This window comes from Vitis riparia, chromosome 8 (genome assembly GCF_004353265.1).
Source record: "Vitis riparia cultivar Riparia Gloire de Montpellier isolate 1030 chromosome 8, EGFV_Vit.rip_1.0, whole genome shotgun sequence".
Classification (NCBI taxonomy): domain Eukaryota; kingdom Viridiplantae; phylum Streptophyta; class Magnoliopsida; order Vitales; family Vitaceae; genus Vitis; species Vitis riparia.
Genome location: NC_048438.1, coordinates 10434470 through 10494436, shown reverse-complemented (window position 1 = coordinate 10494436; position 59967 = coordinate 10434470). Strand labels below are relative to the sequence as shown.

The following is a 59967-nucleotide window of genomic DNA, read 5'->3' as shown; positions in this document are numbered from 1 at the left end:
AAATGTACTAAAAAAATTAAAAAAATTATTTAATTCACCTACCAACCAATTAAAAATCATAAGTAGTTTGGAAAATGAAAAACATACTAAAGTTGAATGGAGAATGCCAAAGGAGAAGGGTTGAGAATTGAGTGGTAAATGAAGAAATTAGAAGAATTTTGTGGTGATAAAGACAATTCAAAATTGAAGTTTAATTGTTAAGATAAGAAAGTTTCTTTATTAAATCATATTATTTTTTTAATATTTGAGGAAATCATTCTTCTAACTCATGCATTGTGTTTAAACATAAATTTTTTAACAAAATATTCGACTAGGAACTTATCTCTTTCTAACCGATTTTATTAATAGGAAAAAATTGTAATAAAAAAAAATGCATATTTCTAAAATGAATATCCAACAACAAAAATTTCTTAAAAGAATAATTGCTATTTATTTTATGATACATATTTATAATCATTTATAATCTTATAATTTATTTAAAAGTTTTCTATTGATAATTTAAAGTGAACAAATAATTCTTGAAATTAAAAACAATCCTCATATTGTGAGAATATGGAGAAATTAATATTGCTATTTATTTTTAACAAATTAATATTGTTAAAAATTACAAATCAATATTCGTTTATTGTAATTTTAAAAATTCTATCAATTATAACACAAAATAGTACACCCTTTTTTGACCGATTAAAAGGTTTTCATCCAACGGCCGCAAAAGCTTGGAGGTATGTGCACCCACTTTGGTACTGTAGTAGAAGGGGCAAAGGAAGAATTCAGCCTAGGCCATGGGGAACTTCACATATGTAATCCATCTGGAGGAGAAAAACCCAAAATTGAACTCACCTGTACGGCGAAAGCTCTAGTTCTTGTTGTTGCAGACTTGCATCAGCTATATTAGGCAACATCGGGAAGACAGGTCTTCTTCACCTCTAGATAAATTATAGACTGCACTGCTGGCGATGATAATAGCAGGTTCTTCTACTGTTTTAACGTCTCTCAATCAGTTGCTCTTGTCACTAATCTGACGGACCGTTACAAGCCACCATTCTTGTGAACAACTAGAGTATTTAAGTTACTGTTTGTATTCTGAAGGCTTGAGGGTAAGGAAATAGAACCATCGTGATATGTGAAGATTCGATGGCAGTACATATTCAAGCTCCCATGTAAACTGAGAAACTTTAAATACGTTATGCAGTAATGATGTCAACAACAAACACTTCTATTATATCTATAGGAGAAACCACGTTAAAACTTACAGATTAGAATTACAACTAAGAGTAAGATACTTTCACATGTTATGAAGCTGGAGGTGAGATGGGCTGCAACAGGGGCATTGGCTCTTCTGGTTGTTGTTGCTGCTGCTGCTGCTGCTGCTGCTCACCTTGCCATGCCCACACAATGTCCTTGAGAGCTGGTCTTATCTCCTGTTTCACTATTTTCTGGTACTCCAATGTGTCCCCACTGGACTTCTTCACCTCCACCAAATGAAAAGATGGAGTCACCTCAAAGATCTCTGCATCAATGGACAAGACGCCTTTCCTGCCTTCCTTTGAACCTTCCATTTTCAACAACCCACCATCCTTCTTCTTCACCTTCAGCATCAAACGCTTAGCAATGTCCTCCAGTTTAGAGATGATGGCTGAGGCTGGCTGCCTAGATGTAAATCGCACTTCTTTCTTTTGCTTATTTTCCTCAAACAAACCAGACAAGTCAAAGCCTGCTGAAAAGGAAATGATATCAAACGCGTTCAAGTTACTAAGCGTCGCCAATTCTTGCTTTGCCTCAGCAGTGGTGCTGGCACTCTCATTAGAACCAAATACAGCCTCAACCTCGAGATCAGCTGGCTCTTTCTCTCCTGTTTCAGTGATCCTCAGGACAGGATCAAGACCCTTTTGGAACCAAGAATTTTCCATTATTTTGGTAATGGAAATCCTAGTCTTTGGGTTTGGATCCAAGATCTTTGACAGCAACCTTCGTACTTCTGAAGGGAACCAGTTAGGGAATCTATATTCTGCCTTACCAATCTTCCTATACAACTCCATCAGATTTGAATCATGAAATGGGAGATAGCCAGCCAACAAAACGAATAAGACCACCCCACATGACCATATATCAGCTTTGGCTCCATCATAGCCTTTCCTATTGATCACCTCTGGAGCAACATAGGCAGGGGTTCCACAGGTTGTGTGAAGCAACCCATCTTGGTGCTTAGATTCAGCAAGGGCACTCAGTCCAAAGTCTGAAACTTTTAGATTTCCATTCTCATCCAGTAGAAGGTTTTCTGGCTTTAAATCCCGATGATAAACACCTCTACTGTGACAGAAATCAACCGCACTGATCAGCTGTTGAAAATATTTCCTTGCAACATCCTCCTTGAGCTTTCCTTTGGCTACCTTGTTGAAGAGCTCCCCTCCTTTAGCATATTCCATGACAAAGTAAATCTTCGTTTTGCTGGCCATAACCTCATAAAGCTCTACCACATTTGGGTGTCTAACCAGTCTCATTACAGAAATCTCTCGCTTAATCTGATCCACCATCCCAACCTTCAAAATCTTCTCTTTATCAATTATCTTAATGGCAACACTAGTGCCAGTTTTAAGGTTCCTGGCATGATGGACCTTAGCAAAGGTGCCTTGACCTAATAATTTCCCTAATTCATACCGTTGCATCAAGATACTCCCATTATTTTCCATTGCAAGTTCAAAAACCCAGCACACAGCAATATGATATTTTCTCCTGCTAATGCAGTCTACACAAATAGAGGTCCAATGGGCAGGACTGTATTTCACGGATATAAGAACTCAACCACCTTCGCAGAAGTCGTGTTTCAGTACTTGTTCCACGTGATCTCTAACCGCACAGGGCATTTGAAGACGCAGTTGGAATGTGCTGTGAGTTATGTTTCCAATGCAGGGAAAGAATTCTAGGCTCTTAAGCACATGTTTCAGCATTCCCTGCTTTTTTGGATGACCCAGAGAATACTGAAGAAGATGAAGAAGGCTAAACCAGAACAGCAGACAGAGAGTAATACTCTGTCACACTTTCAATTCACCAGAAAATGTATGATCGGCTCCCCTGAAAAAGTAATAAAGATAGAAAAATGAGTTCATGTTTGAGGCATACATTTTTCTGAAATTAGAGAACTTCCTTCATATGTCTAAAATATAGAACCTGACATGGAATTAACTCTCAAACAAAAGGCGTAAGGTTCATTTATAGCCTATAGTTCTAGTCATAATACCAGTTAAAATGTCTCCTAATGACCCAGTGAATAACATGGGGTTCGGGATTCTATTGAGCATTAGCATAGCAGGAATATCATTTTTTTTTATTTTTTTTGCAATAATGTGAATAATTTACAGAAAATTTAAGAAGAAATTTGTATTTGCTTAAAGCAGAGGACATGAAGAAATTAAATAGAGTATATTCTCATACTGTAACTGCCTGAATCATTTGGGACTTACTCCTAAAATTGGAGGTAATATTAAATAACTCAGGGTTCACTGAATTGCATGCAAGATTCAGTAGATGAAAAAACTGAAAAATGTTCAAGAATTGCCGGACTACTTCGAGAATTTTGATGTAAGAGATGTTTTTTTTTTTTTTTTACTCTTTATTTATGATAAAAATTAATTAATTAATTTTTAATAAAACTCCTATTAAAAAAAGGGTATGTGGTTAAAAGGTATTAAAAATTCAAATTCGGAGTATTGATTTTATCTCTTAAAACATGACATTTTTGGACAAAATTATCTTTCTACAAATTTTTAATCCCTATCTCTTATCAAACACTTAGAGAATATAAAGATAAAATAAGGTTATATGCGTCACGGACATTATTTATTCAAATATAAATATCATTTCACATCTATAAATAGGATGATAAAGTAAACCAATTGGAGGAGAAATTCAATTTGAAATTTTATATCATAACCTGTGTTTGGATGCAGAGAAAACTAGTAAAAATAAAAATATTGCATACAATGTTATATTATCTCCGATTTCCAGAAAATGACAAACAGACTACAACTAGGCCAAGTTGTGTTAGGTTCATGTTTCATTTGGGCCGAGGTTTTGTTTCTGTTCCAGACAACGATAAATATCTGAGAATAAAAATAAAATAAAAAATTCGTTTTCTCAGCAACCAAACAAAGCTTTAGGTCGATCACCAAAAAAAGAAAGGAAGAAGCAGAAGAAAAAGAAGAAGAAGATCTCCCTTCAACAACAAAAGATACAGATGCAGAAAATAGCATCAAAATACTTCCGTTTGGTTGCTGAGAAACCCGACGGAAAGAAAACAAAGCACAAAACCCAAACCCTTATACTTTACGTTCCATGACTAACAAATAAAAACAAAAACCGGAAATCAAACAACGGAGCAAAACCGAGAATCCTACTCACTGAGAAGCTAATGCAGATGCACAAAACCTTGCTGAATCTATTTTCCTGAATTTTCTAGGGAAACAAACAGAGGAAAATGAAAAGGAAACACGTATATATGCCAGTGTAATCAAAGAAGAAACAGTAACGCAGATCTGAAAAAAAAAAAAAAAATCAAATGAAAAGAAGAGGAATCCCATGGAATCAGAGAGTACCTTCGACGAAAAAACACAACTTTTCTCACTGCCACTGTACGAACCTGTAGAAGAAAAACATATTCCCGAATCCCAACTCTAGAAGGCCGAAACCTACCGCCGGTTTATATAAAATACCATACCCTTCTTTTCCCTGTGATGAATTCGAGTGGGACCACCTCCTCCATCATGCAAAATTTCATCCCAATTTTTCCATGTTTCATAAAACTTTATATCCTTACACGTGTCTTAAAATAAGCCTATCATTAAACAGAAATTAAAATTATTTCATTTGTTTATCGATCCAGTCTTGCTAACAACAAGTCAATCAATTTAAAATATAATATTACATTAGGAAAAATTAATTTATTACCTTAAATCCATAATAAATTGATGAGGCAAGTCATTTTCTAAGGTTCACTAGGCTAGGGAGTTTCTAAACATATACTAATTGGAATTTCACCCACCACTTGCCTTTCACCAACCACTATTCATTAACTACCAGTCTATCCAATGATTCCAATGTAGAGTCGAAACGTATGAAGGTCGGGCCTTCTCTGTAACTTCTCTCTGCCGTCATGTCTGAAAAGCGTCAACTGCGTTTTTAGCCATACACGTTTCAGAGCGTACTTCTGATTGCGCCACGCAGATACGACATTTTTTTTTTTTTTTTTGTCTTTTTTTTACTTTTGGTATGCTCGGGATGAACTTACGAAGTTACCCTCACCAGCCAAGAGGGAATCATGATTTTGGGATGAGAGGTCATGATTGATGTACATGATTTTAATATGAAAGGTCATGATTCATGATTTAACTTATAATGATTTCATGATTTAAGATTTTTGGAAGATGATATTAAAAATTGAGAATGGTATGCCACTAATCAATAAAAAGGAAAATTCATAAATTTGTATTTCGTTCTCCTTTATTTTTTTTGGATTATCCTTTTTTTTCCCCATTTTTTTCTTATGTGTCCTATTATATGTCATGTGATATAATCATATAATTAGATTTTAGTGTTAAATTCTAGAATTTTCCTTTATTTTCTAATTTTATGATTAAAATAAGATGTAATTTATCCTTTTTATTCAACATCCCAAAAAATTAATAATTCACTTTTAAATTACAAGTAATTAATGGAAGGAAAGGAAAAAAATCTTAAAATTTAGATTGATAATGAAGTTGAATGTCTTTCTCTCGTAAGGCATAAGATTGATGATTTTGATTTTGATTTAAAATTGAAAACTTAATGACACCCTTAATACTTAATAGTTTTATTTGTTTATTTTGCTCTTAAAGTAATTTAAAGATTATTTAATTACATATAAAAACATTTTAAAATAAAAAAATTATAGAAGTTGTTTGTGAAATTCTTTAATGTTCCTAAATCGAGCCACTCGTTTAATGATATATCATTATAAGGAGAATGAAGGTTTGAGGAAGAGAACAAAGTCTGAGAGTTGATATTTTGGGCAGAAATGCTGAATCTCACGTTGGAGGTTGGAGGTTGGAGGTGTAGGCTTGGGGGCTTGTCACGCATTACACATGCGAGTTCAAAAATAGAAAAAAAAGAGACCCAGATTCGAAAGGTGGTACCATTTAATCAAACATTTCCCAACCAAACAAAATGAGCACATGTACCATGAGCCATTGGTGGAGTGCATGCTGACACGTTGCAATACTCCAAAATCCATTTCCCTTTCTGGGCACATTGCCATTAAAGCTAGCTAGCCATCAAGAAGCTTCATGCCCAAGCAATGGGCACGACCGCTCAGCCCTAGTTTTACCCTGCAACAGAGACCCATGCCGGTCCATTCTTTAGTTCTTACTAGCGACAATGATGCTCATGTAGAAACACGCTAGGGCCTAATTCAAAACGAGCCACACGCATATACAAGTGGAAGTGGTTTGAGGGAGATAGCGGAAGAGTAGTCCTCCGCAAGCTCCAGCCTTTACTCATGTGAATGTAAGGGTGAGGTGAAAAGGAAAATTCGGAGCAACTTCCTCTTACGAACGGATGTTGTATGCTTCGTTGGATTTTTCGTATACAATTTAATATCCATTCTCCACATCTCCACTACTTTGCCTTTTCTTTCTTTTATTAGTAGAAGTGTGATCATGACGAGGATAAGAAAATTAAGGTTAAATCTTAAAAATCTTCTATTTATTTTTTTATTCATGTTCAAATGGGTCGGTTTGTGATAAGGCAAAGAGTCTATAAAGTAGGGATTAGGACTGCAACTGCACCTTCCACACACAGCCCAATATAATATGGAAGAATGAATGATTTGGGGTTTTGCACGTGACCACCGGATCGGGCTGCATTTGAATCTTGATTCAAGGCCTCGCCAGGTCTTTTTAATTTAGGAGCAATTAGTTTTAGCTTCGTCTAACCACAAAGCTAAAACTTTATTAAATGCAATTAGGTTTATTAAAGAAGCAAGTTGGCCTTGAAGCACATGGTGCAATTTAGGAGATTAAGTAGTTTTGTTGTCTAATTTTTAAAACTAAAGCTTTAGACATGTTTGAGTGATGAAAGATATAATAAGTACAGTTTAATTAATGTAAATTAAGTAGTATACAATTTTAAAAGTACTTTTTAGTGAAAGATCTCACGTGGGTTGGTCTTGGATTGATATCTAATCATCCTATCCATTGGATTATAACAATCATTATTTTAGAGATAAGATTGTACAATACATTATCATATTTTGCTATTTTTTGGAAAAAAAAAAAAATTGATAAGTTGATAAGATTTATATTTTATTCATAATTAGCAAACTATTTTAAAAAGACCTGAAATTGATAAAGCTTTTGAACACGAATACCTATATACCCACTAACACAATTTAATCATTTCATATTCTCTCAAAGACGGGATCTTGTATTTACGAGAACACGAGTATTCATATTTACGAGAACACGGTTAAGAAATCATTTTTATAAACTATGTAGGAGTAAGAGTGTATTTGACACTGATTCTAAAAAGTGTTTCTATCATCTTTAATATTTGAAAGATAAAAATTTTTAAGTGTTAGAAAAACTAGAAATATTTGCTAAAATCGTTGTCAAACACGTCCTAAAAGCCTTTAAGAAGAAGGGGAATTTTTTTGAACCAATACAAGAACCACATTTAATTAAGAAGATTTAAGGATACAAACACTCATGCTATTAAGATTAACTTAAAACCAATCCCACAAATTGGGAAAGTTCTATTTTTTTTTCCCAGCCCATCATACACGTCCGAGAAGTAGCATAGCAGTATAAAACCAATTAATCCATAACAATAAGGCCAGATTCCATTTTCCATGTGAAGAGAAAAAAAAGAGCACTTCGACATATCTAAAATAAATCTGTGGCACTTACCTTATCCACCACGCAACTTGCTTGCTAACTATTTTTGAATCAATGAGTTTTTTGAAAGTGCCCAAAATTTTTACAATTGAAATTATGTTGTTTTCGATCAATCATTTTTCTTATCACGTTTTGTTTTGATGGCTTGTAAACCGAAATGTCTTTTATAAGCTCAAGTAAATGATTCGTATCTTTTCCGATCATTTTATTAAAAAATCTTATGATTTGCAAAAGAATCTAACGTAAATCACAAAAATATTGCTTAATATGTAAGTTTTCTTGTGACTTAAAAAATAAGTTATTTCATATTTAATAAAATTCTTATTATAATAATTACTATCTAAAAATCACAAATTTTGATTCAACTTCAATTTCTAATAATTTTTTTTAAAAAAAAGTCTATTTACTTTTGCAAATTTTGTACCTATCACATAACCTTTATCCATTACACTTCATATCAAAGTTGTCTCCATCTTCTCTATTTAAAAAATTTTCTCTTCTTCTACCTTTTTTTTCACCTTTCATTTTTATTTTGCCCTAATTTACTTCTTGTATGGTTGTCTTTTATACTATTTAGATTCCAACACTAGGTGATATTTGTTTTTTTACTTAATTTTAAATAGAACCTTAATACTTAATAGTGTTAAATATTAGGTTGTTTGTTTTTATAATATTTTATTTTTATTAAGTATTAAAAAGTAAAAAAAAAAAATCAATATATTATTTTTTCTATATAAAAAAAACTACATATTTTGACTTTTTCTAATTAGTAAAAAGTTTATAACAAGTAATGAAAAAATAGAAAAACAAACAACCTAAATTCTGAAAACAAATTGTTTTTAGCAAAAAATCAAAAAAATAAACACCACTATTTGAATTGAAAAACACCCTCAACTAATTTTTCCAAGTCCTATTAATCTTTACTCAAATGATTTTTACCATTTAAGAAACCCATTAACTATTGTACACTAAATTTCGGAATCTCTTCCATTCCTCCCATTACATGCACTACTAGTATAAAATTTTTGGGACAAGTTAATTAAAATTTTCTTCATAATCTCTGCCTACAAGATCTCCTCACCCCACCTTAGCTTTTGTTGCTCTACACCGCATTTTTCAATCGACATTTTTAGGGCTGTCTTCGTTGTACATCTATGATATAGCTCCTTAGGTCTGGTTCTCTGGTTATTTATCATGAATTCCCTGGTGAAATAATGAAGCTTGGTGTTAAGTAATGGACGATTACCACCGGATTTGACTTCAGTCTAATGAAACTATGCTCGAAATACAAGTTCAGACCTCGTATGACGTGCTATGAGGATAAACTGGAAGGCTTACAGCATTAGATAAAGCTCAATATTTTGACTTCAATGTAATTGAAATAATAAGATTAGGAATCAAAAGGGTTTGCAATTTTCAGAGTTCCCACTAGCTCCTTGAAGTTGAAAACATAGAGAGCCAGATCATCTAGTGAAGATAGATTCCTTATTACAATATTGCTTACTATAATTTGAAACAGGAACTTTTCAACAAAGCCCCGGTGCATCGTAAAAATACATATACTTTAAGCCATTGAAGAGTAAGAAATTCAAGAGTCGGACAGCAGAAGTCAATCTTGGTGGGTACTGATGGTGGGCACATGACAGGCATGGAGTGTGTTGCATATATCTGTTGTTTCTAAGTAGAGCTCCGCATTTGTGAGGACCAGAGGCGCATACTCCGAAACCATATTCTTACACTGCACAAAGTGTTCAAAATATTAGAAAAGAAATAAAGAACAATATCTGAGCATTCGTCAGCCATTTTCATGAACTTCCATCTTTCCACACATACAAACAAAATGTTTCCCAGGCTGAAAAGCTAATTGTTTTCTATGATTATTGCAGCTTGGTCCGTCGCTGTCACTTTGATTCATCTTGTTGGGCCCAAGGCTTTGGTCTTACCTGACTAAAAAGTCGATTCATTTTCAAATGAGAAAGCCCAAGTTTTAGACCCAACAAATAGCTAATACCTTCGGCTTTAATAAATAGTTCTGAAATTTATTGAAGCTCTTTTAATCGTTCTCACCTTGTTCACATAGCCCTCAACAACAGCATCGCAGCCTTTCAGAAGCAACTCCATTATAAGCACCTGAACAAGAATTAGAAAAAAAAATGAAAATCCAAAATAAGATTATATTCTAAGTTCTCCAATCAGAACTCAGAAGTAAGCTTGCATGCTACAAATTTTTTCTTTATTTTTATGAGTAAGCTTCTTAGTATATATGGAACTTTGTATACTGTGGCAACAGCCATATATATTTGCCATCACTACAGTTATACACAAAATTTAATGCTAGGTGGTACTTTTGAACTCGGAGAAGATGGCAGCACAAACCTGCCTGTCCGGATCTTTCAACTTAACCACAACTTCTGCAACAGCATGACGGCAAAACTCACAGCTGCCTTGGAAGAGTGGTGGAGAAGTGAATGTAGTCGCGCAGAGATTGACATCTTGGCAGAAATTACCAGGTTTTATCATGGAAACCTCTGAAAAGAAGAGAGGAGCATAATAGTCCACCATAGCCATGCACTGCCAAACCAAATCAAACAAGACAATTAGAATCTTTCAATAAAAGAAACCAACCAGGCTGAGCCTTGTCCAAGTCAATTGGGGTCAGCTGCATGATTTTTTTTTTCTTTTTCTTTTTTCCCTTCCTACAGGTCACTCCATTTGGAATCATACCCGTTGTTAAATCAGAGAGCATCATATCTTTTTTAATGCTTCAACCCCATTATCAGTGTTCACAATTCAGAGAAGTGAGGACAAACCAGATATAAGACAAACAAAAGAGAAATGAGGGGGAGGGGGAGTCAGAAAAAAGGCGTCTGTTTCAGAAGGCAATTACACATCTAAACAAAAACCTTCAGCTCTAGTCACAGGAAGTAACTACCTTCTGCTTCATGTTCCACATTTGGGAGCAGGTATTGTGAAGCAAATCAATGATGTCTGTCTGGGTTGTGTTATCAGCAAGGTAATCAAGTGCCTCGGCAGTGAATCTTTCGCACAAGGTGCAAAAAACTTGATCCAAATCTTCAACTTCCTCTTCTCTGTTCTGGCATTCTATCTGCACAGCTGGAACTGGCAGACACATCTTGTTATTTTGGCTCCCAGCATTGCTGGCACATTCACTTCAAATTTATGACCAAAAAGGAAAAGTGAAAAAAAAAAAAGAAAAAAGAATTCCAACCATATGAGAGTGCTCATTAGGGTCTACAATGAAATCTACAAGTTCAAAGGATCTACAGCATGAAGCTGGTTTCAAGATACCATTCTCATTTATAAAAAAAACTTTAGTACATAATATGCTAGAGTTTGGCAGAATCCTGCCTAAACAATTGCCAAATTAAACCATGAGCACTCCACATTCAGAACCAATTTCTCTATGGAAAAATGGTAAGATAAAACCATTGGGATCAGTTAAACAACTTGCCTGAAACATCAGAGACCACAGTGGTTTCACTAGAGGGATCAGAGGTCAGCAAATATCTGCCATCACAGGCCCAGCAAATGCCCAGCAATACAAAAAGAAATAAGAGCCCAACTCTCACGTCCATGTTACCTGGAGAGACAACAATTCATCCACCAATATCTCAATCTCCTTATGGTAAACTTAGCTCAACCTTATAAATGTTTAAATCACTAATGGTCCAGAGGAGGATTTAGTAATTAGTTGAGGCAAAAAACAGAAACCAGCTCAGGGATAATAATTCTAAACTGCAGGAGTTGTTTCCAAGTCAATAAGTAATTGAAAGCTGTTTTAACGTGACTACCTGTAAATGATACAATCCTAAATCTAAGGATGCTGAATCTGCAAGTATTCTGAGGTCAACGAATAGCTTCAGAAAGAGGAAACAACGCAGAACTAACATGAATTGTATGCTTCTATGTTGTTATATAGACTGCTCGGGTTAATCAATTCAATCTCAGCTCTCATGAATATAATTTCACGTCATACACATGGTGTGATATATAAGCTTTTGGGTAGACTACTGAGATATTTCATTCATTGAGTTTTAATAGTTGTATGTCCATATCAATCTACTCCACTGGCATGAAACCCATTAAATTACAAATGAAAAGGAAACATTCTAGTCTTTAGTGATGAATCCATCGACTGTCATTACATGGTTCGGTTGGTGTTATGGATCATTTGGGAATGAAGAAGCAACATTCAGTATTTACACTTCCAAGTATATTGCTTATTCTCAAATTTTCCACTGGTTTTTCTACCGTTATTTAGGTTAGTTTCTTGATGAATTAGGTTACGAGTACTAACTGAAGCTTGCTGCGTTGAGCTTAATAGAAGTATGAGGTCAGGTTGTGTAGGCTGGTGATTGAGCTTCAACAGGATAAAGGGCTGAGCTGATCAAACTATTGAAAAAGCCAAGTTGAGGTAATTGAGACTTTATTTGTCACATTTTTTATTTTTATTTTTATTTTTTATTTTTTTTATTTTTTATTGTAAGTTTAGAATGATATGACATTAATGATTCACAAATTTAAGCACATGCTATTTTTTAGATGCTCAATTAATTTTGACATTTTCCCCAATTTTCACTATTATATTGCATTTAAAGCATTTTTTTCTTTGAGTAATAACATCAAATTATGGGAACTCATATAAATGGAACATCCATGCAAGATATGGTCAGGTTAGAAAATAAAATTATAGGCTCCCTTTGGTTTTTCAATTTTACGGTTGAAACTACATGTAAGGTATTGATTTAGCTGCAAAACATTATAAACAAAAGACTCCTAGACTCATTTCCCTTTTGCCCATACTTGTGATTTGTGGGCAACAAGCTTCACAAGGAAGCACTGGTACCATTGCTCTGCTTTCTACAAAAAGGAAACCTTTTAACATGCATGCACCACCCTCTTTACTCCTTCCTTGCAGTGAATGCAGTGAGGAAACTTCCTCCTTCCCTTTCACCTTTGGGCTATGGAATATGGATGTCCTACTCGTACATCATCCTATCGTCTTTAGTTTGTTGAGCTTTGGCAACTTCCAAGTCCAGCTTTTCTCATTTTGTGAAATTAAAAGTAATTTTCTACTTTTAATTTCATGTTATTGCTATTACATGTTATTTTTGTTGTTTTTATTTTATAAATTTTTAGTAATCTTATAAAATATTAGCAAATGAAGTTAAATCCAACTTGACCGAGGAGATGCACAAACCAGAAGGCTTACGTTTTCACTTCTGTTTTAGCTTTAGATTAGAATACTTTTACTTCATAGCCTGCAACCCGAAAGCCCTCTCCCACCATTTCTTAACTTGCTCACCTCCTCCACATTCTCACCGTTCCGACTGTCATCACCTTAACAGACGCTCGAAGATGAGCGATTTCATCTCCCATCTCCATCATCTGACATGCCAGATCATGGAGCTCAAGAGGCCTGGAGATGACTGAACTCAACACTGGAACGAGTATGGCGCTGATACGATCAAAACAGTAGGTAATGTTGAGAAACTCATAATCAAGCTCGTGCTTTTTGCTTCAATATAATGCAATAAAGATGTATACAAGATTCTTCCCCGAAATTTGCCAAGGGGATTTTTATTTTTAGTAGCCCTATGAAGTGCCAAATACAGAGTGAGATAATTGGTGAAGGTAGTTCATGAATACTTTAAGATTGAAGTAATTTGAAACAAATACTTTGCAGGGAAGCACAAACTGTAATAGGTAATCTTACATCACACCCCAATACTTCGAAGCCAAATAATATATACTACTGTATTACACAGCACAATTTGCTATCATATTCAAGAGTCCGACACTTTAGCTGCTGCTTCTTCGACGCTAGCAGCTGGGGGCACACCACAGGCATGCACCGTGGTGCATACATCATTTTTTTCTAAAAACCTCTCCGTATTGTTGAGGATTATTGGCCCATACTCAAACACCATTCTCTTGCACTGCAGAAAGAGTTTAAAATATTAGAGAACCAAAGACTTATTTAAGAATAATTATGTGATGTTCCTCTCATCATCAAACAGGCAAACAGGCTGTTCCACTTCATCTTCCCAGACATCTCACAACCAAAAAATTTTCAACCAGGCAGGAAAGGTGATAGTTTTCTTCAATTTTCCTTCTTGCTTTTACTCTTGATTATCTGATCTCAATGCTGATATTTTGGATCAACAAGATGGGCAGTGGCAGTCCAAATTTTAGAGTGCAGAATGATGATGAAATCATCTAATATCCGACACTGTTATTGGTCGAGTAACTAGATGTACCCATTTATTGAAATCTCTTTGCTTTGAAATCGTGGTGAAAGTATAGAAATAGAAAAGGGGTAGTTTGTTAACATGTAAGAAATTATAGTCTAGCATAAATTCCTGAATTGTTCTCACCTTTCTCACCAAGCCCTCCACAGCATCACAACCTTTCAGAAGCAACTCAAGTATCTCCAACTGAAAAAAAATAAAATAAAATAAGATTATTTGATTTGTTTGCCTATCAGAAGTAAGCTTCATGCTGCAAATTTTTCATTTTATTTTTATGTAAGCTTCGCAGTATAATACTTTCTATATTTTAGCAATAGTCAGACTTGTCCCCACAATTAGAGATAAACTGAATGCCATTTTGCACTTTGGAGTTGGAGACTGAGCCAGAAGGCAAGGTCTAATGAGATAAATATATGCAGCTGCAAATAGCAAGAGTTGTTTTATTATATTTCCTTATGATCAGCTGAAGTTGCAAGTACAAACCTGTGTGTCAGGATCTCTCAACTTAATTAGAACTTCATCAACAGCATGACGGCAAAACACACAGCTGTCTTGATAGAGTTGTCCAGCAGTGAATGTCGATCCACAGAGATTGGCCTTTTCACAGAAATTACCAGGTGTAATCAAGGCAAGCTCGGAGAAGATGAGAGCAGCATAATAGTCCACCAAAGTGATGCACTGCCAAACAATGAATATTGTCAATACAAATCAAAGAGATACTTTGAATTTGTGCAATTAAAGATAACAACAAAACTGAGTCTTTAGTCCTAATTACTTGGGATCAGCTGCATGTGACAAACTTATCAGTGTTTGCACTTCATAGAGAAGACGCACAGAATATACAGATTAAAATCAGACAAATGAAAGAAAAACAATGGTGATAGGGAAGTAAAAGAATAAATAATTCTGTCACTGACAGAAATTACACAGCTTAAACAACAAACTCAACTCTGCTTACAGGAAGTAACTACCTGCTGCTTAAAAGACTGAACTTCAGAGCACGTAGCATGAAGCATTTCAATGATCAATTTCTGGGTCCTGTTTTCAGCAAGGAGATCAAGTGCCTCAGTAATAAGCCTCTCGCACATGATGCATACATTTTCATTCCCGTCATCTGGTTCCAAAGCTAGAGCTTCCCCTTCTTTTGGTAGGGAATTCATCAGCACAACTGAAACAGGAAAGCACATTTTATTATTTTGGCTTCCAGCATAGCAGGTGCTTTAGCTTGAATTACAATATTAAAAAATGCATTGCCCCTCCAACCATATAAGAGTGCACATTAGGGTCCTAAATTCCTAATGGAACATTATAAGCTCAAAGATCTGCATGAATACATTTTGGAATACGGTTCTCATTTCAAAAAATGTGCATACAACTGTTTAAGGTAATATGCTGGGTTTCAACCAATCCTGATGATAACATGCACTTTATGAAGTAGAATATTTGGACAGGTCAACAAACAACTTAGAATGCAGGAAATATAGCCTCTATACTTGAGAATCTGTTCTGTCACCCATGTACCAGGACCAAAATGAGTACTGGCGTATATGGTTCCCACCCCACAATCTTTCAGTCAGAAAAAGAGGTCATGAAGACAGGGGAACAAGGAGAAGCACAGAGAATGTGCACGATCCCCCTAATTGTCTCATGTCGCAAGAAAAAGTCAAGGATTGCATCTCCAGGTCTCAAAATGGTATTAAAAATTGTGCCAACCTATCAAAATCCTGAATTTTTAAAAGAAAGCCAAAGCTACTTTTATGTCATATACATCGGACAAGAGGATATGAACTGTGTAGGACAACATTATCAAGTTAGGCAATGATATTCAGAACAAATTCTTATAGAAGAAAATAAAGTAACACCATTGGAATTAGTTGAAAGAATTACCTGAAAAATCAGAGAACCCAATGCTCTTACTAGACAAATCAGAGGTCTGCAATTGTCTAGCATCACAGGCCCAGCTAATGCCCAACACAACAAGAAATAAGAGCCCCACTCTCACGCCCATGATGCCTGAAGAGATAGCCATCCAACCACCAATATTACAATATCATTGTGGTAAAATTGGCTGAATCTTGTAATTTTTTCAATCATTATTGATCCAGAGGAGGATTTAGTAAGTCTAGGGAAAAAGCAGCAACCAGCACAAGATAATTCTGAGCAGTAGTAATCAATGCTAAAATGCATACAGAACACCTAACTTCCTATTTTCAAGAGACGATTGAAGCCTACTTTGATGTGAGGTGCTGTAAATTACAATCCTACAGCTAAGTATGTTGCAATACCAAATATTATGTAAAAAAAAAAAAAAAAAGCTTCAGAGTTATGATAATGCTATTGAAAAGAAAGTATCATCATATGGACAATTAGGAATCAAGAAATGACAATTACATTTAAGTGTTCGTTTGGATACACTTTTTAATTTTTGTTTTTAAAGTCACAAAATAGTAGTAACTTTTAGAAACTTACATTGGAAAAGTAATGGTTTTAAAAACAGTTTTAAAAAATTCAGGTATCAAAAAAAATTTTACTACCTCAAATTTTAAATTTTTTAAAAATGATTTGTATATCTGTACTTTTTGTACAAGATGCCCTACTTTTATATAGAAGGTTTTTTTTTTTTTTTAGAAACAAAAAAAAAGGAAGCGTATCCAATATATTTTCTATTTTCTCTTACATGCTGTTATTTGGGCAAAGTTTTTTACTGTATTATGCTAGAATTGCAAGTTCATGCCCAGCCTTGTATTTGTTCAAACTTAGATGCTAAGCATTGAGGTTAGAACATAAATTTTGATCTCAGCTTGTTTAGGCTGGTATTTGAACTCGAACAAGAAACTCAAGAGTTGAACACACAGTATTTAATTAAGAAGGCTGGTTGGCTCATTATTAGCCCCAAGCCTAATCCCTAATGTCATACATACATCCTATGTGCGGAGTCCTAAATGAACAAGCTTGGGGTAGTTTTGGATCTTGGCTCAAGTTTAGTTCATTTTATTGATGAACAAGACTGGACACCTCTCACTGAGCCATGCAGGGGGGCGACACAAATCCAGGAGTCAGTGCTCTAGACGAATTAGTTAAAATCAGCCCTGTTAACCTTTCATATTTTGATGATTTGCAAAATCAGATAAGATCACTGGAAAGTGAAAACCATTAAGTGCTATTTATTTGACAAGAACAAAAAGAAAAATTTTAAACAGAGGATTCATCTGAGATCCAAGAGAATGAAAATCTCCAAGCACCAAAACCAACAAAACTACTTGGTTAATTCAGGAGAGTTTTCCATATTTTGAAAGCCAAACAGCATAAACAAATTAAAAATTCTTTTTTCTTTTCTTTTCTTCCTCTCAGCTTTCTATGCAACCAAACGAAACAGATATTAATTGAGAAACCCCAATAGGACAGAGAACACTACGGTCATCTACATACGTAATAAAAATATCGCTAAAAAAAAGGAAAAAAGAAAAAGAAAAAAGAAAAATAATGAAAAACAAATCAAACTGAACCAACAAAGCAGAAAAAGCATATCAATAACACCGCAATCAAACACTATGAGCGACATAATAAAAGAATTCAAATAAGAAGAAGAAAATCCCTAACGATCGTGGAATTGGATAGCAAGAAAACTTTTCAGTTTCTTCTAATATTCCACGATTTCCCGGAAAACAAACGAAGCAGAATCAAAATCGAAGGGCAGGGAAGGAAGACTTACCTTTTCGCAAGGGTAGGGTGGAAGGAATGCTTAGGAACTCTGCAGAGAGAGGGAGGCAACTGATTCCTTCTTGTATTGGGTTGAGGGAAGCGTTGAAGGGTGGTTGGTATATTTCGAAAGGTCCACTCACTAGGGTTATAATCCTCTGTATTCGTCCTCATCTAACAACATTCAGCACGCCATGGATGTCGACGTGTCACGTGGAGAATGGGTCCTAGAATTCGTTTGGTTTTGATTTGATCGTGATATGTCAAGATAAGACCGCGGCATCATTGGAGCGTAGACATCGGAAGTTTGGAACTTTGCTCCACCCCTTTGGCGTGGTACGAATTTTTAAGAATTATGAATAACTCCCCACATCTTTCTCATATTATCACAAATCTTTATCTATTCCCCATTAATCTAATATAAATCCTAAAATCATCAACCCTATCCAAAACCACCTTCAAGAATTAAAATTTCTTTTTATTTAAACCCCTTTAAAATATTTATTTATGTTCGTCCTCAAGTCTCTTTCAAAATCATTAATTGAGATAATCAATATCATCATTATTTTTCCCAAAAAAAAAAGTTTGGATGTGAGATGGGAATAAATAATAATAATAATAAAATTGTATTCTATTTAAAAAATTATTATAGTTAATGATTTTAAATGATGAAAATTATTTTTCTAAATAGGTTCAAATAATCATTAATTAAATATAACTTAGTAAAAAAATTACAGAAGTATGTTAAAAAAATCATATACTCTTTTTTGTGTTTTACACGAAAAAAAAAAAGCTATATTTTGAGGTTTTTTTAAGAGTCATGATTAAGATTTTCTTTTTTATTTTATTAAGACATTACATCATAATGAAAAATTATACGTACACTCTAGATAATTATAATATTTTGGAATAATCCAAAAAAAAAAAAAAAAAAAAGGATAATCATTAAAAAAAAATTTATATTTTCACATGGTTTTGGTCGTATATAACATCCAACATAGAGGTATTGTTCCAAACCTTTCCCTCAAAAAAATGAAAATACCCACGTCGGTACAAAATTGTAGCACAAGATTGAACGCAAACACCCATATGGAAAAGGAAGTTGGGGTTTAATCATAACCCATTGGACAAGTATGAGGAACAAGCAACATGTAAGACATTGCTAAGTACACAATTTCTTCATTTCTCTCCATAAAATATTTACTTTTTATATATATATTAAAAGGTGATGAGACAAATGCATGGAGAAAATAAACATTTTATTTTTTATTTTTTATAGTAATAATTAAAAAAAAAATTAATGTGGAAGTTGATCATACGCAAAACTCTAGAAATAGATGAGCTGTTTGATGTGAAGGAGGAAGCGAAGTGATGGAAGAACGATGAGGAAGCGTGCCAATTAAGATGCTGTCTTTTTTTCAATTAATAGACTCAATGCCACAGCATATGAAGCCTAGACAATTTTGTTCATCGAAGATAAAGACGAATAAGATAAAGACTAGATTGAAAGTATGATTTTTTTATTTTTTTATTTTTTTCTATTAGTTAAGTTATTTCCATTTATTTTCGTTAAAATAATTAGTATTAAAATGACTGAAATGAAGGCCTCACTTTTCATGAAGCTTCATCATTGTAAAAATCTAAAAATAATTTTATTTTTGTTAGCTTGGAATTGAAAATTTTTCCAAGAATCTTCATTTGTTTCTTCAAAGAAATAAAAATTTACATATAATAATTACATTTTTGAACATAAATATTTATTTTTAGGTGTATCTCAAAAAAGTAAAAAATTCACGTAAACCCTCAAGTGTAAATGGTTGTCAAATTTTTATTTAACTAAAATTTTAAAAGTATTACGATTATCTTTAATAAAAATATTTTTAAAATATAGTTTATAAATGTAAATTTCAGTTAGATTTAGATTTATTAAATCCATTTTTTCCCCTTTTGATTACATTTTTCTTTAAATTCTCATAAACCAAACATTTAGTATTTATTTGACAATTATTTTTTAGAACAATTTTCTGTATTGCAAAATAAAAAACATAAAAAACACATTTGATAACAAAAAACTATTAACAAAATGAAGTTTTTCAGATAAAATCTTTTAGTTGTTTTCTATTATTTTCTAAGGGTTGTTTTAAGAAATAATTATACAAATAAGTATAATGATTAAAAAATAAAACACTTGATATGAAAATATTAAAAATAAGTTAAAAATATTTTAGGTTTCGACTTTTATTTTACAAAAATCAAAAACTAATTTTTAAAAACAAATTTTTTAAAATTGTTTTTAAAAATAGTTATCAAACAATTACTTAAGAATTCTATTAATTTTTTTTTTAACCATAAATTATGCATTAAAAATATTGTTTCAACTTAGTACAATCAATTATATACATTAACTTTGTACATTTGTGTCGCTAGTTTACCTTCGTTTAGTATTAGGTTATGGTAAGGATCCAAAGATGTGCTCCTAGGTTTGTAATTAAAAATGATGAAATTTCTTCAAAAGTTTCTCCACATAATGCTATTAAAAAAAATTATTTTATATCACACATTTCATCCCGAGACTACAACCATATTTGTTTTTTGGTTGAATAAAAAAAAGTTAAAATATTTAGTTTTATTATCCATTTAAAAATAATATGTTAATAACAATCAATATAATTAAAGGGAACTTATTATTAATAGATTCGATTTAATTATATTGGTTGATATTAACTGATTATTTTTAACTCAATAAAAAAAGTTAAATTATTTGATTTATTTCTATCAAACTAAAAAAACAAATACCACCTACATCTATTTGGACCTAAACCTTTTACCTTGTACACTTTTGTGAGTTAAATTTGTTAGTTGCAACAATATTTGACGAAAATATCATTAAATCATTGACATAAAAAATAATTAATGGTTTGTCACTTTCTTTAGTAAATAGACCGTGATCTAACTTACAACTTTTGAAGTCAAATTTTCTTAATTTCTTTCTTGAACTTTTTATCCTTAAATCAAATTTGCTAACTTCTTTCTTGACCTTTCCTCTCCATTGTCTAATCATATAATAATTTATAAAGCTTTCCTTTTGTGGTTGTGTGACATCTTTGGATGGATTACAGATATTTCTTCTCAAAAGTTAATTTTACATTCATTAAAGCTATATTTAGTCCTGGAAAAAGATCAAGGAAAAAAAATGGTAAAAAAAAATGATTTTCTTATATAAAAAAAATGAAATAATACAAAAAATAAAATATAATATAATTCAAATTTTATGTATTTTAAATTTATTTAGTAAAAATAATTTATTGAATTTAATTTTTTTTTTCTTTCATTTTTTCTCTTTATTTTCTTTCCCTCAAATTTTCTAAGAACTAATAGCCTTAAGGTGGTGTTTGGTTTTTTGGTTTTTTACTGAAAGTAATTTGTTTTTAGAATTTAGGTTATTTGTTTTTTTACTTTTTTTATAACTTATTATAAACTTTTTACTAAATAAAAGAAACCAAAATATATAATTTTTTCGAAATAGAAAAAAATAACATATTGATTTTTATTTTTATTTTTTAATACTTAATAGAAATAAAATATTACAAAAACAAACAACCCAATATTTAACACTATTAAACATTAAGATTCTATTTAGAATTAAGTAAAAAAATAAACACCACCTAAAATTCCGCCTTATCATTTTTACCTTTTTATCTTTTTTCTTTTAAATTTTCATGAAAACCAAATATAACCTATCTCTAGACTCCCATTTAGGCATGGGTCACTTTTCTCTGTTTGTTTTTGCAGATCATTTTTTTAGCCAGGTGCCACTATCCCAACGGGCCACGTGTCACATCCTTAGTGGCCATAAAGAATCAACCTCGCTTTTTGAAGCTGTAGTAGGACTTTGACACATGGAGGAGCTTTCTGAAAGGGGGTCCCGCAGGCCGTCAGGAGGCGTGGATGAGAGGACAGAAAAGGGGGCTGCAGAAGGTGTGGTGCAGAAAAGGTGGCTGCTGCAGAGATCGTTTGGGGTGACAGCATTGCAGAGAGTGGCTTGCAAAGGAAGATACCAGGAGGAAGAAAGGAGAGGGGAATAAGGAAGTTTTTTGGGAGTAGGGGGCATTCACGCAGAGGAGAAGGTTTTTGAAGAGAGAAGAGATTCACAGGGGGGAAGAAAAGAGGTTGCTAGAGGGAGTTTTTTGGAGATGGGAGAAGAGATTTTCTCTAGGAGGTCTTCCATTGCCAAGAGGGAGTGATTGAGAGAGCTGAGGCTGGATTTCTTTTTGCTTAGGGAACCAAGTACGTACACAGTTTTCTCCTCATCTCTCATTATTCATTGATTTTCCACAACATAATGCTGTCTTGGGTGGATATTGAAGGCCACTGATCTGTTTGTTGATATGTATGCCTGCATTTGCATAAATTCGTCCATCTTTTAATTTGATATGCTCCTGCTGTGATCATGTAATGCTTGAGAATCATGAGGGTGGTTGCATTTGATATGGTTTCCCACCTGCACTGAAGGTTCATAGATGGTTCATGAAATGGATTTTCTGAGATTTTCCTTCATTTATTCATCTTCTTTTACGCTTTGTTTCTCTACTTCTCCAATTTCTTGATGTCCGTCATGGTACGCATCCATTTCTCTCATCCTTGCTTGAAGGAGATCCTAGAAAATCTGGGGTAGATGTCATGGCGGCAAAGCTCACCTCATCAGCATCCCTATACCCATTTTCACTTATTATTCATCATTTTATCCAACGTGCCTACGTTCCCATCCATCATTCCACTCCTATTCCCATTTATCCTCATCCTGCGTGAACCCCCACGTATCTCATACTCTCCGCCAACACTCCACTCGGACGCCTTCACATCCGGAAAATCCTCTTTGCCAACATCCTACCCAGACATCTCACATCCGGATTTCCTCCCGCCTACATTCCATTCGGACATCTCTCATCTGGAAAATGCCTCCACCGCCATTCCACCCGGACATATAGCATCTGGAATTCTTCCAGCGCCATTCCACCCGGACGCCTCCCCGCATCGGGAAAATCCTCTTTGCCAACATCCTACCCGGACATCTCACATCCGGATTTCCTCCCACCTACATTCCACTCGGACATATCGCATCCAGAAATCTCCCTCCGCCGCCATTCTACCAGGACATATTGCATCCGGAATTCTGCCTGACCGACGTTCCGCCTTCTTCGGATACCTCACATCCGGAATCCCGTTTTGTAAAGTTCTTTTAAATCCTGGTATTCAAATAGTCCCAATTGTCTCACGCTTCTTCCTTAGAGCTTCTTTAAGTTCCAAAATCACATTTTCAACAAAGCTTTGCTGCCACTTTTATTTCTGGCAAGCCATTTTCATACATCCTCTGTTTTTTTTAAATGTTTTGAAGTAAGCAATGAATCAATTTCCGTAATTCCAAACAATAGAGTTATCGGAATTGATTCAAGCAAGATAAAATGGGCTTTGGTGGGGACCCTACATATGAGAATTCATGACTAATCGATTGATTTGTTATGTTCCATGATATGCATGTAATCAACCCGTGTTTGTGCAGTAACCCTATTTTGTGATAGCGTGCTGCCGTTTGCTGATCAGGTACGCCTCCACTTCTACTTTGGTTGTTGTCTATGCATATTCTGATTCTCATATGTGCATGATAGTTCCGGGCATTCATTGATTTCCTAATTAAATGTCATGATTGCTTCATTTTATTAGTAGAGACCCGACTTTAGGAGCTTAGAGGGATGCTACGGTCTTTACCGTACCTTCCCGATGAGTAACCTGACCCTCGAACCCGATCCGGTTTTTTTCGCAGACCGTATTTTCCAAAAATAAGGAGTCACACTTAGAGTTTTTCTTTCTTATTTTGTTTACCATTTTAAAAATAAAATAAAAATAAGTGGCGACTCCAAGTCAATTTTTTCTTAATCAATAAAAATCATTTTTTTTCAAATAAAAATCGAGCTCCCCATCGAGTGGGAAACGTATCGAGCAATCGAAAATGCGGGTCCACACTATCATTTGGATATAAAGTAAAAGGACTTTGGTAATGATTTTAATAATGTATTATAAAATTAAAAAGTCATATTGGAATAATTACTGAATAAATAATTGTTTGAGAATCAATTTAAGTGAATCTCCGCACTTCTAAAAATGCTTTTAAAAAAATTACTCAAAAGCCTAATTTTCTTGTAAAAAGAAAAACTCTTCAAAGAAATTAAAAAATAATAATAATTCCCAACTCTTAAACATACTCTAAACTGCGCAATGATATTTGATGTTATTGGTAATAAACAAAATTGGGAAAAAAGTTGTGGAAAGGTTGAGAAAACATAGATTTTTTTAAAAGCATCTCAAAAACATTAGGAGAGCTCTGAGATGGGCATTTTGAACTAACTAGAACAACTTGGCAAATTCTAACAACGGCCCTAGAGTTCAGGAATCGACTAAACTAACTTCTAACATCCCCTTCCAAGTTCATGGACTGTTAAGATCATCAGTCAGCTTGGTTCCAAAGACTTAGAAATCTTTGAGTTGGAAAATGTTTGATGATCAGATAAATGATAAACCCAACATCCAAAAGCTTCTCTGGCATCTTTTCTCCGACAGAATGATGATCAATATGTGCAGCCTCAGTCAGTGTTCAAAAAATCGGCCGAGTCCGGTACGACTCGGCCGAGTCGTATCCGCCTCGAAGTGGACCGCGACGAGTCCGATACCTGATACCTAGACTCGGCCTGAATCGGTTGGACTCGGATGAGTCGACCGATATTCCGAGTTAACTCGGTTAACTCGGGGAAAAAATTCAATAGATTCTCTGGAAAAAGCCCCACAACAAATCTTGATTTTTCAGAGAAATCAGAGATTCCTCTGCAAAAGAAAACCTATGAAACCTATGAAATTTAAAAAAAACCCGTGAAGATTTGAAAGAAACCTGTGAGTCCGTGACCCTTTCAAAAGCTTTTAAAAAGAGGCTCAGTTGAAGAAATCCACCATTGCCGGAGTCTATAATCTTCATCTTTGGTGCGATGCTTGGTGGAACCGTGGAAGGTAGCAGATCGTGCCACGAGAGGCTGCGTCTTCGTGGTTTGGGGAAGAAGACAGAGGGCTGCCGGCTGCATCAGTGCATCAGAGCATCTTCGTGGTGTTGCTGTGTTGGGGAAGAAGAAGAAGAGGGCAAAACGTGTGTTGCTGTGTAAGGGCTGTTGTTGTTTTGGGAAAGAAGAAGAAAGAGGCAAAACACGGTGTTGCTGACTTGTTGGGGAAGAAGAAGAAACAGAGGCAGGGGGTTAGGGCAACTTGGGCAGGAGGTCTCCTGTTTGACCGTAGGTAATAAATTCATATAAACTTATATTGAATAATTTAATTCAATTATAAAATAGGTTAGAAGCAGATAGCGAAATTCTGATACTTTTATTACTTGATTTAATAGGATTTAGTCCTGCAAATCTTAATGGAAGTCAATGTTCCTAATTTATATGATATATTATTCCTTTTTAATTTAATATATGTAATCTCTATATATAATTAAATATTATTGCTATATATAATTTGTTATTCATTTTTAAATATTATTGCCATATATCTTATAAACTAAATAAGATATAATTAATAATTTTAAATTATTTCATGAATTTTTTAATTTTTAAAAATAATTTTGAAATTAAAAAACCAATCTAATTAATTACATATAAAATAATTTTTTTTTATAATATTATGTTGATAATTCAATTCTAAATGAGTACATGGAATGAAAATTTTGACTCATTTTTAAAAAGTTAAACTTTATTAATTATTCAATTTAAATAAAATATTATGAAAAATTATTAGTTTAAATATTTATTATTAATTTTTAACCCAAAAAATGATAAAGATGTTAATATTTTTATGTTTCTAACATATGCTAAAATAATATTTTTTTTTTATAAAAATAAAATAAATTAACCTATAATTTTATTTAATATCATATATATAATATGTTATTCCTTTTCAAATTAATATATATAATCTTTATATATGGTTTAATATGTTGCTATATATAATCTATTATTTCTTTTCAAATACTAAATAAGATATAATTAATCATTTTAAATTATTTCATGAATTTTTTAATTTTTAAAAATAATTTTGAAATTAAAAAACCAATCTAATTAATTACATATAAAATATTTTTTTTTTATAATATTATGTTGATAATTTAATTCTAAATGAGTACATGGAATGAAAATTTTGACTCATTTTTAAAAAGTTAAACTTTATTAATTATTCAATTTAAATAAAATATTATGAAAAATTATTAGTTTAAATATTTATTATTAATTTTTAACCCAAAAAATGATAAAGATGTTAATATTTTTATGTTTCTAACATATGCTAAAATAGTATTTTTTTTATAAAAATAAAATAAAATTAACCTATAATTTTATTTAATATCATATATATAATATGTTATTCCTTTTCAAATTAATATATATAATCTTTATATATGGTTTAATATGTTGCTATATATAATCTATTATTTCTTTTCAAATACTAAATAAGACATAATTAATAATTTTAAATTATTTCATGAATTTTTTAATTTTTAAAAATAATTTTGAAATTAAAAAACCAATCTAATTAATTACATATAAAATAATTTTTTTTTATAATATTATGTTGATAATTCAATTCTAAATGAGTACATGGAATGAAAATTTTGACTCATTTTTAAAAAGTTAAACTTTATTAATTATTCAATTTAAATAAAATATTATGAAAATTATTAGTTTAAATATTTATTATTAATTTTTAACCCAAAAAATGATAAAGATGTTAATATTTTTATGTTTCTAACATACGCTAAAATAGTATTTTTTTATAAAAATAAAATAAATAAACCTATGATTTTATTATAATATCATATATATAATATGTTATTCCTTTTCAAATTAATATATATACTCTCTATATATGGTTTAATATTGTTACTATATATAATCTATTATTTCTTTTCAAATATTGTTCCTATATGTCTTATAAACTAAATAAAACATAATTAATAATTTTAAATTATTTCATGAATTTTTAAATTTTTAAAAATATAATGTACAAGAAATTGTCTTGAATACTTTAAAAATATCACTCAATTTTCTATTAGTATAAATAAATTTAGATTATATTAGTGACAAAAAATTTTCCTATTACTCAATTACATTAATACTATATTGCAAAATTAAATTACTATACAAAATTAATCATTATTGAAATTTTTTTCTTCAAATAATCATAAATGATTTAATAATACGGAATGAAGGGTATGCATTTACATGGTCAATTACATTGATTTTAATTTAAAAAAAAATATAAATAAGTGGAAAACAAAAGATGATGAACTTAGGTGAGATCGTGTTTATTGCTTTTTTAGTACAATTTATTTTTATATGGCAACAATATGAAACATATAAGTGAGTGGAAAATTGAATATTATAATTCTTATATAAATGTGTTTATATATATTCAATTTGAAAAGTAAATTGTTTTCCTTTTATACATGGTTAGGTTAAAATTTCAAAATGGCTTCAAAACATGATATTGGTTGGGAGCATGCAGAACCCGTTGGTGGTAGTAGAAGAACCACAAAGTGTAAATATTGTGGGAAAGTTATACATGGCGGTATAACAAGATTAAAGCAACACATCGCACATATATCTGGACAAGTGGAAGGATGTCCACGTGTACCGGTAGAAGTGTCACATAGTGTTAGACAACATATGTCTAATACTTCAAAAGAAAAAGCACAGTTAAAGAAAAAAAAGAACGACTTTTGAATTCCTTGAATAGAGATAATTTCTATGAAATTGACGAGGGTGATTCTGATGATGAAATTGAGGAAGTTGCTATGGCTGATTTTGAAAGAAGACAAATGAAACAAGCAATGAAAGAAAGTCGTCGAATTTTTGAAGAAGGTGGACAAGAGCATCAGCAAGGTGGTAGTTCCTCACAACCTTCTAATGCTAGGATTAAGCGTGGACTGACACGTAGCTTCAGTGTAAGAGAAGGAGCTAGCATACCTCCAAAAGGAATTGATCCCTACATGTTCCTATCAAAACAGAAATCAATAAAAAGCTTGTTTTCTACTGAAGGCGTGAAGAAAGTGGGTAAAGCTATTTCTAAATTCTTTCTCTTTAATGCAATACCCTTTAATGCAGCTAACAGTGGGCCTTACTATCAATCAATGATTGATACCATAGCAGAAGCAGGTCTAGGCATCAAGGGTCCCACGGGATACCAAATTGAAAATACATATTTGGAAGAGGAGGTGCAAGAACTTGAGGTATACATAACAACATTGAAGGCTAAATGACCTATATATGGGTGCACAATCATGTGTGATGGTTGGAGTTCTAGGACTAGAAAGCCTATCATCAATTTCATGATTTATTGTGATAGAAGTATGATATACCATTCTTCAGTTGACACTACCAACATACCTAAGACAGCAGACTACATCTTTTCCCTTATGGATAAAGTTGTAGAGGAGGTTGGGGAGGAAAATGTTGTTCAAGTAGTCACTGATAATGAGGCAAGTTTTAAAGCAGCCGGTATGTTGTTGATGGAGAAGCGAAAGCATTTGTTTTGGTCTCCTTGTGCAGCCCACTGTATTGATTTAATGCTTGAAGATATTGGAAGCATGAAGCAGATTAAGGAGACATTAGATCAAGCTAAGATGATCACAGGATTTATTTATAATAGCTTGAAAGTGGTGAATTTGATGAAAGTGTTCACCAAGGATAGAGATTTGTTAAGGCCAGGAATAACCCGTTTTGCCACTGAATTCATTTCACTTGAGAGTCTTATACGTTATGAGGCTGATTTGAAGAGAATGTGCACAACAAATGAGTGGCATGAATTCAATAAAGATAGGAGCAGAAAAAATGTAAGAGATAAGGTATCCAACCTTATCTTAACTGATCGATTTTGGAAGAAAGCCGGAGAAGTTCAAACCATCATGGAACCTCTCGTCAAAGTATTGAAATTGGTTGATCAAGATAAAAAGCCCACACTATCAATCATTTATGAAGCAATGGATAGAGCTAAATTGGCTATCAAGGCATCGGTCAAGCAATGGGAAAAGTATTGGGAAGTCATTAATAGAAGGTGGGAAGGTCAATTGCACAGACATTTGCATGCTGCAGGTAATAAAAAAATTCTTTATATATTTTTTTATTAATTTTTTAAGTACAAATTATTATAAACCGATCATTATTTAACTTATGGCAGCATATTTTTTAAATCCAATGTTCCAATATTCAAAGCATTTCTCCAACCATCCGGAAATTAAAGTTGGATTAAAGGAGGTTATCAAGAGATTAGAGCCAGATTTGGATAGACAAGCAAAAACTATTAACGAGGTATAATAATAGTTTGTGACCTTTATATAATGCATTTTGTATATGTAATGTGCATTAACAAAAAAAAAATTGTTAATGATGTAGGTGAAATTATTTGTTGACGGCCAAGGAGAATTTGGAAGTGCACTCACAAAGAAAGCAATAAATCAATCTCTTCCAGGTACTCAATACATTTATGTCTATTACAAATAAGAAGTTATCATCATTTTTTGTTAAATATATCATAGTGATTAATAAGTATGCATTTTCTTTATTATAGCTGAATGGTGGAACAACTATGGCGACGAAGGTCCACATCTACAAAAGATTGCTGTTAAAATTTTAAGCCAAACTTGTTCTTCATCAGGTTGTGAAAGAAATTGGAGCACATGGTCATTGATTCACACAAAGTTGCGCAACCGTTTGGCAATGAAAAAGTTGCATAAGTTAGTTTATGTGCACTACAATATGCGACTTCGAGTTAAGAATTTGATGCAAGAGCGAAGCAATGAAGATTTATACAATCCAATTGATCTGAATCATATCTTTAATGATGATGATATATTAGATGAGTGGATACGAGAAGGAGAGGAGCCTATTTTATCATCTGATAATTTGGATTGGGTGGATAAAGGTCTTCCCACTAATGAAGAAGGTAGAGAAAGAGATGTTGATTCTCGTCGTAAAGGTAAGGCTTCTAGAACAATTTCTTCAAGTTCTAGTAGTGATGATGGTGACAATAGGGGCAGTAGGCGGAGTGGTGGCACTAGTGGGGGCAATAGAGGAGTTGGTGGCACTAGTGAGGGTATTGGGGGAGATGGTAGCATTGGGGGCGGTTATGTTAGTCAAGTAGATCCTGGCATGTCATGGGCACAAGGAGGTGAAAATTACTATGCCACACAAGATACATATCATGGATATCGACCATGGATATGGGAACAACGAAAGCATTTGGAAAGACTAACTACATTTCCCAGTGATGATGATTATTCTAGTGGGCATGATTATCATAGATCAAATGATCACCGTATTGATGAGCACTTACAAAATTTGGGTATAGGATCAAGGCCGTATTTCAGAGGGGTAGATGATAGATCATATCACAACTTTAGAGACCGTGATAGCTCTTCCAGTACTTTTAGTAGAAATGATTTTAATCAATTTCCAATGATGCATCCAGAGGGATATTCAAATACTGGAACACGAGCTAGTGACTCATATGGATATGATCAATCTTCTAGTAGCAGTAGCATTGCTTATCGAGGTTTTGGATACTATCAAGCTGGTGTTGATCCCGAACAGCCTTCGAAACCATATTTTCTTGATTATGGATCATCAAGTCAATCATCTCACCCCACCATATTTGAGTTATGAACCACTCTTTCAATCATATCCTCACTACGGGAATTGCCACCCCAATTTGTATGCTCGTCGTAGGACTGATGGTGAAGATGATTTTGAACCCCCTCGTCATTCAACATGGAATTGATTGTTGTATTGTATGTGTTGTTAGTAAAAATGTTATTATATTTGAAATAAAATAACTTTCTTTTTATTAGCATTATCATAAATAACTTTGAATAGATACTTTTATAACTATTTAAATAATGTTAAATGTGAGACAATTTTATTTTTTTAATTTTTTGAGCTTATTTAATTGTATATATTTTTCTGATGATTTACATAATATTTTTATATTTTTTTGAATTTTCTAATTAGCTTATTTTACGTATCGCCCGATACCAGGTCGATACACCGAGACCGATACGCCTCGGGACCCTCCGAGTCAGTGACCGATACCGCGACTTTGAACCATGGCCTCAGTGCTAGCATACAAGACTGGAGAAAGAGCAAGATGAGTAACGCTCATAGTTGTCACAATACAAGACGAGGTTGCAACAAGCAGGGACTGATGCACTCACCTTAACAATTTGTATATTGAAAAAAATCCCAAGATGGACCTTAAGATTATAAGTTACCATTGGCTCAATATGCCCATGCATGAAACCGGAATCAATTGAAATTCAGAGGGGTCTGATACATCAAACTTCCTTGTTCAAGCAATATATCATCACCTTTCCCCTTCTATTCTTCCTTTTGGGTGCTACTTCATACAATACCAGTTTCAATAGGGCAACATTAATTTATATGGGTGAAAGCTAGGGCAATACAAATTACAAAAATACAACCAACAGCCAGATATGGGTGAAATACCATCCGATAAAACACGTTACCAACCCTAGCAAACATAATTGCAAACCAGTAGAGGCCAAGAGGGATGGGGAATAGGAGGAAGGAGAAGACAGTTCCCAATCTTAGATCAATTCATGTGGCTGGCATGCCATTGGGAATTTGTGGTTGGCTTCTTTTTCTTACTTTGTTCTATCAGGAGGAGTGAGAATGGACCAAACCCATATTTCTATTGCGTGTGGGAGTCTTTCTGCTTGAAATATTTTTTTAATGAATGCATTTATTTAAGAAGTGTTTTTAGAAGAATTGTCTCAAATTATTTTTCCAAAAAATACTATAAATAATTTTTTAACCCTATAAATAATTTTAAAATTTTATCAAATATCTAATATTTTTTAATTTTTTTTTAGTTTTTTTCCTGTTGCTGGAAACTGCTTGGGAACGCTTTCTCTCTTAGCCTTCCGATGGGAGGGTAAGTCACCACCTTGTTTGTTAAGCATTTGACCCCAGTGACATTTTCTTTTACTGTTTTTGTCTTTATCGGATTCCTGGCTCAAATTCATCTGACATAAGAAGCTTCTTTGAAGCATTTCTTTGAAAAAGCAATTTTCATTGCTTCAAGTATTTTTCTAAACTTTTGAAAATATTTTTTCAAATGTTACCGAGCACAAGTTTTTTTTTTTTTTAAACATTTCAAATGTTTTTAGAGTTAAAAACACTTTTAAGAAGTATTATCTTTTAAAATATATTTGACAATGATTATAAGAAATATTTTAAATATTTTTATTACTTAAAAAATGAAAATTTTCAAATGTTACAAATGTTAGAAAACTTATTAAAATTATTGTCAAACACACTTTTAAAATCCGTTAGATAATAATTCTAAGAAGTGTTTTTAATCTTTCTAACACTTCAAATTTTTTATCACACAAGTATTAAAAAAGTTAAAAACGTTTTCTAAAATCATTATCAAACACACTCTTAATAATGTATCGTACGATAATTTTATTTATTTATTTAAATAATCATCTAATAAATCGATGACTATGAATTAATTTAAGTGAATCTCCACATTTTTAGAAAGTGCTTTAAATTTTTTTTCAAACACCTGATTTTCATTTTATTTTGTGAGTAAAAAAAATTAGTTATAAGCATTAGAAAACGTTTTTAACCCATTTCAAAATCATCCCCGACTTCTCAACTTTCAAACAAACTCTAAATCGTGTGGTGCTATTTGATGTTATTGCTAATAATCAAAACTCGAAAGATTAGAACTTGTGAAAAGCTTCTCAAAAACATTACGAGAACTCTGAATAAGCATTTGGAACTAACTAGAAGCTAAAAACTTCTTAACTAATCTGATAACTTGGCAAATTCTAACAACAGTCCTAGAGTTTAGGAATTGACTAAACTAACTTCTAACTTCTAACATCCCCTTCAAGTTCGTGGACTGTTAAGATCATCAATGAGCTTGGTTCCAAAGACTTACACGTCTTTGAATTGGAATAGGTTCGATGATCAGATAAATCCAACATCCAAGAGCTTCTCTAGCATCCTTTCTCCGACAGAATGATACTCGATATGGGCAGACTCAGAGCTAGCATACAAGCCTGGAGTAAGAGCAAGATGAGCATGACTCAAAGTTGTCAATATACCCTAACAATTTGTATATTGAAAAAATCCCAAGATGGGCCTCCAGATTTTAATGTTCAGCATGTAAGTTACCATTGGCTCAATATGATCATGCATGAAACAGGAATCAAATTGACATTCAGAAGGATAATACATCAAACTTCTTTGTTCAAGCAATAAATCATCACCTTCCCCCTTTTCTTCCTTTTGTACAACCGTGTCAATACCATATAGTAGGTGCTACTTCATACGATACCAGTTTCAACAGGATGAAAGCTAGGGCACCGTTACAAGTTGAAATGGGTGAAAGCTAGGGCAATACAAATTACAAAAATACAACTATCAAGCGTCTGGGCAACAGCCAGTTCCAGGTGAGATTCCATTTGATAACGTAATTGCAAACCAGGAAGAACCAAAGAGGGATGGGAGTAGGAGGAAGGAGAAGAAAGTTAGTCCCTAGTCTTAGATTAATTCATGTAGCTGCCATGCCATTTGGAATTTGTGGTTGACTTCTTCTTTTTCTTACTTTGTTTTGTCAGAAGGAGAGAGAACCGACCAAACCCAAACTTCTTTCTCTTTGCAGGAAACTGCTTGGGAACGCTCTCTCTCTCAGCCTTCCAATGGGAGGGTAGGTCAACACCTTGTTTGTTAAGCATTTGACCCAGTGACATTTTCTGCTTCACAGTGCTTTTGTCTTTGTGGATTCCTGGCTCAAATTCATCTGGCATAAGAAGCTTCCTGCTCAGTATTTGGCCTATTGATAGGGTAGGCTTTAGAACAGGGCTTGGGCCATCACTAACCAGATTCAGTCCATTCACATCAAGCATGCGGGAATCTCTCCGATGGTGGGATGGGTAGGAATTCTTGAACTTAGTCGAGTTTTGTACAGAACGCCTTCTCTGACCATGTTCAGATCTCCATTTCCGAAGAGCCTCTTCAACAGCCAGCTTCCCTCTATTTGCAGCCTCTACTCTGTTCAGAGCTTCTTCCAATGCCTTCTTACTGGTCTTGATTTCTTCAGTAGCTTCCTCTACTCTCCTCAAGATTTCCACTTTTGAAATATTTGCTTCATCAACTTGAAGCATGGCCTCAATTACCTTCCCTTTAGAGAGTTCCTCAGCCTCTCGAGCTCTGCAGGTTAAGGCAGAGTACTCTTCAAATGAAAGAGTTACTCCATCAGGCTTTTGCAGGAGAACTCCATGTGAGTTCTCACTGTTTGATAGAGCCTTGATCTCTGCAAGAGCAATGACTTCTGCAGCTCTAGCGGCTTCCTTCATTTTTTTGGCAGCAACTAGCCTGATCTCAGCTGTTTTTATTCTAGCTTTTGTCTGTTCAATCTCAGAGATTGCTTTCAAAACTTCTGATTTTGCTGCTTCCCCCATTTTCTTGAAATCTTCTGCTTCAGAAGTCAATTTTTGGAGCTCCCTTGCAATATCCATAGGGTTGTCAAAACTGCCTTTGATTTCAGCATCTTTTGCCAGTTGTACCTTTAATCTTGTTTGATTTAGCTCCGCCTCAAGAGATGAAATTTTTGAGGAATTCAAAGTTAGCCGCTCTCGGGTCTTTTCAAGTGAGATTCTTTCTTTCTCTATTTTCTTGTTAAATGATTCAACAGAAGCTCGAATATCAGCAAGATCATTTGTTGTTCTGGTGAGGTTCAACTTAGCCTGTTTTAGCTCCATTAAGATTAAACCTGGGGCTGAAGATGGACACAGCATCAAACCTCCGGCCAAATGCTGTTGATCTGCTTCAGGATTCTCATGTCGTTTCATTTCTGCCTCTTGCACAATGGGGGTCACAATCCTATCATCTGAATTTGTCTCAAGAATTGCAGTGACTTCAGATGATTCTTTTTGTAGCTTTAATTTTAGTTCTTCTACAATCATTTTAGTGGCTTCCAGTTCTTTTAAGACATCAAGTGTTTCCCTTTCTTTCAAAATAAGATCTTTCTCCAACTGTGCTGCATGTTGTTCTACTTGAGCAATGTCAACCTCTTCAATTCCACGCTGCTATTATTAAAAAAATTATTCAGAAATAGAATCATATAAAACGAGTAGAAACAAACAATTAGCAGGCTTCCAAGCCTACAATTCATAATTTTCTATTCAGCCAGTCTGATATGTGAATGCATGAATATGGAAGCCCCAGTAGTAAACAGATGTCACAAAGAAAATCCATTACGTCTCTTTTTTTTGTTCCTCAAAAAACACTTCTGATATGGAAGCCCCAGAAACAAAGAATCAGGTAGTCCAAATTTGGTGGAGTTGCAACATAAGAAGCTTCCTAGAGTTTCACACAACATCACAGCGTTGCATGGTTGAATGAGCTTCAAATTTAGAAATAGATGGAGGTTTGAACTTTATGACCACATATCTAAACGTGTATGTGACATGAATTCATGCTGTACTCAAGTTCACTTGTGTTTCTAGATGACTATTAAAATTTACTTGGTGCTACCAGTGAAGATTGCACTCAAGTTCTCTGAAACTTTCCTCCATTTATGTCGGTGTAAACATCATATTGTACCAAATCTGAAATTTACATTTAGAAACAGTTGCAATCTAAATTTAGAAGCTAGTAACCCTGCCAGTTACTTTTCTTAACCACTCCAGATCTACATTCACGCTTTCCTAATTATTCTTTTCAGGAATCCCTAAAAATCTACCCAATTAACCTATATAATACCTCCTGGGTGCAACAACAAGGTGCCTTTCAGGTTTTATTCATTTATCGCATCTACATTCACTCTAAACTTCTTCAGAGTTAATCCCCTGGTCATAGGACTAGCCAGTAGCCACCATGTCTTATAAGGTAAAGTAGGTTGACTAATACTTCACTTTGTTTCATTAATTTTCCCATGGCAATACTCTCTACATTGATGTGCTTTCCTTTTGAATCATTTGCTTCTCCATTTTATTGAAGAGATTAAGGTTCCATTTGTCACCCTGAGGCATGGTGATTGGTTTATTTAGTTTCATTTTTCTTATAAGACAAGTTTCTTCACTTCCTGTGTTAATTCCTAAATTTGAAACTCGAGGTCTTACAGTTTGTTCCAACAACTACATTTTGCCCTAACGGTAAATTTGGGAAGTTTTTTATGGGCACTCATAAGCCCATGTTCTAGTGTGGCACACTAACATTAAAATACAATTATAAAATTGACCCATGTAATGCGGCAATACCGACCAAATAGGGAATGAACTTTTCCATCTATAAACTTCACAGCAATGATTTTGTCCACCAATAGAAAAGGGCCTCTTATTTAAATAAAAAAGGAAAAGGCAAATATCAAAAGCCTATATTGGCGCCGTGTGTCTTAATTTTGTGTTTCTCATACATTTAGCTAATGATATGAAGCCACGCACGAGATCCATAGCTCCATAAGACAGATCTCCTGTCTTAGATGCAAAATCACAACTAAATTTAAAAAGCACAAGCCACAACATTTGGGGCAAAAAGTGGTATGGTTGAAAATTAACGTTAGCGAAAGAGATATCAAAGAATCGCATTTCAATTGTCACAGGTAAGCTTAAAAACATACATTAATATTTAAGCAACCTGTTCTTATGGTTTGCTCCATCGAAATCGACGAACAAGAAACTATTCATATCGCAATTGCAAATTCATATTCAACTTCAAATTTGCCCATCAGAAAGAAAAGAGAGAGTAACAACCCACTCAAACAAGCTCCGAAAAACAGAACTGAAAGCCCCGTTTGGTTCCCGAGAAAGAATGACAGGAAAAAAAGAAGGAAAAAGCTTTAAACGGCCTTTTTTGTTTTTGGTTCTGTAAAGCATTTTCCTACTATTTTCCCTTCATTTTCTCTCCTCCCGATTACCAACCAAACGGGAGGAAAGTGAATAGAGAAACAATAAACATACCTCAGCTTCAGAGAGCTTGCAATGACTGGGTTTCCAGAACCCGATTCCACCAAATCGACTCGCTGCTTCCTTCACAGACTCGAACGGCGCTGACGTGTCGATCTCCCCCCTGCCCCCACCCTCCTTCTTCCACTCCTCCGAACCAGCTTCACTCCTACCCTTCGGGTTCCCCATTTTCACGCCCGAATCAACCACACCATTATTTCCAACTTCCACTCCAGTACCAAACTTTAGGGTTTCAGCCATTGAAAAAGCCAACAGCTGAGAAACACAATCTGAGATCAAGAAACCGAAACTCTAGAATTTAGGGATGAGAGAATGCGAGTGTATGGGCTATAATGGAGGCGATGAATGATGATGTCGGCGTGAGTGGGGCGAAAATCAAAGCTCAGTACTCCACTCCCACAGTCTCTGTAGAGATAAAAGAGGGAAAAAAAGCAACAGCGTCCATTTGATTTCTGAACCGTTCGAAGTTGAATTTCCCCAAAAGCCCCTACTTGGATTCCAATTCCCAAAAATTTTACGGAAGTAGCCGGGGAAAAACAAAAAATGAGTTTCCCCTTTACCCCTAATGGGAAAGGACTTCACAGGTGAGAGCTTCGAAACGACGCGTTTAACGAGCGTGTGATTTACGCTCCCACCAGCCCAACGGACAAATGAAGCAGTGAATACATTTGTCCTTGATTTTAGCCAAAATCGCGTTAACCTTCTAAAAACGTTACCCCTCTGTTTTTCCACTTTGGTGGCACAGTAAAAATCCAAATATGCTATTATAATAATCTTTTTAATTATGAAATTAAGAACAATGATGTCGCGTCTGAAAATTAAATTATGGCCTTGTGTCCAAGAAAATGTCACTACTAATTAATTAAAATCTTATTTAATAATTATTATTGCATGTCCCATCTTTTATGTCGCACTTATCGTCCATATTGCAGACCCAAAACATTCAACATTGAATTGGCGTTATCCTATTGTATGGTTTTATCATAAATTCAAAATTGGAAGATGACTTGAAGGATCTAATATTAATTAGACCACTCTACAAATTTGGGTGCCGTATTAATGGGCATTAATTCCACAGTATAATTTGGCGTGTCCATTAAGAAATTTTATCATCCACACCGACCGATGTAGCCCCCGGAAGGATTAGGTGCAACTGAAAATAGCAGTCGTAGGTGTGCCAAAAATAAATGATTATAGCATTTGACGCCTGCTTTCCTATATATAAATTTGCTTCCCCTTTTAGGCCATCGAGGTAATTGAGCAAATGTAGAGAGTTTGCACATGTAAATCCTAGGCCGTGGGTCCAAGTGAAAAGGGCTTGGTCCCGACCCTCAGGACAAGCCTTAGTTTGCTTTGCACTTTTTAATCTCCTCAGTGCTCCGACGGGCGGAACGGCATGATGAGATGACCGTTGGTGTGAAAGTTATGTAAAAGCTGGTCCTTCAGGTTCAGTGCCGTTAGCCTTTAGTATTTGAATTTAAAATAACTTTAAAGTGGAATGCACTTGCAGACATTGCTGCTGTTATATCTTCACTTTTAGCTGCCAATTTCCCTCAAGAGACTATTCTTGAATGATTTTGGAATAAGCTATTTAAATTAATTCACTACTTTCCATCAATCTCTTCACATAATAAAATTAATTTGGAAAATATAGAAATTAGAAATAAAATTAATTTGAAAAAGGAACTTAATATTAAAATTTTTAAAAATAGAAAATATCTTCACATAATAAAATTAATTTGGAAAAAAAAATTTAAATTGTGAATTAAAAAAAGAGACTTTTCAAATATTGTAAGAAATTTGGAAACAATTTAAATGTAGATTTGTTTTCAGAAAAAACTTTCCAAATCTAGTTGAATTTAAAAAGAAGGAAATATTTGCAAAATCTTTCTAAATCTCTGTAAGTCTCTAGAATTGACTTTAAGTACATTATAATTTTTTGAATATAAATTTTCCTTTCGTGTTTAATTCAAATCCACAAAGGTAGTTCATATTTAATTCTTAGGCTAGCAAGAGATTCACATGGTGGTAGTTCATCAGGGACGTAACATTGTCAAGTAAGTCTATGTACATTTCGTAAAGTAATGGGTGGTGGTGGTTGAATGGTGTTACATGGCTTTCAGGTGACTTTGGGTTGAAGGCTAATTGGAGCTTAAACCCATCATAATAAAGTGGAGTTTACTTAGCATAATTTTAATACAAGTTGTACTTAATTATAGTTTCATAGTTGTGTATTTCCAACACGGAATTCATTTTCTTAGTAAAACTTGTAAGGTTTAGACAATGGGTTCACTTTCAAGCCCAAATGGGCCCAACTTGATGTGGTAAAATTCTGAATAGGCCCCAGCAAAAGGCCCAGCTATATATAGCTGAAACTTGGAAGTCTTGACTCTGAACAGGCCGGACAGTGGAGCACTCCATACAAAACTGAATCTGTTGAAGAACGGTGATGATCTTCTTCGCCTAATGATTCTTTGGGATCTCGAAAAACATTCACTAAGGTGTGATGTTTGTTTTTTTACTTAATTTTAAGTAGAATTTTAATGTTTAATATTGTTAAGTATTGAGTTGGTTGTTTGTGTATATTTTATTCAAGTATTAAAAAGTAAAGAAACATCACTATATTATTTTTTTTATTTACAAAAAATTTAATATTTTGATTTTTTTTTTTGACTAAAAAATTTAAATAAGTTATGAAAAAATAGAAAAAAAAAAAACTTAAATTCTAGAAATAAAATTGTTTTTAGCAAAATTAAAACCTCAAGATGGGTGCACTGTATTGGATGGGTCAAATCTCAGTGTGGGTTACCTCCGGATGATGGTGCTTTGAGATGAGTATGAATGATTATATGTATTGATGGACTTTTAATTGTGTAGATATTATCTACTGAATGCATCTATAAGGTTAATCAATTAATTTTCAAATGAATAGATAAATCCTTGTCCTTCTAATTCATTTTTAGATTAAATAGCTAAATCCTTGTCTTAAAGACAATTACATACGTAGGAGGGACGCAGAGGTATGTAAGATCAAAGATGGTTAGGCTGTTATAAAACACAGGATCAATTAAAACTTTGAGATGGGTGTGTTGTATGAGATGAGTCAAAATCCATTGGTTCTGGGTCAAGCTAAGTGTGGATAGGCGTAGTCTTAAATTCCGAGGATTAGATTGATATCACCGACAACTAATTGATTTTCAAACGAGATGAGTAAAACCTTATCCCAAGTCTAATATCGTGATTTTGAGTCTTCGTAGCCCTATTGGGTGGGCAAGGCCGAGAATGATATTTCATTTTCATGGGATGATACGAAACATGGATTTGAATCTCGGGAGCCCCACTGGGTGTGTAAGGTCGGCGATGGTATTCCATTTTCATGGGATGACCAAGAACATGACTGTACGAACCATCAATTAATTAGGTGATTAGCCTTTTATAGATCCAGAGGTGGGATGACCCAAAACAGGCACTGTTGGAATTGCTATTAATCAGTTGATTAGCCTTTTATAGATCGAGAGGTTTGGGGACGCCATAACTTACCAACAAGCACATACTAGAAACAGCGGTCACTATAGAAATCATTGGACTTGGGAAACCTACAGATTCTTCAGCCAAATTCACAAGCACAACAGCAAATAATGTCGGATCCACTATCGTTCAATCCACCCCAGGGTCAAAATGTAGGGTCTTCTTTTGTGGTGTGTTTGAGTGGCGTACAGCACTATCTATATCTAGCTCATACCCTACTATTTAATTTTTTTCACCCTTCGCCGTTGTTTTCTTCTGGTGTTCCCTTCACCAACTTTTCCTTCCCATGGCCCATATACCATGAAAACAACTACGAATGCCACTGTTGTACCTCACTATCAGCCATTCAATGGTGAATGCCGTGATCATTTCCACCACTGACGACCAGTACACTCTATGTCCTCTTTAAGGTATGTATAATAATTATTTCTTTTCCTTCCCATCACAAACATCTCCCTGTATTAATCTCACTAGCTTCATCTGCAATATTCTAATGCATGTAGATTCAGGCAGCAACTAAATAAAAGGAAATGAAAATGATCAGTTTTCTCAAATTCCAACATATACTGACTTAGAATATACTTTGTAAGTTTATCAGGGATGGCATTTTACTGCAAACAATCGTTTGTAATCCTCATCACGCATTTCTACTACTCGCTAAGCTGTATATGTCGCGATCCCAGTGGTTGTATAATGATGGTGGATACATTATTTTCGTAGCCTTCCAGCTCCACTATTACCCAATCACATCCTGACAGATCACTGCCATACTACCTCAGGGTTCCCTGCAGTAATTGCGGTTACCTAATCACATTCGGGCATGTCACTGATCTTCTCTTTAGACTTCTCATCTCCCTTAGGTTGTTTTCATTTTTATTTTTTGCTTAATATTTCGGCATCCATGACAGTGGAATGACTGTACGTAGAGGTAGTCATCGTAGCAGATCAGCCCCCAGTCAATCTCGAGTCCTTGCCTATTGCTTGGGAAAATCGTCACATTAATTAATGGTGGCCCTGCTAAGCTTCAAATTTCATTTTCCACTATTCTTTTCGGTGAAGCACGTTTTCTTGAGTGGTGCCCTAAATTATAGGCAACCACTTCTCATCAGAACAAGAAAAGATAAATCTTATGTTATGATCGTTGAGAATACATTTTAGACTCCAAATCTTGGTTCACAGTGCTTTGGCTAGAACTAAATATATTGTTAGAAGGGTCCAAAAAAATAAATCGATATTGAGGGTGATGTAACCAGAGAGCAGTGAGAACTGAGAAGAGGCTTTTAAGGAGAGATGGACCACCAATGAGGCTACCTTCCCTATCATTTATTTCTACAGACCCAACCATGCGGACCTTAACAATAAACCATAAACCAACCCTTGTTGTTCGAGAAACATGCATGTGAGGCATCTCTTACATTGTAATATAATAACACTTCACTTTTTAATTGCCCATTTGTTGACTGGTTGGGAAACAAATCCAGTGTACATGCTCAGACCAAAACCCTTATGGGTCCTTGAATAATGACCATACGCGTGGCACGTGGCATTAAAGTCAATAATCAATTTGCATGAGTCATTATGTGTGTGTATATATATATATTATATGACTTCAATGTAAGGTTTGCAAGCTAACTTTCCACCTTTTCCATCTTCTCCATCTTTGAATCTCTGCAAATCAGAGAATTTCCAACAATCCCAGGAACCCGAGATGCTGAGAAGTGAGCAAGATGTACCCCAAAAGCGGCTCCAAATCAAGGAAGATGACAAGTTCTTCAGCAGGCTGTTGTCCAAAGAGAGCTCCATGGCCAACCCTTCTTCGAGAGTCTACTATGGAGGAGTGACTGGTGCAGTGCCATTTACTTGGGAGTCTCAACCTGGAACCCCTAAATACACATTCAGTGAGTCTTCTCTTCCTCCTCTCACTCCTCCACCTTCCTACTACTCCAATTCCATGGACAAGAAGCCCAACAAAAAGCACTCAAGATCCAATCTCTTGCACTCCATATTCCCAAGGATGAACCACAACAACAATAATCCTAAGAAACCGAATGTTCTATCATCACCCTCCTTGTCATCGTCCTGTTCGTCATGGTCTTCGCCGCGCTCATCATCCATGTCTGGTTCATTGACTCCAAACTTTCTCAGGCGGAGGCGGTGTTGTAGCTCAAGATCATCGTTTGATTCCGGAGCTGATTATGAAGAGGAGGCCGTTTCGCCTACTTCAACCTTGTGCTTTCGCATGGGTAGCGGGCTGAGAGGGCGCTGCTCGGTTGTGGTTATGAAGAAGGCTTTCTTGTCCATGGTCGGCCATGGATCTGGCCAAGGTACCGCCTAAGTTAGCTAGAAAGATTCTCCATTTCTTGTTTAAACACTTGTTTTCTTTCTGAGTGGGGTCTCATTTCTTGTATGGTAGTGAGTTTTCTACCAAAAAAAAAAAAAAACCAAAAAAAAATGCATGCTGGTTATAGCTGTTGTTGATCTGAAAAAGAACAGAAAATAAAAAATAATTCTGTTTTTAGAATGAATGTAAATCATGTTCTTCAGTCTTCACCATCTCTGGTTCTTCTTCAATAGTTTGTGCATGTGGGTGGGTAGCTCAATTTAGTAAATCTCACAGCAGTCAAAACTTAAAACAGTTCTCCTTTTGAGTGAAGAAACTGCTATCAATTATCAAGTATAATTATCACCATTTGGGGAGAAAGAGACGGATGCGTAAGCATTAGAGGGCTCATATCCCAAGCAAACCCAGGGGACATCATATACTAAGATTAATAGCGTGGTGGCATTTTGAGATGTGCCTCACTGGCTATTCTGAAAATAAAGGAGGGCATATGCTGGGGGTTGTGTTTGGTGGTGGTTGTGGGAAGCTAGGCATTGTGGTTAGATGAATCTCTCTGTCACTGTGTCTCTGTTATTATTTAATGCCAAGAGGAAAGGTGGATGCAGGTTCCTATCTCGATATTTAATTTTTTGGCCTGGCTGCTTTTTGGAATCTTTTTTGCTCTGCCTTCGTCTTCCCCACACATAATGAATGGGAGGGGAAACCTTCTGTTTTTGTATTTAATCACTCTAGATATTAATAGGTGGTCAGTTGATTTATGAATATGTTAATTGGTAATGAATGTTCAGTCCTTGTCCATCTCCGTCCATTTACTTCAATACCGAGCAGAGACAAATCCTTCCATATGACAGCTTTTGAAGGGCGACCCACTCACCACAGCCCATTTTTCACGCATAAAATGATACGCCAAACAATCTAAAACAAAACCAAACAAAATGGGTTCGTCCCTAAACCAAAAATAACCCATCAATGAAAATAGATGGTCAGTCTGAAATGTTGTGATTTTTATCATCAGGTTAAGAGTGGATCAACCTTTTTTGGTAGAATGAAATGATGAAAAGGGCAGCAAGTGTTGTAGTAGGGAAGGAGGTCACAGAGGGCATGTGCCCCATCACATCTCTATGGGCTGGCTCACCCACCTACTTGAGATGTGCTACAAATCCACAGCATCTCATTCTTTACTTTAAATTAATGAAAGAAAAGCTGGAGAATCCTGACCAGAAAGCCAAGAATGAAAAGGATACAAAACCACCGATATGCTCATTCAAGATTGCATTTTTTCTTTGTAATTTGTCTGTCGTTTGGTGGTCTTTGCGGGAGCGTGTCCACTTCAATAAAAAAGTTCACTTTTGAAGGTGATCAAAAGAAAGTGGTCCATGAAAAAGTTATTCTAGTTCCCTCTAGTATTTCCTTATCTTTATGGGTTTCAAGGAGCCAGGCAAACCATGTGGAAGGTTTATGAGCGGGGATTTAACGGAACCTAAAATATCAGGAATAATATTTGGGACGAAAATTTCAATAATGAATATGAAATTGGGAAACACAATGCACCATCAAAGACAAGTACTTGTCTAATTGTTTTCATTCAAGGAAAAATTACAGAACCATACAAGTCATTGAGGACAAAAAAATTCATTGCATCAGGTCCCATGGGATCTGTCCCTAATGGGACGAGGACAAAGAGCATAATCAGGATTGAGGTTGAAAAAACTTCATAAAACCTAAAACAGGGAGGAGGCGGAATCTGTCTCCATCCCCACCCTTATTTTATATATATATATATGGAAGCCCTCCTCGATTGGTCGAATTCATCCCTTAACAAGGATTCACCATCCCCATCCCACCTAGTCTGAGCCAAGAAATGAGACAGGGATGAGAAATAAATTCATAGACATAAACGGCGGGAAGCCCTCCTTGACCGGCCCTGTTCACATCCCTATTCATAAAACAATAACTTTCAAAGCTTAGAGAATACATTGGAATTGTGCATTTGGAGGGAAGTCAGACTTGTTCTAACTCCATAGTTTCCACAGTTCAAAATAGAAGGGCCACAATTTTTATCCTCGTATTCCTCATTTTCAAATGTTTGTACACCATACAATATCACTTCCAAAAAGGTATCGACTGCAAGTGAAGTTCCTCATTTTCAAAGAATACACGTACGCTTCTCAGCCAAATTTAGTAACTTCATGTATTGCATTTGCCAAGTAACTCACATTGCTTGTAGTCACACCTGCCATACTGCCAATGATACATTTTATAAAACGTTATTCAGTCTCACAGCCATTTAATTCAATAATTAAAACCAGGGGAATAAGACAATATGCTTTTGTTGAAAAGTTACATCATAACCAACCTTTCCAAACAAATCAAGTTAAATAATCAATTCAGTGCCTTAAATGCCATATTGGATGCAGAAATAATGCATAAGCATTTAAGTGGAACTCAGCAAACCAAAACAGGCTAGATGTTGTCATATTGCTACCAGTACCATAATAAATGGTATTATTTATCTCTTGGGATAATGATGGATGTACCAATCCACTCTCTTCTTTTGGGCCTAATAGGTCCTCATGGCTTCAAATTACATCTACGTAATTAAGAGAAGTACCGATGTGAGATATCACAATCACCCCCCAGTAGGCACAAGAAATATGGAATATCACATACAACATTAATAGAATCCCTTAAGGGGCTACACAAATAGAATCCCACATTATTAGGGTTGGGGATCGGTTTTGATACTATTTGTAACAACTACTTTTCCTGTGCATATATCATTTACTTTGGGCTTAATGCACCCTCATGAGTTTAAATGCATTTACCTAATTAAGAGAAGCTCACTACCTATATATAATTTACATAACTTCTTCCCTTGGTCAATGTGAGATATTACAAATTCACAATGGATATGACTGAAAAGATTCTCCAAATTTCCTTTACCTTTTAGAAACACCAGACACATTCAAAACAAGATCCCAACATATTCAGCTATGAACTGAAAATATTCATTGGTTAAATGACTACCAGCTCACACAAGATCTTTGCAGAAAGAACTAGTAGAAAAATTGGTGTGTCAAAAAGGTAATTCAAACAAGATATAACCATTTATATGAGCTTGATTAATCACCTTATGCGACCATCATAAGTCATGTATATATGGAATTCCTTCACCAGTCTATTAACCTGATCAGGGGATAAGCCAGAGAAGCAAAACATCCCAACCTGCACTTTTGTAGATTTCATCATTAGATCATTGCCATCCAACTAGTCAAATCTTTTTCAGGCATGCTTTGAGACCATAAAATTTGGATAATTAAATTCTAAACCTGGTTAGTCATGTGATCCCAGTTTAGGGGAGAACCCAGCTTCTTGAGACTTTCATGTAGAGTGGACCGCATCCTATGAATGCGGTTTGCCATTACCTTAAAAAGTGGGTATGGTTAAAGGCAAATCAGAATCTTCTAGTCCATCTTGGATAGAAAATGATAGGAAAAAAAAAAAAAACAAGTAAAAGTTACCACCTTCAGCTCTTTTTTCCAAAGCTCCTTTAGATGTGGGTCACTCAAGATTGTTGAAACCAGTAATATGCCATGGACAGGAGGGCTGCTGTACATTGCCCTAGTAATATGCTGTAGTTGGCTTTTAATTGCAACTGCTTGCTTTGCATCCACACAAAGAACACTGCAGAAATTAAATTAGGATGCAAAAGAGAAAAAACTTAAAGAAGCTAAATCTGACTACAGATTGAGATGGTTGTGTGATGGAACAATAAAGCATGTGGAACATCATCAAACCATCCTCCCGCCCTACTCTTTGATCATCAATGAGCATTGGAATAGATTTGATTATAGTTTTGAAGAAGTTTAGTTTTTCAAAACATGTGTAATAACAATCCCTCTGAGTTGTGTGCCTCAATTTTAAAAATGTTAGATAGATGACTTAGTGACAATAATTGAAGTTCTGCTGACATTTTGGCCTCTCATACTAAAAAATATCTGAAACCCATAGCTTGAGGATGTAAGTAGTTGGAAAAACTAGTGGTTCAATGCTCTTTGGTCCATGTGAAGGGTGTTACTGCCCTGACAGAGGGTTGCTTTCAAGGATCAAAGCCAACATTCTATTGATTTTTAAACTCGCAAAACTTTAAGGTGGATAAACACATATAATCATTCACAAAAAACTGTGGATTAGTGGTCTATACCTGAGACAGCCCACTCTGTGCCCATATAATCCCATATTTTTAGCAAAGGACTGAGCACAGCCTATTAAATGTCCATCTTCAAGAAATATCCGGATAGCCTTGGCATCCTTGTCAAGGTCCCCACTAGCAAAACCTTGATAAGCCATGTCAAAGAAGGGAAAATGATTTTTTACCTGAAAATGATTAATTAGCACCTATCGGTAATTTAGAGATCAAGGAAATGCTTTAGAAGACTTGTTGTTATTTACCTTGAAAAGATTTGAGATCTCTCTCCATTGTTCCTCAGTTGGGTCAACCCCTGTTGGGTTGTGAGCACAAGGATGGAGCAAGAAAAAGGAATGATCTGGAGCATTCTGGAAAAAAATGCCTGATGTAATCAGTTTCTTACAAATTGGTGAATATCCTATCCATTTGAAGATTCTTATACCTTGATATCGTCCATAAGTGCAGCAAAGTGTAATCCCTTAGAGTCAGGATGGTAGTAATGGAAGGTTCTCCCTGGAACTTGGGCATCTCTCCAGATGTTATGGTGGCTGTGCAACAAGAAATTCCAATTATAGAAAATCACATAAGATTTCAACAATATAATTGATCAGGGGAGGCTAGGAGTCTTAAAAATGAGCAGGAATTGAGAGGATACAGCACAGGCTTTACTTGGACCAAGTTGGAATGGGTAAATATATTTTTGATTGAGGATAGAAACGCCTCTGAAACTCAGCAAAGAGACGGCAAGCACCAGTGCCAGAGAGAGCTTGGACCCCCGCAAATCTTCCTTCTTTTATGAAATCTGCATCCTTTCCATAAATCAACTTGACACTCTCCTCGACTAGTTTTGAACTAACTGAAGCTGAAACTGACTCCCTGCCAATGGCTCCAAAAATTAGACTAGAAAAGGTATGGCAATGAAAGTGGCAGTGGAATTGGGAGAAAGTATGGATTCATATTTAAGAACAAGAAACTATATCTAGTCAATTATTAGATATGCCAATAAATAGAGCATGTACACCATGCCATAATAATGGATATACAAATATAAGTCAGAAGATACTAATGCCATTGTGCTTCTCTGGAATCGATGATGGCAGTGCTAATAACAAGGGCACCTATACACAATATTTATTAACTTTAACTCATTAAAATAGATCCTGCTATTGTTTTATTCCCCAAGTACCCAATTGCCAGATGAACCACATAGTCAGTATAATATTATATTTGATTGCTATTAAACACAATCATAATCCAATCTTGCGTTATCACAACTCTCAACTTCATGATAATTGGGAAAAATTTCTCGTAACATCTAGCATTTTGCGCAAAAGGGGCATCGCCAATTTTTCAGTGTTTTAAGGGTTCATTCTTTCAAGTATGGTTTTAATTGATGAGGGAACATGGAAACAAACAAAATAGTTTAGAAACAACAACAAAATGCCACCAACATTTGAACGGTAAGCAGAGTGATCAGCCAAACCTATCAACCTCAAGCAAACACGACAAGTTCATCAAATCAACCATTCTAAAATCATGGAACAACCCTAGACTCTTCCAATAACAAATGGGCTTTCTCATTCATTGCAAAAAGAAATAAAGAAAATTAATTGATAAATCTCAATCATAAACAACTAAAACCATCATACCCAGAAAGAAGAAAAAGGAAAAAGACACAAACTCACAGGAACTCGGTGCCCGCAATCTTTACCTCCCCATCTCTAACGCACTGAAGAACCACAGGTCTTCCATCATCATCCCTGTAAGCCCCCTAAATCATAAAAGAGCCATAGTAACAGTATATTCTAATCAGAGCTGGTGCAACAGCACTAGAAGCAACCAAAGACTGAACAAAACACCTACCACTCCAAGATTGATCTTGTTGGGGCTGGTATCAGAAAGAAAAGCCTCAGTAACACTCATGATGGGGTCCTTAGGGGCGTGACCCACATGATTCCACCAATCAATGGCAGCGGCTGAGGTTGACATGAATCTTCTTCTCACAGTATCATGTGCCCACTTGATCATCATCCTCCTCCTTTGCATTTGTTTTTACAGTCTCAATGTCAGACCCTGTGGAAAGCTGCTGAATCGAGTTCGGAGAGTTGTTCTTGAAGAAGGTGGAGCTTAGAAAACTATGCTCTTCCATGGTTTTTGCTGGTTGTCTCAATTTCCTGTGGGCTCCGCTGGTCTTTGTTGCCTTTTGGGAGCACATTGGTATAGAGTTTCTGCTCCTCTACGATGAACTTTTCTACAGTTTGTCAAGTGACCCAAGCCCCATGAGACTGGCCCAAGAGGTTTTGTTGTTTTTAAGGCCCAATTTCATAACAGCCCAAGGACACACCTAAACAATTGGGCTGAAGCCCAACTCCAAGCTGCTGCATAGATTACACTTGTCAGCGCACCGACAAGGGAGGCTTTCTGCACAAGGACGGTCGTCTATTTTTTTTTCCATTTTTTAAAAATAACCCTCTACAAAAAATATTTTTAAAACTATATTTTATATAAAACTCGTCTTCCAAGGTTAATGAAAGAAGACTTATCATATTTTAATAATTATATATATATATATATATATATATATATATATATATATATATATTAAAGAATAATTTCAAAACAGTAAAGGTTTTAAAAATTATTTTAGGATTTATGTATAATGATTTTAGAAAGTGTTTTTAATTTTTTTAATATTTATATTTTATTATTATTTTAATATTAGAAATGTTAGAAATAATATCAATTAACGGAATAATTTTATAATAATTAATAATAAATAAAAGACAAATGTTTATGAATGGTGGTATTTATCCGTAAGATTGAACATTTTTTTTATGAGTAAGTATTGTTTTGGAATTGAAATATTTCAACTTTGAGCAATATTCCAAGATGAGGACCCTGGTTTCACATTTGGATCTAATAATGCTTCTAAAGGAAGTGTCAGCGGTGGTTATCATAAAGATTAATTTATGAATAAAATCTTAGATATTTTATTTAGAAACGTTAAAGACTGTATTTTTTATTTGTCTCGTAGTAGAACAGCTCAAAAAGTGTGGTGGGGAACTAGAAATTCCACATGAAGGCAAATATATATATATATATATATATATTAAAGGAAAAAAAAATCACTTGTATAGTATGGTCTGTAGAACAGTTCCACATATAAATTTATTACATTGACTTGAAGAATTCTCTCATCCCAAACAACTGAACCAAGTAAAACGATGAAACCCTCGATGAGCAAAGGGCATAGCAAATTCCAACATAGTCCTTTGACTTACACATTTTTATTTGCAATGAAACAAACCAACAAAAGAACATGTTAATCAAACTCCAATCCATCACATTAACTAGTTCACCTTCCTGCAGTTCACACGAATCTGGCCCTTCTTCCCTGTCAATGGCTTTATGTTTCCCATCTTCACCATGGACTTGGCGAAATCAGCTGAAAATGCTCCAAAGTTTCTACTGTATGTCTTCACCAGTGTATCGGTTGAGCCACCATTGAAGAGTGCCTGATCCGAGTGGAGCAGTCCCCTCCTCTTCACCAAGTTGGTGAAGTATCCGGTGTCGAAGCGCGCTGCGGTCGGGTCCAGGGGAGCCAGTTTGGTGTCACCGCCGTTGGGAGGGCATGTGGATTGGCGGGCACGAGCGAAGGCGGGATCGATGTTGGACTCATTGTAGATGCGGTTCTTGAAGAAATTACACTGGGAAAATCCTATGACGTGGCCACCTGAGAGTGCAACTAGGTCTTTAGTGTCCAGGCCTTGGTTGCTGAACCTGGTGATGAGTGCGGGGAGGTCCATGAATGGCGAGGGAATGTTGTTGTTGGCGTCTGTCCTGCTCGCTGTTGTCGAGTCTCTCCTTCCCAGTTGTACAGTCCATGATGGTCCTCCAAGCTGTGGTTTCATGATACAGAGAACTCCATGAGTTACGATAATGGAAAGCCTTGGTTAATTTCAATGACAAATATTAACTATATGTAGTACCCACCGCAACCACAGAGTCCCGTGCTGCAACAGCCAAGATGTCTGCACAGGACACCACTGGGCGTCCGCAGACTTTGTCAACCTCAGACTTGATGTCGTCGACGACATTGAATCCTCTTGCAGAATTTGCATTAGCGCCCGCATTCTTTTCACTGTCAATCGTGGATGTAGCGTCTAGGAGAATTGAAGCATCACAACCCTGCCATGAATGAAAAACTTCAAGTTCAGAAAAATAATTTAAGCATTCAAGAGTACATATAATGTCAGAATTAGGGGGAGGAAAAAAAAAAAGAAAATAAAGATTAAGCAGGGTTCATACATTAACAAAACAGTCATGGAAGTGGAGACGAAGCAAAGAAGCACCCATGCGCTTCTCCTTCTGCACTGCGGCCTCAATCACTCGTTTGATGGTTGGCAAAGCTTTGGGACACACTTTGTTATAAAAATAAGGAGACAAGGCTGCAGAGAAATCTGCGGTGGCAAGACTAAACAGCACAAAGGCATAGAGACACAAGAGGCTGCGTGAAACCATCTTTAATATTCTAATTTGTATGTATCAACTGTGGTGCTTTGGGCTTCATCCTAAGGTGTATTTATAGTGTTGAGAACATGAGAGTTGGGGCGTGCTACTCTTTGGACTTAGCCAACAAGGCAGCTGTTATAATAATTTTATGATCTCAAAGGTCAAGGAAATCTCCATGGAATTAAGGAAACGTACGGGACTGCAATTTACACTGTTTGATTGGGTCATGTGTTACAGCAGGCGCCTAACTCATACCCTAATCACATTAATATCTTATAACTATTTATTTTCCTTTCCTAATTTTCATAAAAGCCTTTCTAAATTTAACCCAAGACTATTCAACTACGCTGTAAGCCTATAACTTAGGTGAATCCCAACCTTCACTCGGCCGCTAAACCCTCAGTCCTCTAGCCTTTAGTTGGTGGGATTGGGTTAGGCAACCTCAACTTGACCTCTAAAACCTTCCATGTCAGTAACTAAACTTGGAAGTTGGGCAGATTTAAAACCAATATCAGGCTTCTCTAGTTACAACTTTTCTTTTCTTCTTCTTTTTTTTTTAATAAAAAAAGCTTGTGAGAGAAATGTAATTGTTGAATATTGTAATAGTGATACTAATATCATTGGGTTTGAAGTGGATAAACTAACCATATATGTCTGATTCACATGTTGATGTGTTTCAATGAAACCCGGCTCAGACTTACGAATAAGAAAAAAAATGATACTGTCTTGATTGCTATGTACGTAACCCTGATATCAACATAAACTTGATTGGAAGATCATGTCAGCTAATCGTCCACTTTGGCGGTTTATAGCTAGTCCACACAAGTCAATGAATGCCAATAAAAGCTTTTAAATCACTGTCCTTATCTTCATGTAGTCCATAGACAAGAGCAGGTTAGGTTTCAACTGCTCTTACCTAATTCCAAGAACAAAATAGATCCAAGATTGAAAAATTAGCAATATGATTGCATTACTTGAAATTTTTTCATCCTTGTTATTATTATCGTGATTAATAGTACCTTATCCATATACAGAGCGTCAACAAATTTATCTACCAATGAATTATGCAAATATATATCATGTCTTGGGCCAGCTCTGCCATTATTGTTTACAATGACGCATATCATACATATCTCATATGTGAGCACATCTGCGATGAACTAATGTCAACCATAATTATTTGTATGCATGGAGGAATATAATCCCACATTTCCAGCTACACCAAGTCCTAGTTGCTTAAAACATTTAGCATACTTGTCAACACTATGAGAGCCTTTTTTTTGTCTTCATTTTTCTCTTTTTACTTATGAAGATCTAGGACTTGGTAACATTAATGGTTTGAAGAAGAAAGGTCCTAATACTAGGTGAAATATACCTCTCATACTTTGAATTAATCTTAAGAACTATTCCAATCAAATAACCTTATATCCCGCCAAGAAAACAAGGAGGATGGTGAGGGGGATATGATCCCATCTTTGACTTTTCTAGGTTGAAGATTTCTGCACCTATTATTGCTCTATCCCTTATTTAAAATGGGAGAATCAAGGCCAAAAAAAAAATAAAAAATTATATATGAGCACATGCATGTGCAAGCTTCGTGCTGAAGTGTTTGAACATGACTTTTAGCAACTTCATTGAGTAGCCCAAGTCCAAGCTTTTGAGTCCCAGCTGGCCTGGTTTCTTAATTGAAAGAAGCCAAGCTTTGGTTCATTGCTATGTTATTTGCAAAACATAATTTCCTAAAACTTAGTTATATCTTGATAAAAGGAAATTAGGCATTTGCACAATTTTTTTACTCTTCCCACACCTTAACTTAGAACCTTCAGTAAGAAAAAACCAGCTAATAGTGGCTCTCCTAGGTGGATGAATTTATTACTTCAATTCTTATAAGCTGATGTAGGTCATTATACACTCTCAAAAGTTTGAGTTAACGAGGGATATAGGTAGTCTCACATATAAAGCCCCACCAACGTTCTTAATCAACTGATGTGGGAGATTGAACTCTTAAGTCGTTAGCCAAGATTGATTAATCAATTTAAACCAACCAATATGAAGTTAAAATTTTATAGGTGGGTTGTTTGGATATGTACACTTTGACAAAGTTGTCCACAGTTCACTTGAAAAATGTTATTATATGCAGCAAATGATGGGGGCGATTATGATACTCGATTAACATAATAAGACATATTCTTTATAACATCGCATTTCTCTCAAAATAATCGACCGCCCAATCTTTACTTTTCGGGGCAAGTGATCTGCCAAGATTATCAAATGTGATGACGCGCTTAGAACTGGTCACGAGTTTTGACAAATAATCGGATTAGGAAAAAGCAAAACAAAAAGGGACAAATAACCATTAACACGTTATTGTTGCCTTAGCGCCATTTAGACCTCTTCCACTAATTGTCTCTTTCATTCAAGAAGAATAGCAATAGAAATGAGCTATGATAGTTCTCTCTGCCGTGATTGGATTACAACATCTATAGCATCCTTCCATTTCGTTATTATATTACTTCTGCTCAACTTGTACGAGCAGTACTCTTTCACGTACCCACAACCCCCCAACGTTACGCTACCTGTCTGATATGGGATCGGATCCTGATCATCTTTTCTTAAAGTGAATTGGTGTCTAGCATATATAGATCAAACCTTGATGGCATTCAAGATAACACCTCACGAGTCTGTTCTAAGAATCATAATTTGGGTCATCCGTTCGTGGACCTAAGAACGACATTGTTACGCCTCAACACATATCAACATGCATAATACATGTAGCCCCTTCGTAATTGTATATCTTGAAGTTTTTATAACAGGAGAATTCCAGGAAGTTGACAAGGAAGCTTAGACGAATGGGCAAATTAAGCAATATGGGGAATGTTTCAGACTGCCTAGGTCGAAATTTGCAGCTAACTTAGTCAGGTCTTAATGAAGCTGTCATAGATATAAAAGGATATAATGTCCAGTTGTTTCTAGTGGTTGGAACTGTCAATTTGACAATTTCAGCCGTTTTTCTGTTAAATAATCTACCCAATGCTCCAACGCCTGCATTGACTAAATCATCTCCGCCCTTCTAAACTTCAGCTAACCATATACTGACTCAGTCATTCTACAACTTGACTTAGTCATTCTACAACTTGACTTTATATTACTCTTCCCTAACATTAATTGCTTTGATTTGAGCATGTTGGTTGAAGCTCTGTTTGTTTTGATAGAAAAATTGGAGTTCGAAAGAAGTCGTAAGCAAAACTTAGTTGCAAGATTGTAAGCAGTAATCTTGTGATAAGAACAATATTCCCAGAAACATCCTTCGTCAATAATTGCAACTTTATTTAAATTAGGAATTTTATACCGATAAAAATCCATGAAACTTGATGTAAGGGCCGTGAGGAAATGTTTCATGCCTTGTCTTCTGAATCAACTCATCAATTGAATTCTTAATCACTGAATAGGGCCTCTGAAGGTGGGTCCGAGGAAGCTATTTAGATCACTGAATAGGTCCATGGGTCAAACACAAGAGAACATATTAGCTATAGTAAGTGCTCTGGCCATCCTCCAGAATTTTCAAGTTTCACCTGCAAGGAACTTTGAAAAGTAATTTTAGATTTTTACTTCTAAAATATAGGAAAGGCGTAGTGTATAAGTGTTTTTTATATTATAGAAAATAATAAATTAATGAAGTTATTGTAATGATTGAGAAAGGGGTTTGAAAAGCTACAGCTGTTTCCCGTTCTCAGGTGGGTTGAATTTGAGCCCCTCCAAATCATCTTCATTTGAAGATGCTCTAACTAAACTATGCTCTAGGTATCATTCCATAATGATATTTTCACCCATCTGTGTTAATTCTTAGGCTATGTTTGGTTCCTGGAAAATTTGAGGGAAAATGCGAAGGAAAGAAAATACAAAGGAAAAGTAGAAGGAAAGAAAAAGCGAAAGAAAATAAAAAAATAGATTAAAAGTTGATAAATTATTTTTTTTGTTACTTCAAACTAATTTTATTTATTTTAACTCATCAATATAAAGATTAAATAATTTAAAAATACATAAGTTTTTAATTAGTTTTAATTATATTTTATTTTCTTTGATATTTTTCATAAGACAACCAAATATGAGAAAATTATTTTCCTTACCATTTTTTTTCTTTCCTTTGTACTTTCCGAGAACCAAACATAGCCTTAATGTTTCTAAGCAATTTTCACCATCATTTTCCTAACATTGATCATTATAACTGCGGGTATTGATGATCTTCTCATTGAGTTCTTAGGCTGTTTAGGGAATATGAACAAGGAGAAAATGACATCTTTCCCAACTACGTACCTTAATTTTGGAAACCAGGAAGCAACTATATTTTATGTGGTAATATTCCATGACATTCTTTTTAAATCAATTTAGCTGAAATTACAAAATCAAATCACAAGAAAACCATACAAAACATAGTTGTTTTGTCAAAAAAGAAAAGACAAAATGAACACTACTAGGAAAGGCCTACATATGGTGCATAGGTAGAATCAGTTGGTTTTCCTGCAGTTGGTCCTGATTTGGCCACTGGTTCCAGTAAGTGGGCTGAGGTTTCCCATCTTCACCATGGCATTTGCAAAGTCTGTGAAGAAAGTAGTCGACCTGGTGCTGTATGTGTTAACCACAGCGTCCGTGGAACCCCCATTGAAGAGCTGTTGGTCCGAGTGGAGAAGGCCCTTCTTGTTCACCAAATTGGTGTAGTAGGCATTATCAAAAGTTGTAGGAGTTTGGGTGTCAAGTGGAGAGAGGGTGTTGTCACCCCCAGAGCTTGGACAGTTGGCTTGCAGAGACGTCTTGAATGAGGCATCTATGTTGGCTTCATTATAGATCCTAGTCCGGAAGGTTGTGCACCTTGCTTGCCCTATTGTATGAGACCCTGAGGAAGATAAATCAAGGATTATGATGTTAGTTAATTTGGTCATTGGCATATAGCGGTTTGATTATTCTCATAATACCTGACAGAGCCACCATTTCCCTGGCATTGAAACCTTTGTTTGAGAAGGCAGAGATGAGGCCACTAAGGTTCAAAGTGGGGGCAGGAATGTTACTATTAGCTGCACTTAAGCTCGCTGTCGTCGAGTCTCTTCTGCCTAATCTAACCATCCAGCTAGGTCCCCTCAACTGAAACAAATCCAAATTTTATCATTGAATTCACCATATGCCATAACAGGATCTGTATCCGACAGATCATTTTTTGTTTACACAATTGCCATGTCCTCTTAATAACCCTTTCTGGCAAAAGCCCAACTTTATTTTTTTGCTGTTGGGCTTTATAGGACTCAACCAAGGCCAACTTGGAGCCCATTATTAATGCCTGCCACTGCCTTGAAAGAGTTATCAACAGAATAGGATTTCAATTCATATTTTTCTCCACAATGGCTGGGGAATAGATGAATAATTAATATTATGGTAGTCAGCTTACCGCCACAACGGAGTCCCGAGCAGCAACGGCTAAGATGTCAGCACAAGAAACCACCCCAGGGCAGGAAGCCTCCAATTGAGATTTAATGGTGTCCACCACCTCATATCCTCTTACCGAATTTGCATTTGGGCCTGCCGTCTTCTCACCCGTGAAGTTGGATGTGTCATCCAGCAGGATCGATGCATCACACCCCTGTTTTACAAAAAGTTAAAACAATAAATGTTAATTTTCTTCCAAGTAAGGTGAACGGATGACCACGACATGTACAACAATCAATGCCAAGACTTTGGCAACATCTACTGCTTTGAAGGGTTCTAAGTGAGAAAATGCCGTGGCTTCTACTCCAAAAAGAGGGTGCAAGTAAATACGTAAATCTAAGTGCATATACATAAGGAAGAGAGGTTTTTGGCCTCGTATACATGCATGATAGATTTCTCTTAACTATGTAGATGCATTTTAAAATCACGACAATCAATTAGTTAGGTTTAAATGAGAACATATCTACATAATAAAAGAAAAAGAAAAAGAAAAAAGAAAAATCCATCTTGCACCTTGATCTCGGACTGCTTATTCAGGTGTCTGTGACATTAAATCAAATTAAACGCATTTATAAACATTCAGAGACGTACACAAGCATGAGGTGAAAGTATAAAACCATGCAGAATATCATAAAATGGTTAAGATTAAAGGCTCATGAAAATTGAGATATATGAGTAAGTGGTGACTTGCATTAACAAAGCAGTCATGGAAATGAAGACGGAGCAGGGACGCCCCCATGCGAGCTTCACTCTTCACTGCAGAGTTCACTGCAGATTTGATTATTGAAAGGGCATTCGGGCATGTTTTGGCATAAAAATTTGTGGTTAATTGAGCCGAGGCCATGCCAATGAAGGATAGGAGTAAGAGGCAAAAGCAGAGCTTGAAGGTAGTGAAAACTGATGAAGAAGAATGGTGAGAAGCCATGATCAATGAGGAAATAGAAGAAGAATAAGGGGGAAAAGAAGAATGCGTCGTGCTCGCTGATTGGTGAAAAGCCCTAAGATATCTTCTCTATTTATACACCACAACAGCTCTTTCTCGGACTGTTCCTCACGTTATAAGTCAACAATACCCAAAAAAAAAAAATGTGTAAGAAAAAATAGAAAACTTTTACTGGAAGATCAATCTGCTGTTCCCCATCAGAAATTGAAAGATGCACCACCTAGTGGTCCTATGTTCTCCACCCATCCAAGGATAGAAATTGAAAGATGCACCACCTAGTGGTCCCATGTTCTCCACCCATCCAAGGATCTTGGTTGGTACTCATCATCATCTCTCGTGGAAATTCCTGCCTACCTCAATTCATACTTCATTATTAGCTGGATTTAAGGTATTAATTCTTTTTAGTAAGTCTATTATATAAATGGTTTAGATGTGTTAGGAGTAGTGGTTAATGGTAGTTGTCCATGTGTATAGCTTAGTTAGAATAAAACAGAATTAGTTGTTGTTTTTGTTAATATAAAACAGAGTCAGTTAGCTAACTAAGAAGGGTATTTATACCTTGCGGTAATCATTCATTTTTGAGTAATGAAAAATTCCTTTCTCTCTTGAGTTTTCTCGTAAGATGATTCACAATCTTTGTAACGTGTCTACATTTTACTGTCAAAATTCACAAAATTATTTCCACCGTCCCAGAATTCATTGGGTTCTGCAGATTGAGATCAACATCACCACAAAATTTCGGCCTTTCACACCACCATATTCAATTATTCTTTTTTTGACTTAGAAACGCGTGGTAGTAGACTTGCTTTCCCTCAAATAATAATCTATGGAAATCTGAACAAAGAGGATGGGTTACCAGGGGTGGATCTGATCACAGATACTGACAATGCCACTACGACTGTAGGATCAACACGGAACTAAGCTCACAGAGAGAAGGAAAAAGTAAAACAATTATGAGATGTAACATGTTCACATCCCTTCTGAGTCTACGCGTTGACGTAGCAACCAATGGCTGCCGGCATCGTCAGGTTGTCTGTCTCTGGGTAATAAAAGCTTTGGCACAGTGTGTGAATGTGGTTGTGAATTGCAAGAATCTTGTTTAGCAAACCGAAGGCGGTGCCAAAAATTCCAAGCTAAGTTTACTTTATCTCTTCTATAGTTCTATGTATAATTTGCAAATTCCATGACTACTTGTATGTCAAATTAAACTGACTTGCCCAGGGACCTCCCATCTCTTAATTCCACAATCAGTGAATTCGTTCATCATGTTTCAACGAATTGAAAATTACATATTGCTTAGCCACCAGCTACCTTTTAGATCACTCCCCAAAAAACAATTTTTAAAAATTGTTTTTTGATGTTTTGTAAAATAAAAACATATTTGAGAATTTCAAATATTTTTTAACTTGTTTTTTATATTTCTAAATATATTTTAAAAATAATTTTTTTATATCACTTTATTTTTAATTATTCTTTATATTTATATAATTATTTTTTAAAGCAACTAGTATAATAAGTGAAAATAATTAAAAAATATTTTTGATTTTTTTTTGGAAAAGAGGTAAAGTAAAAAAAATAAGGCTTCTTGACATGATATGCAACATTCAAACAAAAATATAAGTTAATTGTTTGAGGTGAAATTAAAAAATATGTCATAGGGTATCTTTGTAAAATAAAAGAACAAAGATTTATACTTTGTCTCTTCCCAAAGTCTACCATTGCTAATTCTTTTCCACTAAGTATAATCAATTCCTGCGTAGTTGTTTGACTATGGTTATTAGAAACAAAACCTTTGTCTAAGTTTAGACATATTTTTAAGCTTAGATATATTTTTTTTACTTGTGTTTGTAATTAGAAAACATAAATAATAAACCCTTTTGTTTATTTTATATTTATATTTTAAAATAATATTCTTAATTCAAACTTAAAAGGTAAACGTATACAAATCAAAATATTGTTCTTAAATTCAAACTTCAAAAGTAAACGAATACAGCCG

The 59967-nt window shown here is 35.0% G+C and overlaps 8 protein-coding genes across 12 annotated transcripts; 1 reads left to right on the top strand and 7 right to left on the bottom strand.

The window, feature by feature from the left end:
* Nucleotides 1-1098: 1098 nt before the first annotated feature.
* LOC117920532 (CBL-interacting protein kinase 18-like) lies at nucleotides 1099-4723 on the bottom strand. 2 transcript variants are annotated; one of them, XM_034838130.1, is made up of 2 exons: nucleotides 4593-4723; nucleotides 1099-3072 (listed from the first exon to the last, which is right to left on the bottom strand). In XM_034838130.1, the coding sequence occupies exon 2, from the start codon at nucleotides 2688-2690 to the stop codon at nucleotides 1293-1295; it is 1398 nt and encodes a 465-aa protein (XP_034694021.1). In that variant the 5' UTR covers nucleotides 2691-3072; nucleotides 4593-4723; the 3' UTR covers nucleotides 1099-1292. The 2 variants fall into 2 exon arrangements, with proteins under 2 accessions (XP_034694021.1, XP_034694022.1); XM_034838131.1 differs by lacking the exon at nucleotides 4593-4723 and adding an exon at nucleotides 4399-4558.
* Nucleotides 4724-9272: 4549 nt separating this feature from the next.
* On the bottom strand, nucleotides 9273-11838 carry LOC117920832 (prosaposin-like). 3 transcript variants are annotated; one of them, XM_034838487.1, is made up of 6 exons: nucleotides 11738-11838; nucleotides 11398-11526; nucleotides 10858-11045; nucleotides 10302-10496; nucleotides 9993-10055; nucleotides 9273-9663 (listed from the first exon to the last, which is right to left on the bottom strand). In XM_034838487.1, exons 2-6 carry the CDS (start codon nucleotides 11519-11521, stop codon nucleotides 9535-9537), a joined length of 699 nt encoding a protein of 232 aa, XP_034694378.1. In that variant the 5' UTR covers nucleotides 11522-11526; nucleotides 11738-11838; the 3' UTR covers nucleotides 9273-9534. The 3 variants fall into 3 exon arrangements, with proteins under 3 accessions (XP_034694378.1, XP_034694379.1, XP_034694377.1); XM_034838488.1 differs by lacking the exon at nucleotides 11738-11838 and having other exon boundaries at nucleotides 10858-11039; nucleotides 11398-11683; XM_034838486.1 differs by lacking the exon at nucleotides 11738-11838 and having other exon boundaries at nucleotides 11398-11677.
* A 1650-nt stretch (nucleotides 11839-13488) lies between these two features.
* Nucleotides 13489-18018, bottom strand: LOC117920913 (proactivator polypeptide-like 1). The gene is made up of 6 exons (XM_034838609.1): nucleotides 17910-18018; nucleotides 16085-16210; nucleotides 15169-15365; nucleotides 14681-14875; nucleotides 14324-14383; nucleotides 13489-13885 (listed from the first exon to the last, which is right to left on the bottom strand). Exons 2-6 carry the CDS (start codon nucleotides 16203-16205, stop codon nucleotides 13733-13735), a joined length of 726 nt encoding a protein of 241 aa, XP_034694500.1. The 5' UTR covers nucleotides 16206-16210; nucleotides 17910-18018; the 3' UTR covers nucleotides 13489-13732.
* A 15189-nt stretch (nucleotides 18019-33207) lies between these two features.
* Nucleotides 33208-37412, bottom strand: LOC117921212 (WEB family protein At2g38370). 2 transcript variants are annotated; one of them, XM_034839044.1, is made up of 2 exons: nucleotides 36978-37412; nucleotides 33208-35105 (listed from the first exon to the last, which is right to left on the bottom strand). In XM_034839044.1, exons 1-2 carry the CDS (start codon nucleotides 37221-37223, stop codon nucleotides 33564-33566), a joined length of 1788 nt encoding a protein of 595 aa, XP_034694935.1. In that variant the 5' UTR covers nucleotides 37224-37412; the 3' UTR covers nucleotides 33208-33563. The 2 variants fall into 2 exon arrangements, with proteins under 2 accessions (XP_034694935.1, XP_034694936.1); XM_034839045.1 differs by having other exon boundaries at nucleotides 33208-35102; nucleotides 36978-37411.
* A 4708-nt stretch (nucleotides 37413-42120) lies between these two features.
* Nucleotides 42121-43064, top strand: LOC117919938. The gene has a single exon (XM_034837249.1). The coding sequence runs from the start codon at nucleotides 42220-42222 to the stop codon at nucleotides 42844-42846; it is 627 nt and encodes a 208-aa protein (XP_034693140.1). The 5' UTR covers nucleotides 42121-42219; the 3' UTR covers nucleotides 42847-43064.
* Nucleotides 43065-44405: 1341 nt separating this feature from the next.
* On the bottom strand, nucleotides 44406-49192 carry LOC117919691 (aspartate aminotransferase, mitochondrial-like). The gene is made up of 10 exons (XM_034836921.1): nucleotides 48905-49192; nucleotides 48727-48812; nucleotides 47711-47917; nucleotides 47484-47589; nucleotides 47305-47409; nucleotides 47057-47229; nucleotides 46377-46536; nucleotides 46182-46277; nucleotides 45983-46077; nucleotides 44406-45093 (listed from the first exon to the last, which is right to left on the bottom strand). Exons 1-10 carry the CDS (start codon nucleotides 49085-49087, stop codon nucleotides 45021-45023), a joined length of 1284 nt encoding a protein of 427 aa, XP_034692812.1. The 5' UTR covers nucleotides 49088-49192; the 3' UTR covers nucleotides 44406-45020.
* Nucleotides 49193-50144: 952 nt separating this feature from the next.
* Nucleotides 50145-51585, bottom strand: LOC117919953 (cationic peroxidase 1-like). The gene is made up of 3 exons (XM_034837266.1): nucleotides 51350-51585; nucleotides 51035-51229; nucleotides 50145-50940 (listed from the first exon to the last, which is right to left on the bottom strand). Exons 1-3 carry the CDS (start codon nucleotides 51560-51562, stop codon nucleotides 50392-50394), a joined length of 957 nt encoding a protein of 318 aa, XP_034693157.1. The 5' UTR covers nucleotides 51563-51585; the 3' UTR covers nucleotides 50145-50391.
* A 4287-nt stretch (nucleotides 51586-55872) lies between these two features.
* Nucleotides 55873-58003, bottom strand: LOC117919856 (cationic peroxidase 1-like). The gene is made up of 4 exons (XM_034837133.1): nucleotides 57720-58003; nucleotides 56991-57182; nucleotides 56524-56689; nucleotides 55873-56444 (listed from the first exon to the last, which is right to left on the bottom strand). Exons 1-4 carry the CDS (start codon nucleotides 57951-57953, stop codon nucleotides 56059-56061), a joined length of 978 nt encoding a protein of 325 aa, XP_034693024.1. The 5' UTR covers nucleotides 57954-58003; the 3' UTR covers nucleotides 55873-56058.
* Nucleotides 58004-59967: the final 1964 nt, after the last annotated feature.

Excerpts from the sequence above, each read along its gene's own strand:
- LOC117920532 (XM_034838130.1), bottom strand. The coding sequence starts at position 2,690 with ATGGAAAATAATGGGAGTATCTTGATGCAACGGTATGAATTAGGGAAA.
- LOC117920832 (XM_034838487.1), bottom strand. The coding sequence starts at position 11,521 with ATGGACGTGAGAGTTGGGCTCTTATTTCTTTTTGTATTGCTGGGCATT. Across the intron at positions 11,046-11,397 it reads TGTGGTCTCTGATGTTTCAG|TTCCAGCTGTGCAGATAGAA; the intron begins GCAAGTTGTTTA and ends TGTGTCTGCCAG. Across the intron at positions 10,497-10,857 it reads TGTGGAACATGAAGCAGAAG|TGCATGGCTATGGTGGACTA; the intron begins GTAGTTACTTCC and ends TTGGTTTGGCAG.
- LOC117920913 (XM_034838609.1), bottom strand. The coding sequence starts at position 16,205 with ATGGGCGTGAGAGTGGGGCTCTTATTTCTTGTTGTGTTGGGCATTAGC. Across the intron at positions 15,366-16,084 it reads TGGGTTCTCTGATTTTTCAG|TTGTGCTGATGAATTCCCTA; the intron begins GTAATTCTTTCA and ends TTCCTGTTTCAG. Across the intron at positions 14,384-14,680 it reads TGAGAGATCCTGACACACAG|TTGGAGATACTTGAGTTGCT; the intron begins GTTTGTACTTGC and ends ATTTTTTTTCAG.
- LOC117921212 (XM_034839044.1), bottom strand. The coding sequence starts at position 37,223 with ATGGCTGAAACCCTAAAGTTTGGTACTGGAGTGGAAGTTGGAAATAAT. Across the intron at positions 35,106-36,977 it reads GCAAGCTCTCTGAAGCTGAG|CAGCGTGGAATTGAAGAGGT; the intron begins GTATGTTTATTG and ends TTTTAATAATAG.
- LOC117919938 (XM_034837249.1), top strand. The coding sequence starts at position 42,220 with ATGCTGAGAAGTGAGCAAGATGTACCCCAAAAGCGGCTCCAAATCAAG.
- LOC117919691 (XM_034836921.1), bottom strand. The coding sequence starts at position 49,087 with ATGCAAAGGAGGAGGATGATGATCAAGTGGGCACATGATACTGTGAGA. Across the intron at positions 48,813-48,904 it reads ACAAGATCAATCTTGGAGTG|GGGGCTTACAGGGATGATGA; the intron begins GTAGGTGTTTTG and ends TTTATGATTTAG. Across the intron at positions 46,278-46,376 it reads TTTGGAAAAAAGAGCTGAAG|GTAATGGCAAACCGCATTCA; the intron begins GTGGTAACTTTT and ends CCACTTTTTAAG.
- LOC117919953 (XM_034837266.1), bottom strand. The coding sequence starts at position 51,562 with ATGGTTTCACGCAGCCTCTTGTGTCTCTATGCCTTTGTGCTGTTTAGT. Across the intron at positions 51,230-51,349 it reads TCCATGACTGTTTTGTTAAT|GGTTGTGATGCTTCAATTCT; the intron begins GTATGAACCCTG and ends CATTCATGGCAG. Across the intron at positions 50,941-51,034 it reads CACGGGACTCTGTGGTTGCG|CTTGGAGGACCATCATGGAC; the intron begins GTGGGTACTACA and ends ATGAAACCACAG.
- LOC117919856 (XM_034837133.1), bottom strand. The coding sequence starts at position 57,953 with ATGGCTTCTCACCATTCTTCTTCATCAGTTTTCACTACCTTCAAGCTC. Across the intron at positions 56,690-56,990 it reads CTCGGGACTCCGTTGTGGCG|TTGAGGGGACCTAGCTGGAT; the intron begins GTAAGCTGACTA and ends GATTTGTTTCAG. Across the intron at positions 56,445-56,523 it reads GGAAATGGTGGCTCTGTCAG|GGTCTCATACAATAGGGCAA; the intron begins GTATTATGAGAA and ends TATCTTCCTCAG.